The 72089-nt window shown below is 47.8% G+C and overlaps 1 protein-coding gene across 1 annotated transcript; it reads right to left on the bottom strand.

Moving 5' to 3' along the window:
* Window positions 1-19381: 19381 nt before the first annotated feature.
* Window positions 19382-49995, bottom strand: IGFBPL1 (insulin like growth factor binding protein like 1). Its single transcript, XM_037903127.2, has 5 exons — window positions 49578-49995; window positions 22890-22999; window positions 21390-21506; window positions 20873-21026; window positions 19382-19637 (listed from the first exon to the last, which is right to left on the bottom strand). Exons 1-4 carry the CDS (start codon window positions 49978-49980, stop codon window positions 20877-20879), a joined length of 780 nt encoding a protein of 259 aa, XP_037759055.1. The 5' UTR covers window positions 49981-49995; the 3' UTR covers window positions 19382-19637; window positions 20873-20876.
* Between the last annotated feature and the right edge of the window lie 22094 nt (window positions 49996-72089).

The following is a 72089-nucleotide window of genomic DNA, read 5'->3' as shown; positions in this document are numbered from 1 at the left end:
TTTTGTTTCTAATTGCTGCCTTCACTCTGCTACTGAACCAGTTTGAGGTTTTAGCCAAAGTTGGCTTCTTGATTGTGGAATCATGGCTTTTGGCCATTTAATAATGCCATCTTAAAGAACTCACAATTTTCACTCATATCTCTAAGTTTTCCCTCTTGATCAATTTCACTCAAATTTTCCTCAGATCTGGGAAATTTGTCCGGTTGAAGCTCCAAGTATACTTATTACTGGCTGGGGCTGTCCTCTGTTTGCCAATATTGAATGTAATCAGATTTGATCACCAGTCTCTAGGCAATGGTTTATTCATCTTTATCCATCACAGTGATGTCCAGAATAGAATTCTTGCGTCGGTTGGAAAACCTTCTGTGTTAGAAAATGGTCTGTAATTTTTAGAAACTAATGATGTTCTACAACTGGCTGCATATGAAGACTTAGCTGAACAAGGCTAGTGTCAGAAACCAGTGGGGGTATCCAGGTCATTGGGGAGGCTTGGAAGGTGGCACAAAGTCCTTATACGCTGATAACTGTTTAAAGAGGTCAGCCTGGATTAGTGTCTTTCAGCTTTCTTGTAGACTGCTCAATGCTCTTGAGTTGCAGATATAACTGTAAACACAGGGAGCTCGGTATCTTATATGCAAAGGGCTGAAAATTAGTTTAATGCTTTAGAGAGACTTGAGTCTCATCTGCAATCCCACCTTTTATTCCCTTCTCCCTTGACATTTAGAGGTGTTGTATTCCCATGAAAGGTCTGAGACCACAGGGAATCATTTCTATTTACATCTTTCCATAGACAAGACTGTGCCCCATAGTTTCCCAGTTTTGGAGGACATTACTCTTGCCTGTTAATTGGGTACCATATCAGAGATTTTATTTTCTGCATCAGCAGAATGTGGCCAGAATACTACGCAACCATCACTTCTCCTGCTTTGATTAATCCATCTTTGCTTCCATATAACACCCCTCCATGCAAATGTAGCATTCCAGCAAATTGAAAAGCAAGTGTACAGGAGAACAGTTTGCAGTTACCCCTGCAGACTATAGAAGGTTTTTTTTTAAAAGTGAATTAATGTTGGTATTTTTGTCTATAAAAGGCTTTGAGTTCTGCACCTTTTCACAGAGATGCTCATCATAACCTGTGCCAGTTTAAATTTGAGCATAGGATGCAGTGTGTTTGGCAGCCATTTTCATTGTCCCAGGGTGGCTGCAGGGGAGCGAGAGGTAGCTAGCTAGCTGTTTTATATGTTACCTCATGCTTTGAAATTGGTTATGTTTTATAGCTTTGGTGTGCCTGGGAAGTGGTGTTGGCATAGGATTGAATTAGAAAAAAACAGCTGTATTTTCCCATAGTTACTCAAGGTGGAGGGAACTTCTGCATGCCTTTTAATTTCATGATGTTCCTATGGGAGTGCTGTAACTGTGTATTTGCTGACATCTGGTGGCTCTTTCGAAGTCTGGTACTAAACTGCAGTGTAGACACTGGCATTTCAAGAGTTCTGAAGCATGTAACTCAGGGTTAGTCAATTATTTTTTGTCAAGGTCCAAATATCCTGGTCAAGGTCCAGACTCCTGAGAAAATAATAAAAAATAACGATAAGTAAATAAAAAGATTTTGGGGTCTGTTCAAAAGCATCTGGAGGTCTGGATTTGGCTCGTGGTCCACGTATCGACTACCCCTGATCCAGCTGGAGGTCATGTGGCTAAAGCTCTTACTATGGCAGCATCGTGGTGTACATTTTTGGTGACCAGATTATTGTGCAGTTAGTTTATGCGACCTAGAAATGTGCGTCAGTAGTTCAAATTATTCCTTGCAACATGCATTACATTGCACTTGTCAACACAATTTCATCTGCCTCTGTGTTCTTCAGAGACACAAGGTGGGTCAGAGACACAAGGTATTAATGGAGCAGATAGAGGCAAATCAAACGAGAATAGTGTCTTCTCCACCACAGTTACATAGCTTATAAAATTACCCAGTACTAACAGGCCTGACTTGCAGATCGTGAATCGTTTGTCAATATAGGGACACTACATGCTCAGATGATGCAGTGTCTCACTACAGGTTCCTGAACTCTTAGCCTTTAGACATGTAGAATGTTTTAACCTTGGTAAAACTCTATAGGGCCCATCAACAGAGTATTTAATTGCGTATCCATACCATTGGGAGTGGAGATAAACTTTTAACAAGATAGCCCCATAGGAACTGTTCTTGTGGAGATGCAAATTTCTCTCTATTACACGAATGCGTTTAAATAATTTATGGGGATACTGTGACAACAGAGAGGAGGGACTAGGTAAGAGTAAAAAAAAACAATACTGCCCTTGAACTCAGAGGACACCAAGTTTAGGGCACACTGACAGTCATCAGCGTAGGCACTGCATTGAGGTATGGTGTAAAAGCTGGAAGAGCCTGGAATGGCATTTTAATAAGTAGAATTCTTGCAAAAAAAAGCAGATACTGTTATACAGTTTGGAACAACATTTTAGTAATGAGAACAGACTAAAAACACATTGTTAAGTGGTTATGGGCCAGAATTGGTTAATGGAAGTGTTCTACTAATTGGTTTTCGTTACTAAAATTTTGTCCTCAGGGTAATGAAAATCGATTAGGAGCACAGTCATTAACTCCACCTGCCCCAAAACCATTTTTTGAACAGCAATAATGACCCAGAACATAGTTACGAGGCGGCACAGGGGACCAAAATGATACACAGCTTCCAAGGAACTAAGAATAACTCTATACCACAGAAAACCTCTTCCAAAGTACCTTCTAGGGCCTCTTCTGGGCACTCAGTTCTGAGGCAGCACAAGGAACAAAAATATTCCGGAACATCCCAGAAAGACACTGTAATAAATTAAGTTGTTGTCAAACACAGCTGATATTGGTAAAAACACTTAACAATATTTTTGGAATGAGAACGAACTAATAACATTGTTATTATCCTGTTCCAGCTCAGAACCATTTTTGACACCATAAAGAACCAGGAACACAGACTTCTGAGGTGGCACAGGGGTCAAAAATGATATACAGAATACACCTGACTGAGAATAACACAGTACTACAGAAAACCTTGTCCGAACCCACCTTCAAGTGCCTGTTTCAGGCAATAAATACCTTTATGAGTGGAACCACCAAAAAACACACAGTTCCAGGGCAGCACAGGGGACCAAAATTATACACATAATACAACTAACTGAGCACAACACTGTACGGCAAAAAACCTGTTTCAAACCCACCTCCAAGTGCCAGTTTGGGGTTCTAAACAACGTTATTAAAACCACATGGAACACTCCCAAAGCAGCACAAAAAGAGAACAAAAATATGCTGGAACAAGCTGAAGTGGCCTTGGGAATGGCATTTTAACACTAAAACTCTCAAAAAAACCAACAGGCAGAGTTAGACAAACTCGAGAACGATACTGTAGTCATGAGACTGGATTAATTGCATGCAGACAGTAACCTGTTTTGGGGGCATCCTGATGTGGATTGTCTGCACTCAGAGACGAGGGGACAAGAAGCTGTCTCTCAAAGTTTTTGTGCCTCAGTTGTTTTGAAACACACATCCCTGGCAGATTTCATGGGAGCTTTGCCCACCTCACTCCTTGTTGAACTCAACATCAGGAAAAAAAATCGGGATCCACATTCCCAAGAGAAATGGGCAACAGTAGTTTGCAGCAGAAAGACTGTCGTTTTGGCAGGCCTATTTAGACCCCAGATGCATGCATGTGGAGGTTCCCCCTGGCCCCCGCCCCATCTACTGGCGATTTTCCTTCAGTCCTTAGGAACAGCAAAACATAAGCATCATCCTAAATTTCCTCCTGGGTTTAACTGGATGGCGAAGGGTAGCGTCTCCCTGCTGGACCCCTTTGCACCTGTCTCTAGTTCCTGAGAGTGACTTAGCAAATATACCTGCACTTCTGTGCAGTGTCCTGGCCTCTGACAACCCTGGGAATCAACAGAAGACGTGTGTGATGGGTGGTAGGACCACTGGATCTGTGTAAATCAGGAACCTGTCTGCAGCCTTCTATACTGACTCCTGTCCCCCAGCAGCCCCACCCCCACCATGGATTGCATGTAAATGGCGCTGAAGGTTTTGCATGGGACTCCATGCCTGGGTGAATTTCACACATATACCAAGAGTGAAATCCACTGAAGTCCATAGGTTTCAGAGTAGCAGCCGTGTTAGTCAAATACTCCTTTTGGTTTTTTTGAAGTCAATAGGAGGTTTCAGCAGGGCCAGAACGTCACCTTCTAATGGTAAGCTGCTTATCTCAGGCCGCTGCTACAACCTAAAGAAAATATGAAAACCGGCTACTTTGTACAGTCAGTAGGTATTTAAAAAATGACTTTTGATATCAGAAAGCTTTCCCAGTCATAACACCCAAAGCAAATCCACTGGGCAGATTGTATGCAAAAGATTATTTTTCAAACTTAATGTTTTATCCTCTAAAAAAGTAGTTAACATGTCAAATATACGTGTGCTAGCATGGGGCACGGGAAGTTTTGCAACAAACCAAACTGATTTAAATATCTGACAAAACATATCCCCTCGCGATGTGATCTGATTTTAAGTCATAATGACTGAAACCCCGTTACAAGCCTCATTTCTGGAAACTGAAATATCCTTAACTGCACACAGCTATGCTGCTTCCTGTGTGCACACACATTGGTGGAACTACATGTGAACACCAAAGGATTCTCCCTTCTGCACACAAACGCAGCCACATTCAGCTCCATGTACTTACAACAGCAGTCACTGAAAATGCGTAACAATTCACAATTCAAATCTCAAACCTAACTCTGCTACAGACCTGATATGTCAAAGATGGCACCCGAATATTTTTCAGCCTGATTCTGATCTCATTTACTACCGCTTTAAACCAGTGTAATTGCCACTGATGTCAATACAACTACTGTAGGTTTACACCAGTGTGTCGGAAAGCAGAACCTGGCCTTTTCTGCTCAGTGGCTCTGCAGGCTAGAGCTAACCACCACCCCGCCCCGCCCCAGGCTCTTCTTATTCAGGCTAAACAAATACTGATTTCAGTCTTCGCGCTGCCAGTTACATTGATGCAAATCTGGAGTAACTCCATCCAAGCATTTACACGGCTGCACCTGAAAGCAGAATCTGACCCAGTGATTGAAATCATCAGGAATTTTGGCTGAGAAAAGACTGCTGGTTCATAAGAACATAAGAACAGCCATAGTGGGTCAGAGCAATGATCTATCTAGCCCAGTATCCTGTCTCCAACAGTGGCCAATACCAGAACTTCAGAGAGAGAGAGAGAGAGAGAGAGAGAGAGTACAGAACAGGGCAATTCTGGAGTGATCCGCCCATTTTCCATTCCCAGCTTCTGACAGTCAGAGGCTTAGGGTTGTCCTGACCATGGGGCTGTGTCTCTGACCATCTTGGCTAATAGCCATTGATAGACTTATCCTCTATGAACGTATCTAGTTCCTTTTTTAACCCAATTATACTTTTTGCCATCACAATGACCTATGGTAATGAGTTCCACAGGTTAATTATGCGTTGTGTGAAAAAGTACTTCCTTTTGTTTGTATTTAACCTGCTGGCTTATTAGTTTCACTGGGTGACCTCTGGCTTTTATGTTGTGGGAAAGGGGAAATAACACTTCTCTATTCACTTTTTCCACACCATTCATGATTTTATAGATCTCTATCACATCCCCCATGTATTATCTCTTTTCTAAAATGAACAGCCCTAATCTTTTTAGTCTGTCTTTGTATGGAAGCTGTTCCATACCCTTGATCATCTTTGTCGCCCTTCTCTGACCCTTTTCCAGGTCTACTAGATACTGAGATGAGGCGACCAGAACTGGACACAGTATTCAAGGTCTGGGTGCACCCTGGACTTATGTAGTGGCATTATGATATTTTCTGTCATATTTTCTATCTTTTTCCTAATAGTTCCTAACATTCTGTTAGACCTTTTGACTGCTGCTGTATACTGAGCTGAAGTTTTCAGAGAACTATCCACGGTGTTTCCAAGATTTCTTGCTTGAGTGGTGGCATCTTATTTAGAACTCATCATTATATACGTATAGTTGGGCTTATTTTTTCCAATGTGCATTAATTTGCACTTATCAACATTGAATTTCATCTGCCATTTTGTTGCCCAGTCACCCAGTTTTGTGAGATCCCTTTGCAACTCTTCATAATCAGCTTTGGACTTAACTATCTTGGATAATTTTGTATCATCTGCAAACTTTGCCCCTTCATTGTTCACTCCCTTTTCCAGATCACTTATTAATATATTGAATAGCCCTGGTCTCAGTACAGATCCTTTGGGTGACCTTGCTTTTTACCTCTCTCCATTGTGAAAACTGGCTATTTATTCCTATCGTTTGTTTACTATTTTTTATCCAGTTACTACTGATCCATGAGAGGACCTTTCCTCTTGTCCCATGGCTACTTAGTTTCCTTAAGAGCCTTTGGTGAGGGACCTTGTCAAGAGCTTTCTGAAAGTCCAAGCACACTATATCCACTGGATCCCCCTTATCCACATACTTGTTGACCCCCTCAAAGAATTCTAGTAGATTGGTGAGGCATGATTTCCCTTTACAAAAGCCATGTTGACTCTTCCCCAATAAATCATGTTCATCTCTGTGTCTGATAATTCTGTTCTTTACTACAGTTTCTACCAACTTGCTGTGGGTAAATTAGGCTTACTAGCCTGTAATTGCCAGGATCATCTCTAGGGGTCTTTTTAAAAATCAGCATTACATTAGCTACCTTCCAGTCATCTGGTACAGAGGCTAATTTCAGCAATAAGTCATATACATAGTTCTGCAATTTCATATTTGAGTTCTGTTTTATGAATTTAGATGGAATAAATGGGCCTGTCACTGGGTGCTCTCCTCTCCGCTGGGGCTCCTCCTTCTGTCCGTGTCTGGGGATTAGCTCTTACAGTTGCTCACTGCAGCACTCTCCCTGGCTTGCTCACTTGAGACTTGACTGCTCCCGCTTCGTGGCTTGGCCCTCCAGCCAGGTCACTGTAGTTCTCCCCTTCCGGGGTATCAAACTCTCTAGGGACCCACTGACCTAGGCAATCCTTCCTCTTGCTGCCCTTTACCAGCCACGCTGCCCAGTGGCTGGTAGGGGAACCCGGGCCTGCCCTCTACACTGGGCTGCAGCCCAGGGACCCTACCACAAGCAGTCAAGGTCTGCACAGTCCCAGTCCTTAATGCTGTCTGTATCCCTGGGCTACTTCTTATCTTGCCTTCTCTCACCTTGTGAGTGACAGCGGTTTCTCTCTCTGAAGCCCCTTTCTGTTGTTAACTTCCAGTCTTTATAGCAGCCTCACCCATTCCATCTTAGCTGGGCTCCATCTTCACTCAGCCTTTCCAGCCTGGCTCTCCCTCCGGTGCAGCCTTTCAGGTTAATTGGCCCCCTTCTCAACCTCATGAGCCCTTTCAATGGTGGTATGGGGAGAACAGCCCAACGCAGGGCCAGCAGTGTTAACATAACCCAGTCACTGTCTAACACTGAACAGTGTTAAACAAGGCTCAGGGCTTGGTGTACAGAGACCTCAGCCTGCTTAGCACTATGGCAAACACACCATTAACAATCTTTTTAACTTTTTTTATTAAAGATACAGAAAAAGAAAAAACATTTTTGAAAAGTTAAAACATTTGAAAGCTGAAGTATTAAATAAGGCTTTCATTTTAACAGCATCCCCTGTTCCCTTTCCTGTTAGCTGGAGAGAGTTTTAGAAATACAAACACCCTTGTCTGACAATCTCTGAGATGGTAAAAATGGTCGTTTTTAGAAAAAGAGAAGAAGTGAGTTGAGATGAGCGGTTGTTATTGCAGCTGTTGTCGAAGTCCTTTCAACTCGGGAGTGGGGGGGCCTTGGGACTCAGCTGGAGCCAGGAAAGGTGATGATGTCGCCTGGGCCCCTCTGTCTGGTGTGGTCAGGATATTTCTCAAGGTGGGGATGATGAAGGCCCAAGGTCCCAGGTTGGGGTGGCAGCCATGATGGTGACGCCCACCTCAGGTGCCTCCCTCCATTCTTTTGAATGTTCTTTCTTCATTTTCTGTTCTTTCATACTTTCCCCACAAAAGAGCCCATCACCTCGTTATTTTGTCCAGCTATTAGGCCTAATAGCCAACCTACCAATTTTGGCTCATTAACTTCTGACTCCACATCTCCTGTTTTTAATAAGCATTGTTTCAACACGGTTCTTGAAGCATATCAACTTGGCCTTTTTGTTCAGACTCATTTAGTAATTCTGGCTCCCTTTCTTGCCTTTCCCCCATCAGCACTGGTTATTATAGGTTATTGTAACATCTTCTGAACTTTTACATACTATTTAGAGTTGAGCTCACTATTTGGGTAGATTTGTAGGCTCAGTTATCACAACAGCTCCTACAGAACTCTTGGGTGAATACCATGTGGTCCTAGTGATGTGTTACTGTTTTATTTATCAATTTGTTCCAGTACCTCTTCTATTGACACATCAAGGGGTGACAGTACTTTGGATTTGTCACCCAAAAGACTAGCTCTGATGTGAGTATCTTCCCCACTTCCTCTGCAGTGAATTTATTTAGCTTCCCTGCAATGGCCTGGTCTTCCTTTATGTAAGTGAGGGAATGGTCCCGCTATTGTGGGGAACTTTCCTGGCTTCTGCACTACCCCGGTGGAATGGGCTAGCAGAAGGATCTGAGTCCTCACTCCCACTTCCTTTACCTGGAGGCCTTCCTGCCCACTCTCCTGTCTGGCAGGGTCCTTGTAACCCCAACAAGGCTGGGTCCAGGATTCCTGGGGGGCTCGACCCCCAACCTTGCTGTGGTCACCTAGGACAGGGGCTAGGGTGTCCCTACTCCGGGGTACTCTCTCTGCACTGGGCACTTCCCTGATGCACTGATCATTACATACGATTTAAGAAAAGGAGTACTTGTGGCACCTTAGAGACTAACCAATTTATTTGAGCATGAGCTTTCGTGAGCTACAGCTCACTTCATCGGATGCATACTGTGGAAGCTGCAGAAGACATTATATACACACAGAGACCATGAAACAATACCTCCTCCCACCCCACTCTCCTGCTGGTAATAGCTTATCTAAAGTGATCATCAAGTTGGGCCATTTCCAGCACAAATCCAGGTTTTCTCACCCTCCGCCCCCCCCACAAACTCACTCTCCTGCTGGTAATAGCCCATCCAAAGTGACCACTCTCTTCACAATGTGTATGATAATCAAGGTGGGCCATTTCCTGCACAAATCCAGGTTCTTTCACCCCCTCACCCCCCTCCAAAAACCACACACACAAACTCACTCTCCTGCTGGTAATAGCCTATCCAAAGTGACCACTCTCCTCACAATATGCATGAAAATCAAGGTGGGATATTTCCAGCACAAATACAGGTTTTCTCACCCCCCCCCTTTTTTTTTCCAAAAAACACACACACACAAACTCACTCTCCTGCTGGTAATAGCTTATCCAAAGTGACCACTCTCCCTACAATGTGCATGATAATCAAGGTGGGCCATTTCCAGCACAAATCCAGGTTTTCTCACCCCCCCACCCCCATACACACACAAACTCACTCTCCTGCTGGTAATAGCTCATCCAAAGTATCCACTCTCCCTATAATGTGCATGATAATCAAGGTGGGCCATTTCCAGCACAAATCCAGGTTTTCTCACCCCCACACCCAAAACACACACAGAAACCCATTTCCAGCATAAATCCAAGTTTAACCAGAACGTCTGGGGGGGGGGGGTAGGAAAAAACAAGGGGAAATAGGCTACCTTGCATAATGACTTGGCCACTCCCAGTCTCTATTTAAGCCTAAATTAATAGTATCCAATTTGCAAATGAATTCCAATTCAGCAGTTTCTCGCTGGAGTCTGGATTTGAAGTTTTTTTGTTGTAAGATAGCGACCTTCATGTCTGTGATTGCGTGACCAGAGAGATTGAAGTGTTCTCCGACTGGTTTATGAGTGTTATAATTCTTGACATCTGATTTGTGTCCATTTATTCTTTTACGAAATGCTGGAAATGGCCCAACCTGATGATCACTTTAGATAAGCTATTACCAGCAGGAGAGTGGGCTGGGAGGAGGTATTGTTTCATGGTCTCTGTGTGTATATAATGTCTTTTGCAGCTTCCACAGTATGCATCCGATGAAGTGAGCTGTAGCTCACGAAAGCTCATGCTCAAATAAATTGGTTAGTCTCTAAGGTGCCACAAGTACTCCTTTTCTTTTTGCGAATACAGACTAACACGGCTGTTACTCTGAAACCTACATACGATGTAAAGCCCTGACATTCCAGAGACACTGGTTGTGATGTTCCCTGCCACAGAGCGGGGTGATGTGTTTTCCTTTAACCTTTCCCATTTTTCCTTATTCCTTTTTAAACTAATTGTTGATTAAATAAATTATATTTGCTTTAAATCGTATGTAATGGTCAGTGGGTCAGAGAAGTGCCCAGTGCAGAGAGAGTACCCCGGCGTGGGAACACCCTAGCTCCTGTCCTAGGTGACCACAGCAGGGTTGGGGGTCGAGCCCCTTGTGGATTCCAGGACTAACTGTTCCAAAAAGCCGTCATTACTGGTGTGTAGAAATTCTCTCTCTGCATCATGCGCCGAGGTTACATTTACTCAGCCAATATGAGGATAGTTGAAATCAACCATTATTATTGTGCTTCCTGCTTTTGTAGCCTCGCTAATTCCCTGAGCATTCACAAACACCATCATCATCCTGCTCAGGTGATCAGTAGGAGATTCCTACTGCTCTTCTCTTTTTGTTCAAGCATGGTATTTCTATCCACAGAGATTCTATGGTACAGTTTGATTCATTTAAGATTTTTACTTTATTTAACTCTGCTCTCTTTCACATATAGTGCCCCTCCCCCACCAGTGGGACCTACCCTGTCCTTCCAATATATTTTGTACCTTGTGTGACCCTAACAGTATCCCAATGCAAGAAGTTCACTGGTATCTGCTAATGGGTGTCAGCTGCCTGACCCGTTCAGTGTATCCCAACTCACCAATGTACTAACCTGTATTAAAAGGTGTCATGCAAGATAGCAATAGAAAGCTAACAACACCCTGATCATTAATATGATTGTGTGGGGTATGTATGGAGGACAAATTCAAAATGACAAACATACCAGGAAAATTGGGGCTGAGGGGATCATCTTCCAGGTGTAACCAAGGCTGGTGGAGGCCAGAGCAGTGGTGTGGTGTTACCAGCAGGCTGCTTATCACCCAGACACTCCGTGCAGGTTTGTCAGCTGGCTAGGAGCATCCAGACAAGGGCCCCACAGCAGCAGAGCCTTTTAAGGCACCTTGGGTTACAGGGCAGGCAAGGGCACAACCCCTCACGGGTCTTGATTGCACCCCATGAGATGCTGGTACTACTATCCTCCATTATCATCATTCCACCAAGTGTCCATGATGCCTATGGTGTCAATATCCTCATTCAATGCCAGGCACTCATTTTAGTATTAGTATTTAGACCCCATAGTATTCAGGTCCATAATCCTCATTCAGAGCATAATATTCTGAACTATACATTAACAACTCTGAAAGAGCGGCTTGTATGAGATGCCTGGTAAGAATTCTAGGCTTTATGTGCAGGGGAGCCTGTCAAACCATGTCTGAGTTTTAAGGACATTATTGTGAAAAAAAAAAACAAGTACACACTGTGTTGCGTTCAAAGACAAATTTGGGGATGGGGTGGAGGGGTGTTTAATTCAGAGTGTGTGTACACTCAGAAGAGCAGTATTATTAGGGACTTGTTAAATAATCTGCCCACTGAAATTGGCAGAACATTTAGGATTCTGATCGATATAGTTCCCCCTGCCAATCCAGGTCGAACAATTCTGCAAAAAGCAGCTACTTTGTGCTGGAGTCACTTTACTGACATGAACTGCCTGATATTATCTTCATACCAAGAAAGGATACCTGACCCAGAGCATTAAGATTCTGCATATTGTCATGCTTCCAAAGAATGGTAAACTTTCTCATCTTTGCTTTAGTTAGTAGTCACCTAAAGCAAGCAAATTAATGTCTCCAACCACTTTAGTAATATATATATATATATGTATATACACACACACACACACACACACACACACATACATATGTAACCCTTCTGCCCGCCAGAGTTGGCAGCAACAAGGGCCGGGTTCAGTATCTAGGGGTTGCGTTCCAATAACACAATGCAAAACCGGCTTAAGCCCCCACCCAGTGACCTGGGACAAATATATACCACCCCCCGGGCGCCTCCAAGAGGCAATACTTCCCCTCTCGCAAGCACAGAGTTGGAGTGTAGCAAAAGCCTTTTAATAACAGAGAGAAACAATGTGGCATTATGTTGGGGAAACACCATCAACAGGATTCATAACACAAACCATGAGCAAAAACCCACCCCAAGCAAATTGGGCTGTGTCCTTTCCCTTTGGTTCTTGAGTCCAGCAACCCAAAAGTCACTCAAAGTCCCAAAAGTCCAGCAACCCAAAAGTCTCTGTCTCTGTCCTTGGTGACTCGAGAGTTCCAAAGGTCATCTGCAGAGTTTTAACCCCTGCAGCCTGTGTGGAAATGGGCGGGGGGGGGGGTAGTAAAGGGGCACCTTACGTGCTCTGACGACCGACTGCCCCGCCTCTCCGTGGGTTTCTGCTGCAGCCTTCACCACCGGCCACTCTTCTCCACCAGCTGCTCCTCTCCAGTAGTCATCCAGTGAGCCGCTCTGACAGCTGCTCCTCCCCAGTAGCTGTCCTGGGAGCCACTCCACCAGCTGCTCCCCACCGGTAGCCATCCTGCAAGCTGCTCACCAATATATCTTCAGGCCCCCTACTACTTAATACAGTACTCAGTGATTGCAGCTCATAGTAGGGGAGCCCTAATGCTTGTGCACTATTAGCCCAAAGTGAATTCAGCTCTGCAATCCGTAACCAGACCCCTATTGAAATCAAAATTAGCTCTGCTATTCTATTACACAGTGGAGGAGAAGGTGCAGCTAGCACTTAGGACCCTCAGAAGGGACCCAGACCACAGAGTACAAATACCCACCCTCTCTCTATTCACTGGGTTTTGGAACCCATGTCCCTTGTCTAATGAGTGCTACTTATTTGATGGTGAGTCCCTCCGTCATAAAACAGTTTCACTGTCCTTGATTCACATAATCAGGGTAACAACACTTTATTCTTCCTGCCCCAATAATAGAGAAACTGGGGATCCCACAGCAGCCAAAGTGACCATTTGGGCTGCTGTGGGCTCACGCTAGGTGGGTGGGTGTGCCTATGCAAACAAGATCAGCCCCTGAAGTTCTTTTCCACAACTCACCGCAATATGTCAGGATAGAGCTCATCCTGACTCTGCTTACACACACACACATATATATAATTTTAATGTGAAATTTTCCAATCCTAGGATCTGTGCTTGTGTGCCAGGTTTCAGCCTGCAGCAAATTTTAATAGTGAAGTCAGAAATACTGAACCACAGGGTTTATAAATGAAAACATGGACAGACCCTTAAATTATAGAAATGCTCCTGGACCCTATTACAGTACTCATTTCCTGGGGAGTTTCAAAAATAGACTGATGCTAAACTTCCTGTCAGGTTGGTTAAGCACTGGAATAAATTGCCGAGGGAGGTTGTGGAATCTCCATCATTGGGGATTTTTAAGAGCAGGTTAGACAAACCTCTGTCAGGGTTGGTATAGAGATAATACTTAGTCCTGCCTTGAGTGCAGGGGACTGGACTAGATGACCTCTCGAGGTCCCTTCCAGTCCTACGATTCTATGATTCTAGATAACATATATTTCTCATGTGGTTCCTGGTGTTTGCTTTGTGCTGGCTTTGGCTCTCATGTTCATTTCTCAGTACCTGGGAGGAACATCAACACCTTTATTACCACGCTCTTTGCCCAGCTTTCCAGGCAGGGTTTTACCTGGTGCTCAGCTTCAAGTGACCAATCTGCAATACCTGCTTGTAAATAGCTTTATTCGCTCTCTGCCCAGGCTACTGCCCAGGCCAGTTCACTACAACCTGCCTCTTAGTTCACGTTTGTTACAGATCACAGTGTTCTGGGACGGTAGGTATCTCTTGATCCCCTGGAAGGGAATAAGGCCGAGGTTCTCAAATGGTGGGTGCTCCTCCAAGGAGAGGCACTAGCATGTGCTAGGGAAGCACCATTTACCACTGTTGTTCCTGGCAGCTCAGGGTTTCGGGCTGAGCTCTAGCAGCTGTTAGATGGCACTTTGGTAGCCTCAGCTGCTAGGTCTGGACTGCAGTTCCGGGCAACCTTGACTCTGTGTTAATGAAGATTTTTTTGCCATTTAATTCAATGTTTTTTATTTTCAAAGTTACTAATTCAGGTTTTTGACCACTTTTGGTTTAATAACAGTTGATGTAAACACTAAGAAATTTATCGTGATTGATCTTATGTATTTGTTCTACAGGCAGGCCTACCCACTTGACCCATTTCAACCCGGAAACATATACTTCTTATGCAACTCAATTCCCAGCTCTCCACTGGCAGCTGTTGACAACTGTCACCCTGAGATGTCTAATAAAAACTGGTTTTTGATGGTATGCAAGGGGTTCTTTGCAGTACTTTGTTAAGCCATCAAGATTTCAATAGTTCTTTATGGCTGTTTACTCTTTCACTAGGTTCTCGGCTAGTTCTGTACAGAAGTTGTTTGAATTGAAAGTAAAAATATTTTATTAAACTAACCAGGCAGTAAATATGGGCCGATAGAAAAGTCGTGAAACTTTTTTTGCTCTGTACTTGTGTGTTAATGATACATTGTTTAAAATCAGAGCAAACAGTTGCAGTTAACAGGCAAACAGCCATTCTAAAACTTTTGCAATACAGGTCTACTTGTGAAAATAAAGCTAGTTTATCACTTTCTTGTGTTCAAAATACTATTTGGGCCTCACTATATTCCACTGTTAAGAAAAGGGAAAACAATGTTAAAAATTTTTTGATTAAAAAACAGCAATTAGATTGTTGCATAGAACCTATATAATACGGTTCCTTACACAAACAAAACAACAAAAATACATGTTCGAAATGCTTCCATCAGTAAAATATTTCATATCTACACCAAGACCTAGGGTAAAGACTTTTTAGCCCACTTTTTTAGACTATATGAAATACTGTATAAACTACTACTCTCACTACTACCAACAATAGGAATCACAACAAAAACAATAAGCTAATACTTCTATGAATTGCAAATATGTAACGTTTCATTTCACAGAAGGTGGTACAGCATTAAAAGTCGGTTTTAGCTGCATTTTACCAAGGATTACATTTTTCTAACTTGGTTCTGTATTATATAGACCTATGCATTATTTTTATTCTCCCTTCACTTCAGCTATGTACAGTTCCAGATGTTTTGAATCAATACTACATTACTTTATTGACTGGAATGGGTAAAGAAAGGTTGATTTGGTCATTTTTTTCTGCAATATTATGCCATTCTCAGTTAGTTGTATTATGTGCATCCTTTTGGTTCCCTGTGCTGCTTTGGAACTGAGTGTTTTAGGTGGTTCGAGTCATAAAGGGAATTAATTACACGAAATGGCCATTTGAAGGTGCATTCAGAAGAGGTTTTCCATGCTACAGCATTCTGGTCCCCTGTGCTATGTTGGAACAGAGTATTCCAGGTACTTCTATTCATAAAGGTATTATTTCCCATAAGGGGCACTTGAAAATATAGCATTATTCTCATTTGTATTATGTGAATCATTTTGGTCCTCTTTAGCCACTTCAGAACCGACAGTTCTGGGTCCTTACTTGTGTTAAGATGTGGATCTGGGTCAGGTTAATGACAGTGTGCTACTAATCGGTTCTCATTATTCAAATATCATCCACAGGGTATTGGTGTATAGGTACACGTTTAATCCTGAGGCACGTCAGAACCTGGTGTTCTGGATCCTTATTGGTCTCAAAAAGTGGGTGAGCTGGAACAGGCTAGTGGATCAGTTTTCATTGCTAAAACATTATCAAGGCAATATGCGATGTGTACAAATTTCATTGCGTGCGCCACTTTGGAACCGACTGTTCGGGGTTTTTTTGGTGTTAAAAAGTGGTTCTGGTTCAGAACAGGATAATGACAGAGTACTACTAACGTATCAGAGGGGCAGCCGTGCTAGTCTGTATCCACAAAAACAACGAGGACTCCGGTGGCACCTTAAAGACTAACAGATTTATTTGGGCATAAGCTTTCGTGGGTAAAATCTGCACTTCTTCAGATGCATGGAGTGAAAATTACAGATATAGGCATAAATATACTGGCACATGAAGAGAAAGGAAGGGAGTTATCCTACTAATGGGTTCTCATTGCTAAAACACTACTCCCAGGGGAATGCGCTAGAGGTGCACATCTCATCCCCTGGCCCACGCTGGAGCCCACCGGCCCGGGCACTTTTGGGTTGTGCTGATCCCTGGGTGGGAGCCACTGAATGCACTCTCACCCCCTGCAGGGACCCGTGCTGTGGGCCCCAGAGCTATCTGGGCGGTGCGAGACGGGGTCCGGCCCGGTCCCAACGCTGCGCACCCGGCTTCGGAGCCACACGGCTCAGCCCAGGGGCCGGCAGGATCGCCCCACCACGCCTGCACTGCGTGCGGCTGGCACACGGGAACAGGACCGGACCCAAGAACGCAGCACAGTGCACACGCACCTACCCACCACCACCACACTAAGGCCTAGAGCGTGTCCTTCCCCTTGCGCATGGGCACCACCAACGCCCACAGCCCCGAGGCGAGATCGTTCCCTGGGCAGGGCAGCACCCCCGCAGTTTCCATGGTGCCCGTGGCCTCCCCCACATCCCGACCCGTGTGCCCTGCTCCAGGCAGCCGCTGATAGACCGAGAGCGCCAGGGCCCCTCTGGCCCCTGCCAGTGCCGGCTATTGCCACGGCTGCACGGCCCCTTTTATCGCCTGTGCTGGTCACGTGACACGGATCCTGGTACTTCCGGTGCTGAGTCACTTCCGCTGCTGGCTCCGCCCCTCCCCATAGCGGATGTGGTGGGAGGAGCCTCTCCCCCCACGCGTGCCATGCTCACGTGTGGTAGCAGGGAGGGCAGAGCGATCTCATGGCGGGTCCTGCCCCTGGCTTTAGGAGGCGAATCAGCCCGTGGCTGAGGCGGGATGGGGGGTGCGTGGCCCTGGGGCGGGATATGGGGAGTGTGTGGCCTAGGATGGCCAATGTTCTAATTGCACAAAACCGAACACCCTGGCCCCACCCCTTCCCCAGGGCCCCGCCCCCACTCACTCCAGCCCCCCTCCCTCACAGTCGCTCGCTCTCCCCCACCCTCGCTCACTTTCACTGAAATAGGGCAGGGGGTTGGGGTTGGGGTATGGGAGGGGGGTGAGGGCTCCGGCGAGGGGTGCAGGCTCTGGAGTGGGGCAGGGGATGAGGGGTTTGGGGTGCGGGAGGGGACTCAGGGCTGGGGCCTGGGGTTGCGGTGCAGGAGGAGGTTAGGGGTGTGGGCTCCGGCTGGGGTTGTGGGCTCTGGGGTGGGGCCAGGGATGAGGGGTTTGGAGTGGTGGCTCCAGGGGGGAGTTAGGGTGTGGGAGGGGGCTCAGGGCTGGGGTTGGAGTGTGGGGTCTGGGAAGGAGTTAGGATGCGGGAGGGGATTCTGACCTGGGGCAGGGGGTTGGTGTGCAGGAGGGGGCAGGTGCCTCTACTGCAACTCCCATTGGCCGTGGTTCCCAGCCAATGGGAGCTGCGGAGCTGGCGCTGGGGGCAGCACGCAGCGCTTCCTTGATCGCCCCTGCACCTAGGGGCCGCAGGGACACGCTGGTTGCTTCTGGGAGCTGCACGGGGCCAGGGCAGGCAGGGAACCTGCCTTAGCCCTGCTGTGCTGCCGACTGGACTTTTAACGGCCCTGTCAGTGGTGCTGACTGGAGCTGCCATGGTCCCTTTTTGACCAGGTGTTCCTGCTGAAAACCGGATGCCTGGCAACCCTAGTGTGGCCCCATGGCAGAGGCATGGTGGGGGGTGCGTGGCCTCCAGGCAGGGTGCGCGGGGATGTATGGGTGGCCCGGTGGTGGAGGTTGGGGAAAGTAACCCCCTCCCCAGCTGCCACGTCCATAGTGAGGGATGCGCTCAGGTGAGGAAAGGACCCTTCCTACCACAGCTGAGCTGTCGGAGCATCTTCTGGGCCCCCCACTGGCTGGGCACAGCCCTTGCATGCGTTGATGCTAGCACTTGTCGTACTTGGTGTTTTTCTGAGAGGATTTTCTCCAGGAAACTGAGCCTCCACTGAAAATGAAATTTTCTAGCTCTTATGGTTGCAGAGAAAAGCTTTATGATGTGACATAAGTGCCCCCACAGCCTCAGAATCCAGCTGGCAAATGAGAAAGAGAATTACGATTTTTAAGTCAACCACGAGTTTCTGAACACTTGGGGTTGACAGTGCTGCTGGATGTGCTGTATGAGAGGATTTTTAAAACCCTGGCTAACGCAGACCAGAGTGACTTCTGTCCTTGTTCAGAGTCTCAGCATTCAGCCTGTGCATCCCTTATACTGGACTTTACTGATGTGCAGCACAGATTTCATGCATCACAGAAGTCTCACGTGGTGCATTACTCAAGCGCAGAACCTCTGCACAGGGTCAGTGTCACTCACTCGTGACTGGGCCACCTAGTGTTAATTCTTGAATGACTTGTGTGAGACAGAGAACACAAAAGGGTTATCTGGAAAGGGTCAGGGGAAGTGCCTATTGGTAAGGAACCTATCACTGCTCTCTTATACCACAGTATGTTGGGGTGGAGTCCATTTGCTCAGAATCTCTGCTTTGGTCAGAAGTGCAGTGAAAATACATTATTTCTGCTGCCCTTGGCAGACTAGAGAATCACAGTGGTCTTTTCTGTCTCCATGCATCTGCAGAAGTGGGTTTTTTACCCACGAAAGCTTATGCCCAAATCAATCTGTTAGTCTTTAAGGTGCCACTGGACTCCTCGTTGTTTTTGTGGATACAGACTAACACGGCTGCCACTTTGATACTTTTCTGGCCTTGGAATCTAATGAATCACTGCACCCCTCTCAGTAGACCGAGTACTGGGCTCATAAAATCAGGGCTCCCCGTATCTGTTTTAGACATCGGAAGCCCTCCATTTTGACTATAAACCTCTTCAAAACACGGTGTTCTAGTTAGAGTCATGTTCTAGTGACTGTATGTACCCAAAAGCAACAATTGCCAAAGCTTCATTAAATGTTCAGCTTTTTTCCCCTAAGAAGTGGACGAAAAGAAGAAAGGAAGTTGTTACATTGCTGTGATTTGTCTTTCGGGCCAAGACTGAGATGCAGAAATTACACTAAATGGTCTCTTCCATAATCGCTGCCCCCTAGTGTTACAGTTGAGCATGCCAACAAAAAGCAACCCCGAGACGGTATATATCTTTTAAATGGTTTAAAAAAAACGTTTTATTGCTCGTTTATTCCCGTTATAAACTACAGATTTTTAATATTAATCTAATTGATCTAAATAGGAAAATGTACAAAAAAACATGTCATTAACCACATAACAAGAATATTAATGCAGTTTCCTAATTCTATAATATGAAATAGCAAAGGAAGCCACTAATGGACTTATTTTTAGCCTGTGCTTGACAATCTTTGTTTCCCTGGAGTGACGATTGAATCACTTCTCCCTAGAAGAGAAAAAAAAAGCACGGTTTGAGAGATTATCATCCAGGGATTTGTAATAACTTGTATAGAAAACTGAACTGTGATGGAGACATGGCCATGGCTGCAACTAGGACAACATATACACCTTGCTTTGAATAATATATTTGCTAAACTGGATGTATCTTTTTTCATAAAAACACTCTTTCAGCTAATACATAGGGCATCTCTCCCAGAAATAAGCATTAATTTTCATGCAGAGAGCTGCATTTCCAGGCCAATTCTGCACAAGACACTGATCACTGTTCACCCTCTTTGCTTCGCAGCCTCGTCTTGCTAGAGTCACGTATTGGACACAATTCACCACTACTGTGTTACTCCAGTTATTCAAAGGTTCACTGAAATCCATGGAGTTGCACCAGTGTAGAATTGGAGTAATGCAGTGGAGAATCAGGCCCTTATACTAAAACTTCTGGGAACAATGAAGCTATCAGCGGAAGGAAGTTTTTGGTTGTTTTATTTAAATCTCGGCCACACGCTTGTTTATCTGCTTGGTGTCTGCTCTCCTTTCTCTGGGTGAGATTCACCCTGGGGGTGCAAAGGGAGGGTCAGCACAAGGCATATGCACCGCTTAAATCCCATTTAGAGGACTTAAGTTGGATGAAATTGTGGCACAGGTATTGTGCTGTCCCTCTGCCCTGGGGTGAATTGCATCCATTTACATGAGAAGATATTACAGAGAAGAGATGACGACTGAGATGAACTGGTCATAGATGAGGGAAGTCTGCTCTGTATCCTTGGCATGTGACATTAGCATCATCTTTAGAATATGGTACCAAATGCTGGTTTTTGGTCTGAAGATGTCAAGCATTCTGATCATGAAAGTATGTATTTACACTGCAGTCATTAAATGTTGAATTAAAAACAGCAATTATATTTATACGCTTATCTACCCAGAAATGTTCAGTGCAACAGTATCTGCTTTTGAAAAATCTAAGGTATTTAGCACATTGCAATGCCCTTCCTTTATCTTCCTACGCTTCAGCATGGGTTTAGTAAGGCAGACAGAAGAAAATGACTTATTCAAGATAATACCGAGCCAATGCTTCAACCTCTAACTGATTCCAGGCTCCTCCAGATTCACTGTTTCTAGGCCATGCTTCCTCTACTTCTGTATCTTTAGACCAACAAGAGCAAGTGAATGCAAAAAAGGGTAACAGGCTTCTTTGGTACTGAAGTGGATTTGTAATGTTAAACTTACCCTGTTATATCATGTCATCTGATTCTAGGAAGTTAGTCCTCTTACTTTTACTTTGCTCACTGACTTTAATATTCCCTTCTGCCTGTGTTTCTCCAACCATGTTGGTAGCATGACATTGGTAAACACCCTCATCTTCCTTCATCAGCGGGTTAATCTGGCAAAATGAAAGGGGAGAACATCACACTATCAACAAATTAACAGTAAGCACAAAAGGGCAGCCATAAATCAATTCTTGATAAGAATGAAAAATCTAAAGGATTTTAGATTTCCTCCTTCAAAACAAGGACTAAAATGTCTGGTTTAAATTCGGTCTGCTAGATCGTAGGAACTTTCATTCTATTTTAAACTCTGCTCAATCACTCTTCTGAGTTTCTTCTCTTCAAATGTCTCCCCTAGAAACTGTACCATCACATGCTTGCAATGTACTGTATGTTCTGTATGGAAACACTTCCAAAATCAGCCTGCCCCTCTCTTTCCCCACCTCTGCCCTCAGTACAGTTTGCTTTGTTGGACTTACCAAAACCCACCCGGTGCTCTCATGTTTAGAAGGACCACCACGAACTTGCACTGCCATGTTTACTCTGTCTCCAGGCAATTCTTCCAGGAGTTTAACTCCCTTGGGTGACTCTGTGACCTGTGAGGTGTTATGACATTGGCATACTGTTAATGTAGCTATGGAATACTTGAAAAGCATCATGCTCATCGGTGTGTTGCCTCTGCATTTGGCAGGTATGAGCTCAACATGTTGCCGTCTATACTAGCTTCTGCAATGTGCACCAGTGCTCCTCAGAGAGATGCCTATAACAGAAGAACACATACCATTATCTTTCCCCTGAGCATCTCAGAGTGATGCTCTCACTGAGGGGAAGGAATATGGAGCAGAACCTCTTGCAGCTACTGGGAGGAGCGAGAGGCAGATGCTAGTCAAGGACCAGGAGCCAACGTGAGGCAATGCCTCCCTCTTACACGGTGGTATGCAGCTGGTTGTAGCCCTCCTCGCCCCAGCTTACCGGGGGCAGATTCTGACTTTTCTCTTTGCACACATCCAGCCAGTGCCAGCCACAACATGGGGCTCCTCTTACCCCTTCCATCTGGATCCTTAAGTAACTGGTGGGTGTGCAGGATGCAGGGTAGCTTCCCCATTCTCCCAACGTAGCCCTGGGGTTAGGAATTGCTGGGTGCTCCACGACCCTTCTGTTTCGGTGCCTAGCTTTAGGCACCCTAGTTTGAAGGTTTTGGCATAAGTGCCTAGCTGCCTTCGTTCAAGGTCTGTCCCTAGCTCCCAGGAGCTTAGCATCCCACTCCTCTGGCCATCCCCAAAGCCCTAGCTCTCTGACCACCCCCTTTTAACCCCAGAGCTGGCTCCTTGGAGAGAGATTTCCTCCCCACAGCCAGAGTCCCCAGGCTGAGGCTCTTCCTTTCTGCCCCTGGTGCTGCTCTGAGGACTACTTATATAGATGTCATCAGTCACGTTGTCAGATCAGCCTTCAGCCCAGAATCACCCCCAGCCAAGCCAGTCCAATATTCAACCTGAGCACTGAGTGGGGTTTGGGTTATTAATTCCCTTCCTCCCCCTCAGGGATGTACTGAGGCCAGGCCCTGGGCTGCTGTAAGTCAGAGATGCTCTCCTGACCTAGTGGTTCTATGCTGACTTACAGCAGCCGAGGAGCTGGTCAAAACTGGTGAGACCAACACTTCAATTCTCAAAGCCCCTCAGGCAGGCAGATGTTCAGAGACCCTGTCTGCGGATGGTGCATGCCAATGCGCTGAGGGAATTACTGCCCTCTAGTCTCATTTTTAAGTAATGCCATTTTATTTGTGAATATAATAATCTGAAATCAGGTATGGCAAGAGAGCAAAAGAAATGGGCCAAATTCTCTCCTGGTGAAAACTGGTTCCAAAGGCATAGAGACAGTTTACATTAACAGCGGATTTGGCCCCATGTCAGTTTCTCTGTCCTACACGCATCAGATTCTGTGTAACCTCTTGGCTAAAATGTAATCAGATTTTGGCATACCTTTCTCCATGTGATGATGGGAGTGGGAACTGCCTTCACTTCACAGGACAGGTACACTTGGGCACCAGTTATATTATGAATCTTTTTTGGTGGTACAACAATCACAGGAGCTGGAAATAACAAGAACATTTCAGTTTTAGTACGTTTACATGGGACCACTAATAGTTCTCAATTTTGTGTGCCAATTTGAAATGGAAAAAACATACAGATTCCTCCATTCAGCCAGAGATGATTCAGTCGCAAAGGTTTGGATCTGTCTCTAAACCAGAGGCAACAGAAACGGTTCTGAGCTTTTATTTTAAAAAGCTTTTAGCCCTTCTCCCTGGGAAGCCTGGCTTCATTATATAAATCAATGCACTGTTGTCTTACTCCATCTGCCACCAGATAAACTGAAACAGAGATGGAATTTAGCCCACTCCTTTTAGCTACATAGAATCATAGATAAGGCTACATTTTAGTCACGGGTATTTTTCGTAAAAGTCCCGGATAGGTCACGGGCAATCAACAAAAATTCACGGCCCGTGACGTGTTCATGACTTTTACTATATACCCCTGACTAAAACTTGTGGGGGTGGGGCTCAGGCGACAGACCAGGGGGCGCTGTGGGTGCACAGCCCTGGAGGGGGGGGGCGCAGCCTCAGGGTGCCGACGCGGGTGCTGGGGGGGCATGGCCCGGGGGGGCGCAGCCTGAGGGCGGTGACGCGGGTGCTGGAGGGAGGTGCAGCCCGGGGAGGGGGGCGCAGCCTGGGGGTGGCGATGTGGGTGCTGGTGGGGGGCCACCATGGGTGCTCGGGAGGGGCAGGGGGGCACCGCAGGTGCTGAGGGGGGAGGGTTGCTGGGGCTGGGGCAGGCCCCCTCACCGGCTCCAGAGCACCACGTGCTGCCTCCACTCCGCCCCAAGCCCCGGTTCTGCAGCTCCCATTGGCTGGGAACTGCGGCCAATGGGAGCTGCGGGGGTGGTGCCTGCCGGCAGCGCTGGCACATGAAGCTAGGAGCTGAGGGAGGGGAGCCCCCCTCCAGGTAAGCGCCACCACGCACCCAAATCCCCAGCCCTGAGCCCCGCCCCCCAAACTTCTGCTGCTAGGGGGTGGGGGAGTCCTGAGACTGCCCCAGCAGCAGCTGGTGCACCTGGGCTGGGAGCTGCCTGAGCGGCTCAGGCGGCCCCAGGGCCAGACACACCAGCCGCTGCAGAAGCCAGGGAGGTCACAGCAAGTCACAGAATCCGTGACCTCCATGACAAACATGGAACCTGAATCACAGGACTCGAGAGGTCGTCTAGTCCAGTCCCCGGCACTCATGGCAGGACTAAGTATTATCTAGGCCACCCCTGACAGGTGCTTGTCCAGCCTGCTCTTAAAAATCTCCAACGATGGAGATTCCACAACCTCCCTGGGCAATTTGTTCCAGTGCTTAACCACCCTGACATGAAGTTTTTCCTAATGTCCAACTGAAACCTCCTTTGCTGCAATTTAAGCCCATTGCTTCTTGTCCTATCTTCAGAGGTTAAGAAGAACAATTTTTCTCCCTCCTCCTTGTAACAACCTTTTATGTACTTGAAAACTGCTATCATGTCCCCTCTCAATCTTCTCTTTTCCAGACTAAACAAACCCAGTTTTTTCAATCTTCCCTCATAGGTCATGTTTATAGACTTTTAATCATTTTTGTCGCTCCTCTCTGGATTCTCTCCAATTTGTCCACATCCTTCCTGAAATGTGGTGCCCAGAACTGGACACAATAATCCAGTTGAGGCCTAATCAGTCTTGCTTACAACGCTCCTGCTAATATATCCCAGAATGATGTTTGCTTTTTTTGCAACAGTGTCACACTGTTGACTCATATTTAGCTTATGGTCCACTATGACCCCCAGATCCCTTTCCACAGTACTCCTTCCTAGGCAGTCATTTCCCATTTTGTATGTGTGCAACTGATTGTTCCTTCCTAAGTGGAGTACTTTGCATTTGTCCTTATTGAATTTCATCCTATTTACTTCAGACCATTTCTCCAGTTTGTCCAGATCATTTTGAATTTTAATCCTATCCTCCAAAGCACTTGCAACCCCTGCCATCTTGGTATTATCCACAAACTTTATAGGTGTACTCTGTATGCCATTATCTAAATCACTGATGAAGATATTGAACAGAACCGGACCCAGAACTGATCCTTGTGGGACCCCACTCGTTAAGCCCTTCCAGCATGACTGAACCATTGACAACTACTCTCTGGGAACGGTTTTCCAACCAGTTTTGCATCCACCTTGTAGTAGCTCCATCTAGGCTGCATTTCCCTAGTTTGTTTATGTTCCAGTCCTGCAGTGAGGTGTATGTGAGCGGCAGTCAATGGGACATACACCTCATTGCAGGATCAGGGCCTTAAATGCCTAGTTGTGACCACTGAACAGCTGCTGTATTCCTGTGAAGGAAGTACATTGTGAGATAAACTATACCAAGCCCTGAATCTCAGTTACACATAATAAAAGAGGGAACCATTTGGAAATGGAAAGAATGCATTTCTGATGTTAGGTTATCCTGGAGATGGCACAGTGAAGGCTGCATCCAGATCTCTGTTATTAGTCCATTTTCTACCCCTTTAATTGGAGCAACCGACTTGTTTGCAGATTGCATGCAGTGCAGTTGTAGCCATGGCAGCCCCAGGATATTAGAGAGACAAGGTAGGTGAGGTAATATCTTTTACTGGACTAATTTCTGTTGGTGAGCGAGAGAATTACCTCATCCACCTTGGTTGCAGAATGAATGCTTAAAACAGGCTAGAAGCATATAAGAGATTTTGGTAAATTTAGGATTACAGAGTTCTATATGCGACATAATCCAAATTTACTTCGGTTTTCAAAACATTCCTGTTCAAAGTAATGGCCATCTCGCAGGAGAATTTGGCCCACGTTTTCTGAGCACAGCAGTGATCATGCAGTGCCACATTTCAGATAGTGCTCTAGGCCTATAAACACTCTCGCACAGGACTATGCTCCCACAGGGGGCAGTTGGAAAAAAAAAAAAGCTATTTAATGAGTTTTTGTTGTTGTGGACTGTATCCTGAAAGAGGTCACTGTCAGTGAAAGTGGCATTCAGAGCTCTCAGTTACCTAACACTCTGCTTTGATCCTGCAAAGTCACAAGCTTAATTTTGAAACCAATGGGCTTACACATGCGTAAAATTAAATATGCATGCAAATCTTTGCAGGATTATGACCTAAGGGCTGTACAGCCATTAGCATTGCAAACTTATTTATTTGGCTTTTTAAAACACAGTCATGACAAATCTCTTATCACGGGCAGCAGCATCTTAAACAAAAGCCATTGACAAAATGTCGCAATGCCAACAAATGTGCAATATAAACAAGAGTATTTCAGGACTACATTTCTAATTAAAACTATCTAACAATTCTTTTGAAACAAAGGACAAAGATTTACATCTTTTGAGAGAAGAGAGGCAGGGACTTACAACACAAGGCCTTAGAGAGGTTCAGGTGTTTTAGTTTCACCATATTTCCCATTTTTCTTTCAGCTTTGTCATCAGTATCTATAGCAACGTTTATGAATAATAGCAGTCTTCCTCAGAGGGTGCACCCTTGCCAAATTAAGCCAATTTTCCACGAGCATTTACTGCCTCTACAAAGCAAGGTAATTTAGAAACAGTCATCCTGGATTCCCCACCAGGAACACTCCTCCTCCTCAGAAGACAATTAGCCCAGGAGGAAATCCTTGAGCTCTGTCAATATCCAGGAACTCATTGTCACTCCAGTTATGATTTCTAATAATGCCTGCCAAATTAAAGCTCAGATCTCCAGAGTTCACATCATGGGATCCCATTGTGCGGACCCATCATGCTTGGCACCTGATACTACTTTTGATCTCTATTCAGTATGTGGACGCATGCAGAATATTGAATACTGTGTGAACTCAGCTGGTGTGAACACAGACTATCTTTTCCCTTTGGCAGCTGGCATAGGACACATCACTCTTTGGAAAACAAAAGAAAAGGAAAAAAGACCATCTGTTCCAAGGTATTCCATCTTTAAAATTACCACTGACAAATGAATATTTGCAGTAATGCTACTTAATTGAGTCTGTAAGAAGATAAAGCATCCTATACAGAATGTAAAGTAATTCCCTTTGGATTGAAAGATTAATACCTGCTGAGTCCCTTCTGCTTCCAAGAGTTCTGATGCTCTAATAACTTAATGGCACACATCTGCTTTAAGATACTGTTATCCTTGGATGTAAATTGCAGCTTTTGGGGAGAAAAGTTGCACATTATGACAGATTGTAGAACTGAATCGGGAGAATTATGATAAGTGATTTCTGATACACTGTGGCTTTCAGGATTAATTGCCAGCAGTCCATTGCGTAGCTGATGTACTGCACCTAATGCCTGCTTTTAGTTCACCAACGTTTATAAAAGATTTTCAATATGCAAGTGTCAAGGCAGGAAAGGTTACGGTTTTAAACTCCTTCTCAGTGCAACACTTTAGTTGTTTCCTCATCAATGAGTTCTTATTTATGCCTCGTGTAGGCAAGAAAAAAATAACCCAAAAGTAGCCACTAAATCATGTGCAAATTATGATCCAATATTCTAAAAACAGGCCTGTGATGGGTTGGACCCCCCCGGCCCAGGATGCTACCTGATGTGCTTGGGGGTCTCACTGGTTCCACCAGCCTGGGTTTCCTCACCCTGTCTTAGCGGTGCCAGGCCCTCAAGCCTTCTCCGGCACGGACACAGGTAGGGACACACCCAGCTGCAAATGGACACAGAGACACTGAGATCAGCTCTTTGTGGAAAGAATCGGCTCGGGGATTCACCCTGCACACGCGTGCACACCTCCTTCAGGGTATAAACCCAAAATAATATTGTCCTGTGCTGCAGAGAAATCTATAGAAGGTAAGCTCATAAATTCATCCCTTCCTCAATGTGGAAGAAGATATGCACAACTTCTTCTCCCCTCCTCCCCCCAGTTATAAATTGCACAAGTTGGGTTTTATAATAAACAAAAACACGTTTATTAACTACAAAGGGCAGATTTTAAGTGATTCTAAGGGATAGCAAACAGAACAAAGAAGATTACTAAGCAAATAAAACAAAACGCATACTAAGCTTAAGATCTTAAAGAGACTGGTTTCAAGAAGTAATTTCTCACCCTAAATGTTGCTTTTAGGCAGGATGCAGAAATTCTTGAAAGTTAGCTACCCTGCTTGCAGCTTAAATCTTCAGACACCATATTCACAGACCAGATCCCTTTTCTATCCTGGGCTCAACTCTTTCTTCCTAATGACCCATCCAGGCTGATGGCCTGCTGTCTGGTGGATGTTTCCCAAGTACACACAGAGTTGCAATTGTTACATAGCCAGTAATCCTAACTTTAGATACAGAAATGATACATGCATACAAATTGGATAATCGCATTCAGTAAATCATAACCTTTCCAATGATACCTCGCATGGCCCATATTGTATAAAACATATCTTAGTTATGCCATATTCATATCATAAGCATATTTCTATGAAGAATTCAGGGTGTAAAGTCACAGCAAGAAAAAAATAACCCCAAAGTAGCCACTAAATCATGTGCAAATTATGATCCAATATTCTAAAAACATGCCAGTGACCATATATTTAGGATGTGCTGTTGTATCCTGTGCCTTTATTTAAACAAAAGAAGACAGGCACAGACTCACTGAATCATAGAAATATAGGGCTGGAAGGGACTTCAAGAGGTCATCTGGGGCACACTGCCACACTGGGCAGGATTTAATTATGCATTCTGGTGTAAGACCAGTGATGTGTTCTGCTCCTCACAGGACCCTGGCTATGTACTCGAGTGGCTCCCCATGCTGCTACGACTTCACAGCCATTGTTATTTGCGCTAGCCGGATCCAAGGTAGCTGGGGTATGTCTATAGGGGCGGCAGTCACACCTCTGACTGCAGCGTAAAGATACTCTGTATCTTTCTGCCTCCAGCCCGAGCTGTAAAAAGGAAGGAAGAATTCCCCTCTGTTATGGGGTATTCACAAAGTACCCCAGGTTCTCCGGTATAGAAATGAGCACCATGGAAAGTCCTATACCACATTAAACACCAATGGCAGTTCAGCACATGCATCCGAGGGTAGAATAAGGCCATCAGATGATAGCAGAGACAAGCTTTTCATGGGACTGGGAGGAGAATACCGAATACAGCTTGTTCACTCAAACACTCAATTCTTTGAAAGACGGAATGAAAAATATTCAAAAATTGTGCTGTCTTTGAGCATATCCAAGAGCTGTTTGTTGGGCAAAGCTTTTCACGGATGTTTTAATAGGGAAATGGCAAACCCAATAGCAAGGGTTTTTAATGAATCTAGAAACTCAGGGGTCGTATCCTATGCCTGGAGAACTGAAAATATAGTACAGTACCTATATTTAAGAAAGGGGGAAAAAGTGATCTGGGAAAATACAGGCCCATTAATTTGACCTCAGTTGTATGCAAGGTCAGAACAAATTTTGAAAGAGAGACTAATTAAAGACATAGAGGTAAACAGTAATTGGGATACAATACAACATGGTTGTACAAAAGGTAAGATCGTTCCAGACTAACTTGAGAGAAGATAACTAGTTTTCTAGACATAGAAAAAACAGATGATCTAATCTCCCTGGATTTCAGGAAGGCATTTGATACAATTCCACATGGGAAATTATTAGTTGAATTGGAGAAGATGGGGATTAATATGAGAATCAAAAGGTGAATAAGGAACTGGTTAAAGGGGAGATGACAGTGGGTCATGCTGAAAGGTGACTGTCTGGCTGGAGGGGGAGGTTACCAGTAGAGTTCCTCTGGGATCGGTCTTGGGACCAGTCTTATTTAATGTTTTCATTCATGACCTTGACACAAAAAGAGGGAATGTGCTAATAAAATCTGTGAATGACCCACTGCTGGGAGGTATTGTCAATATGGAGGTGGACTGGAATATTATACAAGAAGATTTGGAAAATCTTGAAAAATGAAGTGATAGAAATGGGATGAAATTTAACAGAGCAAAGTGCAAGGTCATGCACTCAAGGACTAACAAGAATTTTTGCTATAAGCGGGGGACATATCAGTTGGAAGTGACAGAAGAGGAGACAGACATGGGTGTATTAGTCGATCACAGGATGACTATGAGCTGCAATGAGATGTGGCCGTGAAAAAAGGCTAATGCAGTCCTAGGATGCATCAGGCGAGGTATTTCCAGTGGAGAGGGAGAAGTGTTAGTACCATTATACACTCATCTGGCAAACTGTGTGCAGTTCTGGTCTCCCATGTTTTTAAGAAAGATGATTTCAAACTGAACTGAAACAGGTTGCTGAGAAGGGCTACAAGGATGATCAGGGGAACGGAGAACCTGCCTTAAAAGTAGGTTTCGGAGTAGCAGCCGTGTTAGTCTGTATTCACAAAAAGAAAAGGAGGACTTGTGGTACCTTAGAGACTAACAAATTTATTTGAGCATAAGCTTTCGTGAGCTACAGCTCACTTCATCGGATGCATTCAGTGGAAAATACAGTGGGGAGATTTATATACACAGAGAACATGAAACAAAGGGTGTTACCATACACACTGTCACGAGAGTGATCACTTAAGGTGAACTATTACCAGCAGGAGAGCGGGGGGTGGGGGTGGGGGAATAAATTTATCACAGGGATAAATATCAGCCAGGTAGAGGAGTTATTTAAGTTAAAGGCCAATGTTGACACTAAATCAAATGGATGTAAACTGGCTGTTAATAAGTTCAGGCTTGAAATTAGGTGAAAATTTCTAACCAGCAGAGGAGTGAAATTCTGGAACAGCCTTCCCAAGGGAGCTGTGGAGACAAAAAAGTTACAAGACTGAACTTGATAAGTGTATGGATGGGATGGTATGATGAGGTTGCCTACAATGGCATATGGCCCATCCATGAATGCTTTTAGCAAATATCTCCAAAGGCTGGAGATGGGGCACTAAACTGGGAGGACTCCAAGTTACTACAGAGAATTCTTTGCCAAGTGTCTGAATGGTATGTCTTGCCCACATGCTCAGGGTCCAACTTATCGCCATATTGGGGGTCGGGAAGAAATTTCCCCCTAGGTCAGACTGGCAGAGACCCTTGGCGGGGGGGCGGTTCACCTTCCTCTGCAGCATGGGGCAGGGGTCACTTGCTGGTTTGAACTGAAGTAAATGGTGGATTTTCTGTCACTTGAGGTCTTTAAATCAAGATTTGAGGACTTCAGTAACTCAGCCAGAGGTCTGTTACAGGCGTGAGTGGGTGAGGTTCTGTGGCCTGCGATATGCAGGTCAGACTAGATAATCACGATGGTCCCTTCTGGCCTTTAAGTCTATGAGGGGATTTTTATGTTAATAGCAGCAGCTGCTATAATCTCCTGATATGGTGATGACGGTTTTATCATGAAACATAAAAAAAAAAAAAAAAAGCATGGAAAACCTAAGAGTTTTGTCCAGTTCAAGATATGGTTAAGCTGTAATATATACAATCTGGAAAAATAAACCGATTTGTACATAGTCAGACACATGAATAAAAAGGCAAATGCTAATGATCTATGCTAATCAGTATTGAAATTACAGTTCTAATGCCAAACAAGAAGCAACTTAATTCAGCTAACTGCAGAGCTGCATTGGAAACTGAATAGCATTTGGATTGCTCTCATGCGTGAAGGGTTTCTCTTTGTCTCTTTTACCCCCTTGTTACTTAAACTTCTGCAGTAACAAAACCTGAGCTGAAAGGCTTCGTGGCTGACCAGGTGTCTTGGGACAGCCTTCAGTTTGGAATCCCAAACACTTGGTAATTTTGTTTGGCCCAGTACCATCACTGAGTTTGCCCAACACGACTCTCTTAGACATTTACTACAGTCTATTGGAGGTCCCTTCCAACCCTGATATTCTATGATTCTGTTTTAATCTCACTTGTCCTTCCCTTCGGATTACTTCAGAGAGTCGCTGCGGAGACAAGCCGGCTGGAAGAATGTAACCATACAGGACGTTAACCGGTCAGGAGCGCACACCTTATTGTCACAATGCCCCCAAGAAGCAGGTCCCAGAGGACGAGCATCTGGCCTAACTCAGCCTGCACACAACTGCAGACGTGCTGGTCGGAAAGAGGGAAATACTTTCAAGAAGTAGCCAGGATGCTGTTCTCCTCTCCCACTGAACACGGACAGACCACAGTCACCAACGTAGCGTGAGGGCTTGGGGTCCTATCTAACTCGTCATGGAGTCCATGTGATCAGAGAGCATCTGTGACTAAAAATGCCTTCTTCCATCTCCAGCTCGCTAGGAAATGTCACCTCTTCCTGCCAGACAAGGACCCGCCCACAGTGATTCATCGCTGGCCAGCTGGATGCCTGTAATTTGCTGTACCCGACACTGAAGATGAAAGCAATGCGAAGGCTCCAGCAGATTAAAACAATGCAGCTGTCCACCTCCTGCATGGGCTAGGCCATTATGAGCCCTAAAGTACCTCCGTGGCCCCACGTTGTTTCCACTGCCAGCATGTCCTGAAAATCGGAGTCATTAGTGGATCAGTTTCATTATAGAGGCTGCATTTCTATCTATGGAATGCCAAGACAGCGCCGCTCCTCTGTGAAAATGTGGATCAGAGAACCCAGGATGAAGCACATGAGAAACAGAGATAAGGGTTCACAGCTGAGAGGATCTAGCTGTGACAGCAGCTTCAAAAGAGATTCGCTCAATGCAGAGTCTGGCCATCTTCAGGAAAAGCTGCCAGGCCTTCCCCTTTGATAAAGCCTTCACACCATAACCAGAATGATTCACAACTCAACACAGCCTCAAACAACGCCCACATAAACAAAGGCAGACGGGAGGAAACTCCAGGAATTAAAGAGTGAGGGATGCAGATACTGTGCTGACAGGTGCTAATGCAAACGGTCTAAGAAAGAGACGGACTGAGATCTGTTCTGGAATGAGCAGCTTAATGCCGAAATACTCCCATACTACAAGCTACACTAAAACCCAAAGGTTATTTGGGCCTTGAGGATGAACCTCTAAATATTTTCAATCAAAATAAAGCAATGTGGCATGACCATGATCCCTTGCAACACAGAATCTCAGCAGTTCAGAACAGAAAAGGAGAAAAAGACACACAAACCCAAAAGATATTTCCTGTTCACATTCAAACAGCTTCTTTAAAGGCAACATTAAAATTCTTGGATAACAATATTTCCTATCAGATCCTTGCCTGAAACAGATTGTTTCAAATAATTCTGACTCTCCCTGACACCTCTGCACATCTGAGAAATGAACATCTGGAAACTGCTTAGCACCATCAGTACTATCCCATCTTCGTAGCAACGACTTAATTACGGATGAGCTGGCACTTCCATTTCTAACCCCTATTTTCGTCCCAGAAGGAGCTATTGTTTCGAGCAGACAATGGAGATGAAATTTGCAATACAGGCTTCCTTTCCCCAAAGGAGGCTGCTCAACTTGTGTTACACACCTTGAGAGCTTTTGTTGCTTCCTCAGCTGCTACCAGACGTCCTGATAGCTACAGTGCTTTTATCCTTTTGTGCTTGGCTAGCAGGCTGGGGCCATTCCTGGTGGATGGGAACCTTGCTATGCTTATCTAAACCTTTCTCATGTCCAGACTGAATGACTTCAATGCAGTATATTTGGAGCTACACCTGAACCACTCAGAAACTTCAGTGAGTACAGAATGGAGTCTTTCGGCAGCTTAGTGAGCAGTGCCTCTCTCAAGGAGCATATTTAATGGTGTGTCACAGCCAGCCCTGAATGCAGTGCTGCAAACAATTCTAGGTGATGGTATTGCCCTACTGTGACATTCCCCAGGGTACAATCTGGACTGTTGAACAGCAGTGTCCCCTTCAGCCACCAGCCTGGGATGTCTTTTATAAAGTTTTGCTGGTGAATGGCAAACCCCTCCAGATTCTGCTCACATGCAGCCCCTAGCTGAATACATGAGTGCTATGCCCAGCCACCCATGAACTATATACAGGGCGACACCCGCATATCCCTCAGTCCCAGCCTGGCTTCCCAGAAATGTGCATCTTGTACTGTTCAGCAGCCCACTGGACTGTACAAACTCATAGTTAGTCAGTCATTCCAACACTGGGTAATGAATATGCCCGGTTTTCTGACCTGCTCTATGGCCTTCCTGACACAAAGCAAAAACCATCCATTTCTCCAGGTGTCTGATGCAAAAAACCTGTCTTTTTGTCTACTGACGTTGAGCTGACGGTGACATTTATTTTGAGGGCTTGAGAAAAGTCATGTGTTGTCAGTTTGAACTCTCTGTGTGATATTTATTGTGTTCTTTAGATATGGTTGGTGTCTTGGTTAGGTACACTGGTTATAATTAAATAAATAAATCTTGCCATGGACTGTGATCCTCTTACTTCTCAAACTATGGGGACTGGGCAGCACCTACGCAAAAGGCCTCCAAGCAAAAGGGGCTGACGTAACACACGTTTTGTATTTCAGACTGCAGTGGTGACTGTCTCCTGCCACAGGCCCTGAACTTCAGAGTCACCAGTGGCCAGCAGGAGACTTTCCTTGGCATATGGGAGGATGGGAGGTAGCCCTCGGCCATCAATTTGTGCAGCACCCTGATTTCTCAGCATAGCCAGTCTCCATCTGTGAGATCTTTGCAAAGGAGATGAATGGAAGACTCTGATGTACACAAGCAGTACAAAACTGGGTGCATCTGTGCAGCACAGCAGGGGTTAATCAAGGTCAGCCAAATCAGGCAAGTGTGGAAAGAGGAGAGGCAGGGTCTGAGGTGTCCCCATCTTTCCATGCTCCTAAGCACCAGGGTCTCTGCTTGAGACTCCAGGCAGTTTCCAGGCAGAGTGCGAGCTGCTAATTCTGTCATCTTGTTGCACGACCCTTGTTACCAGCACGGATATTTGAAACCAGCACAGCTGTGTCTCGGTGCCAGTTCTTGTGCCATGCCACTAGTATTTTACAGGACTGCGCCACAAGCTGCTAACCCACCTGGGCCCCATCGCACATGAGAGATGAACAGAACTGGGCAAAAAAATTTCAGTAAACAGTACATTTGCTAAATAATGCATTTTTCAGGGCCATCAGAACTATTTGTGAATTCAGGAATATTTTCAGCCACAATAACTTGGAGAACCCCTATCTTCTGAAATGTCAGTCCATTCTGACATTGCATTTTGAATCAACATTTCGTTTTAAAATGACGTTCAAAACATTTCATTTGACTTGAATAACTTTTTTGGTTTGGGTTTTTTGTTTCAGCAAGAAAAATTCAGTTTTGCTTTGAAACAAACCACACTGGGGGCCGGGAGGGGGGGACATTTTTCAGTCTGGCTACTGAACCAAACTATCAAGTTATTTGCTCAGCTCTAGTGAAGACCCAGCGACTTCAGCTATCTCTTCCATTGTGCAGCTGCCCCAGTCTCCAGTGACCTAGATTTCCTCTCTGTTCCTGTATGGAAGAGTTCCATGATTTTCTCTCCAGTTGAGAGTTCTCTCCTTTTCCATTTCCAGAGAGGCTTTAATTAAACTTGCTAAAGGCTCCTGGTTCCTTTTCACTTCCTCAATGCCAGTCGTCAGTCTCCACATGTTCCAGTCATGGGCGGCAGATGACTAGCCCCTTCAGGGAGGCTAGCCCCCTGGCCCTGCCCCTTCCACCTGAGGCCCTGCTCCCCTGCCTGCTGGAGCCCCGAACCTGCTCCCCTGGCTGGTCCGTCCCGGGATGCCACTGCCCCAACCCAGCCCTGGCCGCCAGCCTGAGCCCCGAGCTCCAGGCTGCTGGCTGGAGCTGAGCCCCTGCTGGCTTCAGGGGAGAGGAGGAGCAAGGGCGGGGCCATGGCCTGGGTTAGGGGAGACTTAGCCTCCCCCGGCCTTTAATGCCCCTGCCCATGGTTCCAGTTTCTTGATCATTTGCTCTAGCATTATCCAGATTCCCTCTAATATTTCTCCTGTCTAGCACGGGGGAATTTAGGTTTGGTTGTATCCTTCGCATCCATCAGCCCAGATCCTCAGACAGTGTAAACAGGCATAGTTCTGTTAACTTAACTAGGTCATGACATTAGAATGATAGCACCTCCCTAGACCACAGAGCCCCAAATCACGGAATGTGTTTAATGTTTTACACTAGTTCTTTTACTTATTACCCTTACTTTAAAAATATATGTATTTAACCTCTGGGGTCAAGTCCTTCCATTCCACACTTGTGTTCTTCCAATAAAGCATTTATACTCTTCATTCTGCACATGGTTTTAGTCCTCGCTTGTGTTTTTTTTCTAACCCAGATTCCTCTTTATTCATGCATGCAATGATCCTTTCACCCTCTGTGTAATTTTTTGCTGGAGGGTGTGCATAATATTCATTTATTTCCTGTTTGGCTGTCAGGGCCTTTGCATTAAAAAGCACATGTGGTTTCCTCAGACACTCCGACACACCCTGCACGTCTCACATATTTCCGAGGTGCACCATCGTTGTTTAGTCCATTACAGGTCTAACTAGACAGACACCAAATAACCGAGAGCCAACAACTTCAGGGTGCATTGTCACCTTTGCAGCGTGAAGGTGTAGTTCCATGACTCACATCGTTACTGGTGCAATGTAATGCACTGACACAATCACACATCAGGACCTTACTCTGTGATTATTCTGTGGCTTTCTGTGACTGCATTTGATAAACTGGCCCTTCAGGATTGAAGCTGGATTGGAATTTCAACCACCCCAAAACCAGATTTATGGCTGCTTTGCATTGCTAGAGTGGTGCAAACTGCCAGGAGGTTATGGTGAATCAGGATGCTTTCCACCCCATCACTGTGACTCAGGGCTGGTCTACACTATGAGGGAGAGGGGGTCGATCTAAGTTACGCAACTTCAGCTACACGAATAACGTAGCTGAAGTTGACGTTCTTAGATCTACTCACCGCGGTGTGTCGACAGGAGACGCTCTCCTGTTGACTGCTTATGCTTTTCATTGAGGTGGAGTACTGGAGTCGATGCTAGAGGGATCGGCAGTCAATTTATCGCATCTACACTAGACACGATAAATTGACCCCCACTGGATCGATCGCTGCCCATCGATCCATCCAGTAGTGTAGACAAGCCCCTAGGCTCTTTAAAATGACAAGTCTTCAGATTTCTGAGGTATTGCAATCATGAAACATTTGTGAAGTCTTCACAGACAGGTGGGAATACCTTGACTTTGTTTAAGCAAGTTAAACAGGCAGAATGTGAACCCCGATGCTCACTATCAGAATAAAGAGGGATACGAAAGAAACAAAATCCCGTATTTCTAAAAACTTTTCAACACCAATGCCAGTTTGCCTGTATCTTACAATAGCATTCCCTCTATTACACCACTAGAGTTCTGTCTTTAATGCAGTCTTTTGCATTAGGTCACAGAGTGTAGTTGCAACTAATCTTACTTAACTACTCAACAGAATGAAAACAGATAGCTGTCCATCAAGATTGTCAGTTACTATAATGGCCAGCAAGGTTTGGGTTTAGGTTGTCTTTTCAAATGTCCACTTATAGGAAGCTACCTTTGCAAAAATATTGACATTTCTCTGTCTTCAATTTAAGTTTACCTGACACTGCTTCCCTGTGACACCCTGTACCCCATGTTCACCACTTCTATATGGTTATGATATTCTTTGTACAAAGTATGCCTTGTGAGGTATCATTTGAAAACTCATAATCGACTGAATGTTATTGTCCAGTTGAAATGTGTGTAACATCATTGCATGTAAAATTATGTGATTTTGCTATCTGATTATTACTGAAAGATGTTGTTGTTCTAGGTAACACCCACAAACCATTTTCTCAGAGACAAAGGCACACTAGCACGCCAGCAAAGTCCTAAAGAGCCATTACCTATTGAATTGGCCAACCACCAGGAGGGGGGATGGTATAAACAAAGAATTTACATTTCATCCCAGAAATGCTTCAAACCTCACACATATGGGAGGGAGACTGTTTGTCTGCACTCCAGTGTAGGGTAATCCTCAAAGAGGGGAGTGGGATATAGAATGGGAGACAGTGACTTCCACCTCACCTTTCCCCCTCCATCTCTACTCACGGCAGCGAGATCCCTTGAAAGACAAAAGCAGCATCACTGAACTGGGGGACTGGTCCTATCTTGCAGGTTTTCCAGACAGTACAGACTCCTGTAAGCTTGTAATGAGAAAAACTCCTTTTTTGCTTTTAAACCTATTAGCCTTGGTAAAGTTTAGGAATTAGCTTGTGTTTTATCCTTTTACTTCTTTTGTAACCAATCCTGACTTATATGCACATATACTTGTAATCACTTAAAACCTATCTTTCTCTAGTTAATACACTTGTTTTATTGTTTTATGTAAACCAGGGTGTTTTGGTTGAAGTGTTTGGGAATCTCTGCTTAGGGCAACAGGTCTGATGCACAATCATTACCCAGTGTTGGAAAGATGAACCATCTATGAGCTTGTACTGTCCAGTGGGCTACTGAACAGTACAAGACACACATTTCTGGGGGGAGGCAAGGCTGGGACTGAGGGATATGCGGGTGTCACCCTGTATCTAGTCATAGATGGCTGGGCATAGCATTCATGTACTCAGCTGGGAGTGGCTTTACATGCTAGTGGCGGTGAGTGAGAAGAGCCTGGAGGGGTTGCTGTTCACCAGTAAAGCGGAGTAAAAGGCATCTCAGGCTGGAGAGCTAAGGGGACACAGCAGTTCAATGTCACATTCCCAATTTAATGCAAACGGAAATATCAGATTTTACACACAGTTAGCTACAACTACTCTGCATAAAAATAGAACCATGAGCCGTTCCTGGGGTATTTATGAACAGTGCTCTGCTTTAACGCCAGAGCGAAAAGAAGCTCTGTTACACACGTCTTCTGTGGGACCTGTTAGCCGTGAAAAGCCCAAACCAATCAAAATTCACACCAACCAACTCAAAATCAGGTTAAAACTCCATCCTTAACTCACCCTGTGTGCCTCGCAGGACAGGTGGAAATTAAGGTCACCTCTCTTCTCAGACCACAGCCATATCTGTGCGCAATGGAGAAATGAAGGATTGCGGGCCAGTGAGTTAAATCAATTCTTTTGAGCTTTGTAGAGTGGATGTCGTTCCCAAACATGAGCTAGCATGCCAGAGTTTAGCCTGGAGTCATTTCACAGGAACTGACACACTCTAAAAGTAGGATGTTATAATGGAAACACCGCACAACCTCAGCTGAAGATGTTCTATGTGATGTATAGTCACAAGTGAGCTGTGAATATCAGTACTGGATTCCACAGTACACTTTTCGCCCGTTCCTTTGAGTCCCCTTAATAAAAGGGCTAGGTTATAAAGAATTATACCCAAAGAAATACAAGTCCTATAACAATGCACTACATTACTGAGTGGCAAAGGCCCTCTTGATTTCTGCCATCTCCCAGCAGATCAAACCTGTGTCAGGAACAAATCTGCCCCAAAGGCTATTTTTACATCTAGCTACTGACAAAAGTTTACTCCCAATTGTGACCATGGCATTGGTTCCAGCTAGCAGTGTGTGCCAGGGCAGGCGGAAAATGCTGACTATTTTGGGTAGCAGTGTCTCTTTAAGGATATACATGCAATGCCAAAAGTGGCTATGAATAATGTTATTAAAGCATTGTTGAGCTCCCCGTACTAAGCAGGGATTATTCTAACCGCTTCTGGGTGAACGTGAGCCCATGCTCACATCCACAACAATCCCTTGCTTAATTTCCATGCTATAAATGCTGAGATTTTGGGGGGTGGTGTGGGGGAGGGCATTTCTCAAGCTCCCCGGGCGCACTGTTCTCTCCGCTTTACGTGACACATTCAAGAAGCTTTACATGCAGATGCAGAGGTATGAAAGAATTTCTGAAGATTTTCATAGGCTGAATTGCCACGGAGCGCTTAGCATAACAAAGCGCTCTTGTCTAGTAAACCCAGCAGCCAACACACTGATCTAATAAAGACTTTAGAATAAGAGTTTAAAGAAACACGCACAAATAGCTGAGAAATCATAAATCCTGAACGACCTTAATGCGGCAGCAGAGTAATGCGGTGTGACAGCCGTAACGTTTCAAACACTAGCGTCTAATCCACTTCCAACCTTTAAAAAAACATGAGACAGTCAGGAAGTCCTGATCTGCAAAAGCACAGTGCACCTGTGGCTCCTACTGACTTCCCTGGGGCTGGCCTGTTCACTCTTCATTTAGGGCCAGGTTTACTAACCCAAAGACCAATATTCCACACCTCGAAGTCAGGCTCTAAGGGCCAAACCCTCAACAGTATTTGGGCACCTAATTCCCATTGAAATCAATGGGCATCTCAATACCTTGGAAGATCTGGGCATACGTTTCCATATTTAAGATCCTGAATACATGGCCTGATTTCATAGTTTAAAGCCAGAGGGGACCATTATGACCATCTAGCCTGACCTCCTGCTTAGCCCAGGCCAGAGAACCTCACCTAGTGATTCCTGGTTCAAGGCCATAGCTGGTGCCGGAGCCAGAGTCTCTTTTAGAAAGTCGCCCACACTCGATTTATTGTCAGAGGCAATGAGCCACCACAGCTCCCAATGATGCCAAAAGGATCCAATCACCCCCTTCCAGAGGGAAATTCCTGCTGGAAACACTGAGGTTCACTCCAGGGGTTATCCCCATTCTCCACCCTGGAGGAGGAGTTTCAGACCTCGCCCGTGGGGAGGAGCATGTGGGCTGGGGCTCGGAGTCCTCACCAGGGCGAGGCTCCGTGGGAAACCATTCTGTGCTGCCATGTACCCTGGAACCGTGGTGTGGGGAGCAGTATGTGCTAACAGGGCTTTTCCCTCCAGCTGTCATTGGCTCCCCATTGCCTGCTTGGGCCCTGCCCTTCCCCTCCCATTGCCCAGCGGGGTACAGGGCATGGAGGGGTACTGACACTGCCTTTAAGAGTATTAACTCCAGCATGAATTTCCTAATGGAAATCTCCCAGGTGAGGGGGAAGGGCCATGCCACGAACCACTAGCAAATTCTTAGAGCATTTCAGAGCCCAGGGCCCTGGATTAACCTCCGCTGAACCAGATCAGCCTCTCCACATCTAGGTGACACACATCAGCGGTGGCAGAGGGATCAGGAATAGCAGCCAAGCAACAAAAATTATCTTTGGATAGCACTGCCTGTGGCTGCTTCCTTTCCACGTGCTCACTCGGTCCTAGCACTGAGCCAAGTACTTTAAAGCAGCCTCCAGTTGCTTTGATTTGCAGAGTCCTCTTGTTCGGAGCTAGGCATGGCTTGCTGGGAGACCACACCCATGCTCACCTGGATTCTGCAAACACACCCGCTTGGCCAAGGCTCATGCCCCCTTTGTGCACAGCAGCTCAGTCAGGGTGACGTGTGAGCAGGAGCACCCCAGGATTTCACTGTCACTTGCTACCATTTGGGGTGAATGTCATGGACGCTGCCTGGTTTTGTACAGCTGCATTCCATGCTCTGCTTCCTAATGGCATGAGGGTCCCCGGGGCATCCCTGGTCCAAGCTCATGCCACTAGATAAAGCCAAAATGCTCCCTGTTCCCTTTCAATCTGAACTCTCCAATTCCAAGTGCGGAGGGCTGGGCTATACAACTTCAATATCTGCATTCACGTCAGATTTTGGCATGGAATTACCTACTCTGATAATTTTATTTTTAAGGGAAAAGTACAAATGGAGTTTGATAATTCCCAGCTACTAAGTATCTGGCTTGGCCCCTCTCGTACCCAAGACTTAGAGACTATAACTTGCCAAGTCACACACTTTCAAAGCCCGCTTTGTGAAGCCCCGCAAGGAGCCCTGCTCCCCAGCTTACCCACACAGGACACACAGAGCTTTCCATCCGAAGGGCTTGAGTGAAAAACCGAATGGAGCTCTTTCTCTCTCGTGGAGATGCATGGCTGATCCCACCCTACCTGGATGTGATCCTTAGAGCCAAGGAGACTAAACGCCAAAGGTGATGCTTAGATCTCTAAACCACCCCTGCCTGGCCATTCCTAACCTAAACTGTATGCTGCTCTGGTTACCTGCTCTTTCCCCAGGAGATGCCTCTACCCACCCGCCCCTACCTCCCATAGTATGTTAGTTGATGTACCCTGTGTGTCTCCCATGCCCCCTCCAAGCTCTGTGTGAGGCTGCAGACCTAGGCTAGAGAGCGGAGTGTTTGGTCTCCTGTATGCAGTGATGCTGAGACAGGAGTGGTCTGGGTCTGGGTCCAGAGGGACTTCGTCCTTCCATGCTCCTCCTTGATGCCCAGAGATTTCCCCCCCTCCCCGAGAGATGATTGATTCTTGGAGGAGGGGTGCCTTGGTGGGCTGGGGGGGAAGAAGAGCACTGGAGCATCATGACAAGGAAAATGGATTCACTTGGGGTGTGGGGTGGGTAATAGTGAGGGCAGAAGGAATTTTTCCTGTGCAACCTTTCACAAATGACCCATCTCCAGAGCTCAGAGTGGGGGTGTCCCTCTGGGACTGCTAACTAATCTTTGCTTGTTCATCCTTTGTGATATCCAGCCAGGGGTGAAAGTAATTTACATTTCTTACTGGTACGGTCCAATCGCCAGCAACCCACCTCTCCTACGCACTTCATGGAGCCCTCCCATTGCATGACTTAGATATAGAAAGTAAAGTTACGACTAGTACTCCTACCAGTACTGTCTGTAATAACACTTTAATATTGGAATAAGCCTGGAAAAGTGAAAATTCATGGTTCACATTTTTCTCTGTGTTCTCCCTCCTCCTCCAATCCGGCTGCGGATGCAGCTAGGCTCCACGCTCCCTCCACCCCACCCCACCCCACCCCGCACTCAGCAGGGGCTGCAGTGATTCCCCACTAGCTTGCAGCAGGAGGAGGAGAGGGAGAGAAACAACAAACAAATGTGACAGTGAGTTTTCCCTTTCCAAGCTTTTATTAGCTCTGAGTTTAAGCTGTTTGTTGTGCAGCCAAACGAGGTGAAAGTAAGCCGGCACTGAATGCTCCACTTTCTTGCCGGTACGCTGCTGCACCGGTTTTTACCGGTACGCTGTCCCGGCCCGTACCGGCTTACTTTCACCTCTGTATCCAGCTGAATTGCCATGTCACAAAAACCGAGACACCAACTTTCCACGCTCTGCCTCTGTGACCCACCTTGTAACTGGGGGCAAATAACTGTACAGTAACTCCACACTTAAAGTCGTCCCGGTTAACCCTTGTTTCATTGCTGATCAAGTAGGGAACATGCTCGTTTAAAATTGCGCAATGCTCCCTTACAACGTTGTTTGGCAGCCACCTGCTTTGTTCACTGCTTGCAGGAAGAGCAGTCCATTGCAGCGAGCTGGTGGGGGGCTTGGAACCAGGGTGGGCCAGCAGCCCCCCATCAGCTGACCGCATTCCCCTAAGTTCCCTGTGCGGCAGCTGCCCAGCAGGCTACCAAGTGCCGGCAGTTCAGCTGTCCCTCCCGGCACGGCCATGTGCCGCTCCTGCCCTCTGCCTTGGAGCTGCTCCCAGGAGCCTCCTGCTTGCTGTGCGGGGGCGAGGTGCTAATGGGTGTCCCCCTCCCCCCGCTCCTGTCCCCTGCTTACCCCATCTCCATAGAGCGGGGGGGACGGACGACAGGACAGGGCTCAGGACGGAGGGAACTTGCTGGCCGCAGCTGCTCTCTCAACTTCCTGATATATTTAACAAGGCAGTGTACTCAGAGTGGGGTCAGCGCACTAAAGGGGCAATGCGAATCTCTCTCTCTCACACAGGGTATATGTCTCTGTCTGCCATGCTGTCTCCCCTCCCGCCATTCGTGCTGCCTTGTAGAACATCAGGCTCCATTAACAACGAGTTAACCCTTGAGGGCTCAGCCGAGTGCTAGGCCATCATTTAGCAGTAAGGCATTCCCTGGGAAATATCCCACCCTCTGACTCCACCACCTCAACCAAGCTTCACAATCATCATTGCTGTGTACAGTATTAAATTGTTTGTTTAAAACTTATATTGTGTGTGTGTGTGTATATATATATATATATAATACAGTTTTTTGTCTGGTGAAAAAATTTTCCCTGGAAACTAACACCCCCATTTACATTAATTCTTATGGGGAAATTGGATTTGCTTAACATGGTTTCGCTTAAAGTCACATTTTTCAGGAACATAACTACAAAGTGAAGCAAGGAGTTACTGTATCTGAGGGAAGGAGGCCGAAATAAGGACTGTACAATGCTGTTGAAGTCCAAGGGATTAAAGTCAGTCAGTAGTTGAGGTAAGACTAGAACTCAGGACCTAATGATTGGTTTTGTTTACAGCTTGCTAGTTCTTTGCTTTCTTCCCTTTTGTAGTCTTAAATGGCTGAAGTGGATGCTTGTACTTGTTTCTTTAGATTCCTCAGTATTTAGTGGCATTTCAGATTTTACAGATTTTCTTCTAATACGTGTCATCCTTAAAATGCTCATCTGTGCTAACAAGGACAAGCCCGGGGCCTCATTAACACCCTTAGCCGTAAGGCCAGCTCAAATTCTCACACAAAATTGACATGCAAATAACTCATGCTGTAGTCGCAACTGACAGCACCTTCCCATATAACAAACAAGAAAGCTGAAACGCTCTGATCAAGTTCTAATGCTCCATAAGGTTAGAAGCACAAGCTGTACTGACTCTGACCCGCAAACCCTGGTGGAGGAATACAGCCTGCTGAAAGCATTTCAGCTTTCGTGAGGAAAACACGGGCAGGGTCCATTTCTGTGTTTCCACTGAACAAATGTGCAATCCCCTCCCCACTTTATATTACTCAAAAATAGCCAGAGGGATTTTTCTCAAATACTTCTAAAAGGCACAAGTAAAATACTCACTTTCGGGCACAGACCTACCATGAAAAACATCTGCCCCAAAGTTGACTATTTTGTAAAAGTTTAAGTAACAAAGTTTTAATGGAATCTGATTTGCAACCTTAGCTACGGCGAGTGTGACCTGTACTTGTTATTGCACATTACAGTACTAAAACAGATCACGAGGAAAGAATATTGTAGAGACAAAGCCAAGCTCACTGGGATCTACTGGTACAACACTAATTTATGAATATCAAATTGTGCTCACATTGGCACTGGATTTAGCAGAGCTTTTGCCTAATCTCTCACTGGCTGAGTCAGCGAGAGGATTAAAGGGAGTATGAAAAGCGCTGCAAGAGATGAAAGGAGATCAGGCATTTATTCTTGAAATATTCAGAGCACTGTAAAGAACACTCTGGGTGACAGTGGCTCAAAGGCTTCTTTTAGGACTGTTCCATCTGCCGGGCGATTCCTCACTGTAAGAGTGCAGCTTCCTCCGAAGGATTGTACAAGAACCTGGGCTTGTCTCTGGAAAAGGGTCTAAAGCCTTTGAATCAATGTGATTGTTCCCAACCAAAGTGCTGATGACAAGGCAGGGAGCGGAGCTAAGGAAGCACCGTTTGTGTACGCCCAGGGGTCCAAACCTTCAATGACCCAGTGTTCCCTGCTACAATTCAGGATGTTTAAAAGCCAGAGCGGGAAGTGTATTTTAAACAGATCTCCATGGGCACCATTCTGTCTCAGAAATGTTCCAGCTACACAATGAGAATCAAAACCACATTTAATTTAGGAGCCCTTTCCCTCTATGGGCTTCAGGGATGCTCATTAAAAATAAACAAACTCAAAGGGATGGTTTGATTACAAATAGGAAAGGAAGCAGCTGGTACCCAGGCTTACCCAGTCTGCATACAACCCATCCCCCAGGGGGAACTGTTAAAAATTATCCCTCTGATTACAGCTGAATAAATTAGTGCCCTAGGGTCATACTATAACGAGATACTCACTTATAGAGAAATGCCCCCTCCTAGTTGCATTTTCATCATTATGGAAACAAAAGGAGGAAGATGCAAGAAAATGTTGCTCGACGCTGACAGCCACCGTTCAGTAATGAGGTGGTTGTGACACAAATCTGCCAGTGGAAGGAAGTGCAAAGGCTGACAGTCCTTCGGTCACACTCTTGTGGACAGGGAGACTGGCATAGCATAAGAGATGCTCAGAATTGCTCGGCTTTTGTCCTGCACATAGGGGCTGAAACTCAGGGTGCTGCTGTGGTTTCCATCATAGGTAGGTTTTACAGTTTGGCACAATGGCTCTCAGCAGCCGTACTACACCCGTCGTTTCTGCAATCAGATCCGCAGACAGACTCTGGCGCCCATGCGGTGGCCTTGCTTAAGATTTGCTCCTACACTACAAGAACATTAAGGCCCCGATCCTGCAGTTGGCTCCTTGCAGGCAGGCCGGCCCCTTCAACTCCCCACGGGCCACATACAACCTTACAGGGCCTTAATGTTATTATATGGATAGGAGCAAATCCCGCATCTCGCCCCATCCTAGAATCATAGATTATAGAATCATAGATTATCAGGGTTGGAAGGGACCTCCGGAGGTCATCTAGTCCAACCCCCTGCTCAAAGCAGGACCAATCCCCCAGTTTTTGCCCCAGATCCCTAAATGGCCCCCTCAAGGATTGAACTCACAACCCTGGGTTCAGCAGGCCAATGCTCAAACCACTGAGCTATCCCTCCCCCCCACAGAGCTATCCTCTGTCCGTCTGCAGGGCAGAAGGCTCAATATGCAGGAGGATGACATGTAGGGAGCCTGCAAAGGGAGTTCTGCAGCTCCTGGGTGCAGAATCCAAAGGGCTCCATCCCCAGCAATGGGCAGGAGTGTTTTGGGGGGCAGAATGGGGCACGCCCAGTGAATCTGCAACTACACAATATAGGGGAATTGCACGTGTCTCTGAGGTTAGTGCACCACTGAGACTGCAGGAGCAGGTGGGGAGCAGTTTTGTTGGGGTTGTGAGGGGGACAGCAGAGTGCTTTTCTGGCAGAGGTCCCCTGTGCTTTTGGCTTTGTGCAGGGTTTAGGATTTGACTCACTGGGGTGTATTTAGTTTTCTGGGAGAGGAAGGGAGAATTATCCTAGGTATTACTTTCATGGAAGGTTTTACATTTTGAGTATATACAGATTTAACTGTACATTAAGAATCTGCTAAGAAAAGATTCCCCTGTGTCAAGTTTTAAGGACTGAAATCTCCTGGCCAATCTAAACTCCTTTTCGAAATACCGAATGTGATTAAAGCGTCATAAGATTAGTAACTCACCTCAGTTCATTTACATCAAAATTTCCAGTTACTCAAGTGCAAAAAAAAAAAGTCTCTAAACCTGGTAAACTTCTATTGTTTTTTCTTAAAACACTAAAGGAACTCTGAAGTGGCCAAAATGGTTCTGTTTTCTTTTAAATCCATGGCAATTATTTTGTTCTTAGCATGCCAATTCCAGTTCCAAGTCAACTTTTATTACCAAGTTTTCAACTCTGAAAATGCAGGTTAATTACTGAAACATTAACAGAGTTAACTGTCCAAACAAGCTGATTATATGAAGGCAGAGAGCCATTTAAAAAAAAATATTAAAAGCGAGCATGTCTAATCTGGAATTCCATTCTCTAATGCGCTAGGTAATGTCTCTCCAGTTCTCATCACTTAAAGGCTCAAAAACCAACCTTTGCCTTTCAGAGGCATTAGCTGTATTATGAGTTTATTTGAAGAATAAGTTACAGTCAAGGAACAGAATAATCCTGCATGTGCATTTGGAGAAAAGGATTTTGAGAGATGTGCTTATTATACCCCTTCAGTGAACCATTTCAAAAAGAAACCCAGAAAATTACTTTTTAGGAATGCTGCTTGCAAGACAGACCAGAGAATTAGCGCTTGAGGTACAGAACTTCAAAATTCTGGATTATGACATTGTCACAGAATGAACCAGCACCTAATCTTAACTCATTCATTGCCAGACCATATAACTGATATTTCAAGATTATATACTCTCAGCTGGCCTTTTCAGTATTATTTTCTCACTCTGGCCCCGATTCAGAAAAGCACTTAAGCACATGCTTAGCTTTGAGTACACGAGTCCCATTTTATGTGCTTAAAGTTAAGCCCGTGGTGAAGTGCTTTGCTGGATCAGGCCGTGAGTGCTCAGCACCCTGCAGAATCTAACCCAGAACACTGAATTGACAAGTAGCATTATTACTTTTTGGTAAATGTCTCTGGCCAGTTCAGAAGTGCAGTGCTGCCTTTCTCTTCGTTAATGGCTGTGGGAGGGCAGGGGGGTTGAAAACACAGAGTGAATGGGCTCCGTTCACCAGTGCAGAATTCCTGCTCTAGGCTCCCCATGTTGGAAACGCCTTCCAGAGCAGAGGCTGCCCCAGGGTATGCCATCTCTAACTCTCACTCCACTGCAGGGGACCCAGAGCGGGCTGACTAGCAGGGGCTCTGGCCTGGGAGGGGCAGCAGGATCCCAATGCTTCACAGAGCCAGCAGTTGGAGCTTTATGCTGGGATTTAAAGCTGCCCCCCCTCTGGCAGGGCCTCAGAGGCCCTTGGACGCAGATGAAAACACAATGCACCCCCTGCAGCCACAGAGTGAATCAAGCCCCCCCATCAGTTCATAAGGCTGTATCCATAACCACTTCTCCCACCATTATCCCGGTGGAGTATTGTCATAGCACTCCCTGGCCCATCCAGCCTCAACCCACCCACCTCAGTCTCCCCTCAGACCTCCTCTAGCTATTACTCCCTGGGGAGGAAGGCTTCTTCTGCTCCCCCGTGGGTATCTTGAGGAGAGGAGTGTAGCCCCCCTGATGACCCACCAAACCCATCCACAGCCTGCCGCACTTGTCCTGCTCCCCCCAGCATGCTGCAGGGCCAATCCCTGCCACCCCCCCTGAGCTAAACTACAATTAAAACAACTCCTACAAGAGACACTGGAACCTGCAACCTCCACAGCCTCAAACAAATCCACAGCAGTCTGGCCCTCACCCACAGCTCACGCTGGGGGCCAGAAGTGCATGTAACGGGGACAAGGAGTGAGCAGGCCAGCTACTATAATCCTGGCACCATGCGGTGTTGCTGTAGGGCATCACAATGGTAACAGTCAATTCTTGAGAACACATTAGTACATGTGAGGCATCCTGCCCAGCTCACCTTGCCAAGAGACGGCACAAACATGGCCAGATTCTCCCCCCAGACTCCACCTGGCCTCCTGTGCAAGGCTGGGCTCGCACACGCGCCTGCGCTCACCACAACACTTCGACCCCTCGCACAGGGGCTGAGAAGTGCATCTGCAAAACTCACTTGTCCGAACGGGTTTTTGCGGGTGCAAATTTGCACACGCATCTTAGCCTTGTTCAAATGCACGTGCGCAGCTGTTTGTACCTCCAGTGCACACACACAAGTGGCGGCTGGGGACTGAAATGGCACCTCAAAGGCCAGCCCGGTTTAAACCTACACTAAATAACACGGAAACAATTCAAACATTAAACCAGCAGCCACGGGAAGCGACCCTCCCTTTGCCAAGTGCCTTGAGATCGGTGCTGAAAGGGTTACTGCTCTCATTACAAACACAAAGGGAGCCGGGTCCTGCACAAGGACTGAAAGACACCCCCGAGCCCGAGGGTTTCCAGGCAGTGTCCAGGAGGGGAGCAGGGCACAACCGCCCGGACAGCCGGCGCACTGGATCCCAACCCCGGGGCAAGGGCTTAGGCCGCCCGCTGCACCTGAGCGCAGGAGCCCCGCGGGTCCGTCCGCCCCGCCCAGCGGATCCAGCCCCCCCGGGATCCCCGGGCTGGGGAGAGCGGGCGCCCCGCAGGACCCAGCCGAGCCCCGGCCGCCCGCCCGCGCCCGGCCCCGTCTCACCCAGCCGGCACTCGCCGTCGTGCGCCTTGCGGAGGCGCCGGGGCAGGGCGCAGGCGCTGGGGTAGGAGCGCCCGTCCGAGCCGCACACCGCCCCGTCCTCCTTGCACACGCAGCGGCCGGTGCCCTCGGGCGCCCCCGCGCCCCGCGCCTGGCTCACGCACACCAGCCCCGGGCCGCAGCGGGGCCCCCGCGGGCCCCCGGCGCCCCGCCCGCCGCAGCGCTCGCCCTCGGCGCCCAGGCAGCGCGGGCAGCAGCCGCACTCGTCCCGCGCCGCCAGCTCGGGCGCCGGGCAGCGCGCCGGGGGGCAGCGCTCGGGCCGGCAGGGCCCGCACCCGCCGCCCGCGCCCCGCCGCGCCGCCAGCGCCAGCAGCAGCAGCAGCCGCAGCCAGCCGGGCCGGGCCATGGTGCGGGGCAGGGAGCGCTCGGCAGCCGCTGGACAGCGCAGCCAGGCAGTGCCGGGGGCGGCCCCTTCCCGGCTCAGAGCCCCTGTTCCCCCCGCCCGGGCTGGGACAGCCCCCGCCCCCTGCTCCCCCCACCCCGGCTGGGACAGCCCCCGCCCCCTGCCACCCCCCAACCCAGCCCCCTGCTCCCCCCGCCCCCTGCCCAGCCCCCTGCTCCCCCCACCCCGGCTGGGACAGCCCCCGCCCCCTGCCACCCCCCAACCCAGCCCCCTGCTCCCCCCGCCCCGGCTGGGAGAGCCCCCGCCCCCTGTCACCCCCCAACCCAGCCCCCTGCTCCCCCCGCCCCGGCTGGGACAGCCCCCGCCCCCTGTCACCCCCCAACCCAGCCCCCTGCTCCCCCCGCCCCGGCTGGGACAGCCCCCGCCCCCTGCCACCCCCCAACCCAGCCCCCTGCTCCCCCCGCCCCGGCTGGGAGAGCCCCCGCCCCCTGTCACCCCCCAACCCAGCCCCCTGTTCCCCCCGCCCGGGCTGGAACAGCCCCCGCCCCCTGCTCCCCCCCCCAGCCCAGCCCCCTGCTCCCCCTGCCTGGGCTGGGACAGCCCCTGCCCCCTGCTATCCTACAGTCCAGCCCCCTGCTCCCCCCACCCCTACTGGGACAGCCTCCACCCCCTGCCACCCTACAGCCCAGCCCCCTGCTCCCCCTGCCCCGGCTGGGACAGCCCCCGCCTCCTGCCACCCCCCAACCCAGCCCCCTGCTCCCCCCACCCCGGCTGGGACAGCCCCCGCCCCCTGCCACCCCCCAGCCCAGCCCCCTGCTCCCCCCGCCCAGGCTGGGACAGCCCCCATCCCCTGCCATCCTACAGCCCAGCCCCCTGCTCCCCCCGCCCCGGCTGGGACAGCCCCCGCCCCCTGCCACCCCCAACCCAGCCCCCTGCTTCCCCCGCCCGGGCTGGGACAGCCCTCGCCCCCTGCTCCCTCCCCAGCCCAGCCCCCTGTTCCCCCCGCCCGGGCTGGGACAGCCCCCGCCCCCTGCTCCCCCCACAGCCCAGCCCCCGGCTCCCCCTGCCCTTGCTGGGACAGCCCCTGCCACCCCACAGCCCAGCCCCCTGCTTCCCCTTCCCCCCTACAGCCCAGCCCCCTGCTCCCCCCACCCCCTGAGACAGCCCCCGCCCCCTCCCACCCTACAATCCAGCCTCCTGCTTCGCCCACCCGGGCTGGAACAGCCCCCGCCCCTCATCTGGGACAGCTCAGCCTCCCGCTCCCCCCTCCCCGGCTGGGACATCCCAGCCCCCTGCCCACCATACAGCCCAGCCCCCTGTTCTCCCCACCCCGGTTGTGACATCCCAGCCCCCCGAGACTGCCCCCTGCCCTTCTCTGCTACAGCCCAGCCCCCCCGCCCAAGCTTCCCGCTTCCCCCAACCCAGGCAGGGACAGCCCAGCCCCTTGTTCCTCACCCCCCCAACCTGGGTAGAGACAGACCCCCCCCCCCCCCCCCCCGACCCGAGCCCACTCTCCCAACGCTGGGCTGGGACAGCCCAGCCCCCCTCCCCACACACACATCCTGGTCCCCTGGTCCCCTGGCCCCCTTCCTCAGCCCAGCCCCTGTCCCCCCGATCCCAGCAGGGACAGCCTGCCCCCTGTGTTTCTGTGTGTTCCCTGTCTTCCTGTTCTCGTTGGCCCTTCTGGAGCACGTTACAGGCCTGGCTGTGGTTGAACAGCTGGGGACCGACGTACAGGGTACGTAGAATCATAGGACTGGAAGGGACCTCGAGAGGTCACCTTGTCCAGTCCCCGGCACTCAAGTATTATCTAGGCCACCCCTGACAGGTGTTTGTCCAACCTGCTCTTAAAAATCCCCAATGATGGAGATTCCACCACCTCCCTCAGCAATTTATTCCACCACCCTGACAGGAAGTTTTTCCTAATGTCCAACCTAAACCGCCCTTGCTGCAATTTAAGCCCCTTGCTTCTTGTCCTGTCCTCAGAGGTTAAGAACATGAGTTTGCTTGTTCCACGTACCACTCGCGACTTGGGCCACGGAGTCCATACGCGGGCCACGGGCCGCAGCACAGTGGCACCTGCAGCTACAGGCACGTTACACACGGTGTGAGCGATAGGCAGGGCGGGCGCCAAGTCGTCAGCACTGGGCCCTGCTCACAGCAGTGCTGGCTGCCCCACTGCCCACGCAGCTGCAGCCTGGCAGCCCCCTCTGCCAGGACGGGGGCAGGCAGCACAGGGCCTACATGCAGTGAGTGGCATTGCGGCCTGGTGCACAGCAGGAGGGGTCAGTCCCTCTCAGCTTTGGCCCAGCAGCCCTGCTGTCCTGATGGGGTAGCCGCAGGATCCAACCTGACCGGGCGAGGGGGTGGGCAATCAGGCTGCTGCCGTGGGGCTGGCTCCTGCACCAGGGCTCCTCCCCAGCAGGCCTGCCTGGCCTCACCCACTTCCAGCAGCCTGTCTCCCTTCTGCTCTGCCACACCGGGACTCGCTCAGCAACAGCTAGAAGTACAGGGAGCTGCAGCAAGCTGGCAGGGAGCCCTGGGGTGTACCGTGAGAATGACTTCTGGGGGAGCCCCTGCTGCAGGACACGGCAGCATGTGGAGCTGGAGCCTGGTGTTCATGACAAACTAGCTGCTTCTGCTGTGTTCACTCCTCCTCCCTCAACCTGCTGTCTGCTCCAGGAACGGCGCCTCATGCTGGGGTGGCTCCTTGGCTCTCTGACACCTCCTCCTTGGCCAAAACGTCCTGCATCATTTCAGTGCTGATTCTCTCCCTTCCGCCACGCTGGGTGACAGTCCACTCCCCCGCCGGCTCCTGTATCTGCCCAGCAGAGGGGGATGGGCCTGCTGTGGTCCTTGTCGGACCAGAAGGAAGAAGGATTCCTCCCCTTTTCCAGGGGTTGTCTCTCTTCAAGGTCACAGGATGATACTTGTTATGATTTGGTTTTATTTTATTCCGACTTTATTCACTGGCCTCTTCAGAAGCCCCGGCAAGCCAACACGCATTATTTTAATTTGGGTATGTCAGTTTTATCATACTTCCTCAATCTCATTTCCCCAGGGCCGGCTCTAGGCTTTTTGCCGCCCCAAGGTCTGAGAGCGCAACTCCCAAGCCAAAAAAAATACAATATAAGGGGGTGGCCGGAATGCCACCCCTGGGATTGTGCCGCCCCAAGCACGTGCTTGCTTTGCTGGTGTCTAGAGTAGGTCCTGCATTTCCCCCCCAGGGGCCGTTCCTATGAGGGGCCCTGTTACTAACTTTGACTTTACAGTCCTTTCATAGAAGCCTAGAATATCAGGGTTGGAAGGGACCTCAGGAGGTCATCTAATCCAACCCCCTGCTCAAAGCAGGACCAATCCCCAACTAAATCATCCCAGCCAGGGCTTTGTCAAGCCTGACCTTAAAAACCTCAAAGGAAGGAGATTCCACCACCTCCTTAGGCATTCCAGTGTTTCATCATCCTCCTAGTGAAAAAGTTTTTCCTAATATCCGACCTAAACCTCCCCCACTGCAACTTGAGACCATTACTCCTTGTTCTGTCATCTGCTACCACTGAGAACAGTCTAGATCCATCCTCTTTGGAACCCCCTTTCAGGTAGTTGAAAGCAGCTATGAACTCCCCCCTCATTCTTCTCTTCTGCAGACTAAACAATCCCAGTTCCCTCAGCCTCTCCTCATAACTCATGTGTTCCAGTCCCCTAATAATTTTTGTTGCCCTTCGCTGGACGTTTTCCAATTTTTCCACATCCTTCTTGTAGTGTGGGGCCCAAAACTGGACACAGTACTCCAGATGAGGCCTCACCAATGTCGAATAGAGGGGAACGATCACGTCCCTCAATCTGCTGGCAATGCCCCTACTTATACACCCCAAAATGCCATTGGCCTTCTTGGCTACAAGGGCACACTGTTGACTCATATCCAGCTTCTCGTCCACTGTAACCCCTAGGTCCTTTTCTGCAGAACTGCTGCTGAGCCATTCGGTCCCTAGTCTGTAGCTGTGCATGGGATTCTTCCGTCCTAAGTGCAGGACTCTGCACTTGTCCTTGTTGAACCTCATCAGATTTCTTTTGGTCCAATCCTCTAATTTGTCTAGGTCCCTCTGTATCCTATCCCTACCCTCCAGCATATCTACCTCTCCTCCCAGTTTAGTGTCTTTCAGGCAGGACAAGCTCTGGAAGCATTGTTATCCGCGGGGCCCCCTGAGTGGGAATGGGAACTTCTGTTCCAGGCTAGCGGAGGCGAGCCATCCACCTGTGCTCAGGAGATTTTTCAGTGTCTGGTGACTGACCAGCACATCTCTGTATGCAGGGGGTCGTGCTAGAGAGGCAGACATAACCAGTATGCCCTGCCCTGGAATTTAACTGACCCTCTAGAGTTCCTATCCTAGGAGAAGTTCACGTGCATCACCAGCCAGAAATTCGAGACAAAAGTCAATAAGATGCAGATGCAGGATGGAGACACATTCTTTACTACCACCCTGCATTTCTGCACAGCCCGGTCTGGCAGCCTTGGACTGAACACATCCACTGCTACCATTTGAACTGATACTTCAGCTGAGCCAGGAAAACAGTCTGGCGTGGCCGGCTGTACTTGCAGAAAAAAGACTGTTATAAGACAAATACCCCATGTAACACTACGCCCCATGTTCTTCAGAGAGATATGGTTACGATATAATTATGGCATAAGTAAAATGTGTTTTATGCAAGATGGGTCATGTGAGATGTCATTGGAAAGGTCTTGATTTACTGAATATGTTTATCTGATTTGTATGCATATATCATTTTTGTATCTGAAGTTAGGAATATTGTCTATGCATCCCTTACAAATGTGTTTACACCTGGTGAACACCCACTAGACAGAATGCAATCAGTCTGGATGGCCGTTTGGAAAGGGCCATTAGAGAAAAACAATAGGTCTTTGAAGATGCTAATTTTTCACCTTCCTGAGAAGCCTTCCTGGAGACGCTGCAAACAGCCTCTGAGTTGTGGCTGCAGGGACATGTGACCAGGTCACCTGGTTCTGGACTCCATGACAATACTAGTATTTTTTCCACTGACCGGGGGTGGGGATCAAACTGGTAGACAAAGGATTCCCGCTATATGCAAAAACTATTTAAGGCAGGAGAGTGACATCATTGTGGTTCATTCTTCACTCCCTGCCCCAGAAAGAGACTGCTTTAACACCTGGGAACAAAGAGACAGCGCTAAGGAAGAAGGACTGAGCCCAGGCTGGAGGGTGTCTGGCCTGTGAAAGGAATAACTGGAGTTTTAAGCTGCAAGCAAGTGCAGCTTGCCTTCAAAAAGCTCTGCAATGTGCCTAAATCAACATGTAGGGTGAGAATCTGCTATTTATAACCAGTTTCTTTAGAATATTATGCTTAGATTGCGTGTTTGTTTTATTTGCTGGGTAATCTGCTTTGATCTGTGTGCTATCTCTTATAATCACTTAAAATCTATCTTTTGTAGTTAATAAACTTGTTTGTGTTTTGTCTAAATCCAGTGTGTGTGGAAATCATAACTCGGGACAAGAAAGCTGTGCGTATTCCTCTCCACATTGAGGGAGGAGGAAAATGTTATGGGCTTACACTGTACAGATATCTATGCAGTGCAAGACGGTAAAATTTTGGGGTTTATCCTTTGTGGGGGGTGCACATGAGTCCTGGGCAATTCCTTAGCTGAGCCTTCCTATGCAGAGCTGATTTCAGTGTCTATGGGTTTCTGCAGGTGCTCTGGGGGCTCTGGGCTCCCAGCAGGGGCTCTGGGCTCCAGCCCTGCTTGGGGGGACCCACGGAGCTGCGGGTTGGGACTTTAGCCCCCGACCGCCAGTGCCTCCCTTTCCACCCAGAAGTATGCGATTAACGCGTTAAAAAAATTAACGTGTTAATTTTTTTTCTCTTAATCACAGGTGTTAGCTGCAATTAATTGACAGCCCTATTCCATACCATTCTTGATTTTATAGACCTCTATCATATCCCTTATCTCTTATCCTATGACTTCTTACTTTGCTTAAGAGCCTTTGAAGGACTTTGTCAAAGGCTTTCTGAATGTCTAAGTATACTGTATCACCCTTGTCCACATTTGTTGACCCCTTGAAAGAATTCTAATGGAAATCATGCCTCACTGATCTATTTACAAAAGCTGTGTTGACTGTTCCTAACAAATTGTTTTCATCCATGTGTCTGATAATTCTGTTCTTTACTATCATTTCCACCAGTTTGCCCAGTACTGAAGTCAGGCTTACCGGCCTGTAATTGCCACGATCTCCTCTGGAGTCTTTTAAAAAAATTTTCATCACATTAGCTATCCTCCAGTCATCTGGTACAGCGGCTGATTTAAATGATAGGTTACCTACCACAGTTAGTAGTTCTGCAATTTCACATCTGAGCTCCTTCAGAACTCTTGGGTGAGTGCCATCTGATCCTGGTGACTTATTACTGTTTAATTTATCTATTTGTTCCAAAACCTCCTCTATTGACACCTCAATCTGGGACAGTTCCTCCGATTTGTCACATAAAAAGAACGGCTCACGGACCATTGTGATCATCTAGTCTGACCTCCTGTATAACGGATCCTATGGAACTACCCCCAAAAATTTCTACAGTGTATCATTTAGAAAGCCATCCAATCTTGATTAAAAAATTGTCAGTGATGGAGAATCCACCATGACCCTGGGCAAGTTGTTCTAGTGGTTTATTACTCTCATCATTAAAGATTTACATCTCATTTCTGGCATCAATTTGTCTAGCTTCACCTTCTAGCCATTGGATCACATTACACCTTTCTCTGCTAAACTGAAGAGCCCTGTAACTGCACATCCTCACCTACCGTGCCCTATGAGGCCTGGACATATTGCAGGGGGGTTCCCTTCTCACACCCCCTGTGGTGGCCACTTTCTCAGCCACAGTGACCACCCCCAACTGGTCTCTTCCCCAGACTCACTCACTAGGTGTTCTGTGGTTCAGCCCTCTGGCCCCCTCACACAGTGGTTTGGTCTCTTTCCGAGGATACCAAAGGTCCAACTCAAAGTCCAAATAAAATATCCATACTAATAATCCTTCTGACCCTCATAGGCTTCCCTAAAGTCCCCTGTTTCTTGGCCCCTTTTCCAGGCCTCTGCAGAGCTTCTCCCAGCTTGTGTATTCTTCAGCAGGATTCTCCTACCGCCTCCCTTCCCCGGGGATTCCAACAGCTTTCCCGAGGAGTCTCCCTGCTACAGAGCTCCTCTTATAACCAAGCCCCTTCGTTTTCAGTTTAAACTGACTTTTACCGAAAAATTCCCCAGGTTTTACAAAAAGTATTATTCTGTTTTTTCTGATTTTCCCTCTACTTTTGTATCATTCAACTATATAAGAATAACTTGTTTTATTAGGAAAATACAACGCTTGGCATGAGATATATGTTTTACGATAATACATTAGTCTGTGTGGATATGCAAAGCTGCCTGTTGAAGTAAGGCTATGTGTTAGTCTAGAAGATAAACCCAATAAACAAACAGGCCCGCAAGCTCTGATGTGTGCGCGCATCTGAACGTGCTGATGAATCTCACGCTCACCACGTACAGGTTTCAAGCTGTTAGCAGACAACAGTTTAAAGATTTGACGCACTAAAATGGGAAGAAAACTAAAATCTGTTTCAGAACACAAGGAAGTATTCAACATTTAAAAAAAAAAAGCCAGGAGAAAAGGACGAAGTTGAGTGCATGTGCTGCAAATGGGGTGATCCAATTATTACATGTAAATATGTATAGGCTAATAGGTCTAAGCCTACAACAGTAAACTGTTTATTAAGATGAAAGGTTGTATTTGGGGATTAGAGACGTAATGTTTTCTTAAGCTCAGCGGTGGCATTGGGTTTTGAGTTCTGTTCTAGTTCTGCAGCAAACCACATTGATGGACGGAATTCAAAGCATTAATCTACTGCATGCTTTCCCTCCCGTCTTTCTGTCCACCAAAATAAGCCCCCATATTTACCCAGAAAAATGATTAAAATGGCTTTTGGCACGGATTTTCTTGTTTTTTGTTGTTGTAGTAAGAAACGCTGATACATTCCTTGGAAAAATTAAATAAAAACTGAAAACGAAGGGCCCTACTTATAACTAATAGCTCGTCTGCCCTATTCCAGCCTATTCCCTTAATCAGGAGCCTGCTCTGCTCTCTGGGGGTGCCTCAGCCTGCCTTCCTCAGGCTCTTCCCAGAGGAAACCTCCCCTTGTTCCTCTCTCCAGACCTATCGGGTTTTCCTTGAGCAGGTCCTGCAGGAGGGTGCTCCCTGCCCACCCCTCACCTCTAGCCCTCTGGACCTTTTCAGCGGGCCTCTGCCCCATGAGCCACCCCCTCTCCTCTGTCACCCAAGCCGGCTACGTGACCTGCAGGCAGTTCACTTCTGAACCATGCCTAGAAAATGCTCGTGCTCTACACATTTCATTTCCTCACCCTCGTGTCCTACCCCAAAACTAAGTGTCAGGAACTTTTACTACCTGTGGAGGGTGAGGAACCCCGGTGGGCCAGCCTGTATTCCACCTTAGTCCCATGGCCCGCCGGGGATATCAGTTGGTGGCTCCTCCATGGAGCTGTGAGCACGGGTGTGTGCCTGGCGCTGTTCACCCCCGTCCCCGACGCCTGTCCCTTTTGCGGTGTGAGGGAGACCCTGGCACATGCCTATTTGGAATGCACCAGGTTTCAGCCCCTTTTCCGGCTCCTCACGAATATTTTATTATGCTTTTGGCTCCACTTTTCCCCTCACCTTTTTATTTACACACTCCCCATCCGTGGCCCCACAAAATCGCGAGATCTCCTGGTTAACCTCCTCCTAGCCCTAGCTAAAACAGCCATTTATAAAACCAGAGAGGGGAGGTTGGCTAATGAAGCATCCTGCGATTGTAGGGCCGTTTTCCGATCCTCAGTACATTCCCGTATCCGGGCGGAGTTCCTCTGGGCGGCGTCCACTGACTCCCTTGACGCCTTCGAGGAGCGGTGGGCGCTGTCCGAGGTTCTCTGCTCGGTGACCCCGACCAGTTCCCTCCTTCTGACCCTTTGATTGAGGGGAAGAGCGAGAGACCCCAGCCCCAGCCGTTGCCGCTGTGGATACCATCATCACTGTCACCTAGGAGGGGTCCTATCACACGTGGGTGTACGTCCCGCCCACCCTGCAGCCGTGCCCATCTTGTCGGGCACTCTCAGGAGAGGAATAATTGGTGACACTGGGCGTGGCACTAGGTAACTCGAGGGGGTGGAAGACCACGAGTGTCGAGGAAGCCCCCCCGCTCTAGGCCACCAGGTAACTCAGGAGGGTGGAAGACCACGAGCGTCGAGGAAGCCCCCCCGCTCTAGGCCACCAGGTAACTCAGGAGGGTGGAAGACCACGAGTGTCGAGGAAGCCCCCCCGCTCTGGGCCCAGGCTAGCCTGAACACTTCTCCCTCCTGAAGGCTGCTGTGTCATACCTTCTGTTTGCTTTTGTTTTGTTGCATAGTTTTGCTTTATTCTCTTTGGTGATTCTTTGTAAGTGTTACACAAATAAAATTCTTTTCTGCTTCAAAAAAAAAAAAAAAAAAAAAAAAGTCAGGGGCCAGGTTAGGCCCCGCTGCCTCAAAGGGCTGGCCAGCCTGGGACAAGCCCATTATTAGGCTGTGTGGAGGGAGCTAATTAGGAGGCAGTTCACCTGTGAGGGAACACATTGGGCTTCTATAAATAAGGCCGGTAAAAAGGCAGCAGGGAGGAAGCATGCAGTCTCTCCCCCGGAGGTAAGGGAGAAGTAGTATAGTAGGAGGGAATGGTGGGTGAAAGCAGTCAGGTGGTGTAGATGCTGACTGTTTGCTACAGGCCTCTGAACTGGAGCCAGAGTAGAGGGCATGCCTGGGTTCCCCTGCCCTCCAGCACAGAGTGGTATTATTGAGGGCAGTGGATAGGAAGACTACAGGAGTGACAATATCAGGGCATCGGGCATGAGGGCTGCCTGTGGAGAGGGACCTTGAAAGGCCACCCCGGAAGGGGAAACTGCTGGGCGATCTGGCCAGCCAAGTCGCAGAAGGGAAGCGAGAGCTCTTGGAGCAAGAGGGGCTGCAGGGGGAGAAACACTCCATCACTCTGGATCTAACCACAGGCAGGGGTGTCAGCCTGGCAGAGGTAATCCCCAGAACCACCAGGAGGCAGTACTGTCCAGCGGTGAGTAGAGCCCCCTGTGTATGTGTGGCCTACGTTCTTCGCTCCCAAGGCAGTCTTTGAGATGATTGACTTGCTCCTGCTGGTCCAGTGGCTCACCAGTGGTGCCAGACTCTCTGAGCTGCTTGTGTGCACAAGCTTGTTTCTCATGACCTTATTGAGGGCCTAGGTCTTGCTCTCATCACACCACAGACCGACCAGACTCTTGCTCTGTTCCTCTGGCCAGCTAGCAGCTCTTATTAGTGAGAGGTGTTGCAAACACACAAGAGGGTTAACTCTGTTTACAGCTGAGCAGGTCATGTGGCAAGGAAGGGTTAAATGCCAAGCAGCTGTACTTGAACCAGGAGATTGCTCCCAGTTCTTGGGAGTTGCATGGAAAATTGGGGGCTAGAAGGGCTTGCACATGCAGGCCTAGCGGATCGTGGGATAGTATTAGTGGACTCTGAACATGAGCCCGGTGACCTGGGCTTCTGCTACATCTACACTGCAAAGTGAGTGGGTTTGGACCTGCACCACAGCATGACACAGACCCATACACTCGGGTGAGTCTGCAGGCCCACATCCCCTGAGAGGCTTTGTGTCTGGACAGTAGTGGGGTTTGGGTCTAAGCCTGACTCAGAGCCCAGGTTTTCAATGCCCTTAGGCATATGCCATTTCCCTGCATTACAAGGGATGTGAAAATCCACCTTATAATGGGAGTGTGGTACTTTACCTCCCCTTCACCATACAGCAGTACCCAGCTGCAGAAGTAGGGGCTGGAACTCTAGGCTCCTCACTCCAGAAATATGTCTCTGCTCTTTAAGCTAAAGAGAACTGTGCTAACAGCAGAGGTGAAAGTGAGCCAGTACACAGCTGACCGTACCGGCAGGGGGCAGCTTCCCCAGGCAGGCGATTCAGAGGGCCCAGGGCTCCTTGCAGTGGCCAGAGCCCCGGGCCCTTTAAATTGCTGCCCGGGCTCCTGGCTACTGCTACCATGGGGCTCTGGCAGTGATTTAAAGGGCCCAGGGCTCCCAGCTGCTGCCACCGCAGCCTGGGCCTCTTAAATCTTGATTTAAAGGGCCTGGGGATTTAAAGCCCCGCCCCCTTTTGGTTTAGGCCCTGCCCCCCTGTTCAGGACTCCATTGTACTGGTAAGTGCTTTAAATTACTTTCACCCCTGGCTAACAGGGAGCTGTAGGCTACTCCTAAGCTGCCACTAGGCAATGTATTCTCCCCCACACATTACCTATTCTGGCTGTAAGGGAAATCGGTCGCAAAAACCGAGCGCAAGATCCTGAAGTTCTCCCTGAAATCAATGGCATGGAACTGGGCATTACAAAGAGAAACCATTAATAACTCTGCTTAATTACAGGCTATTTTCTTCAAAAATGGGTGAAGTATGGGGTTTCAAGAACGTTTAACTCTGTGGAAAGCTTGAAGGGGTAGGACCAAGCCTCTTCTAAGCTAAAGGGAGACAAGAAATATTAGACAAAAATAATTATGTCAGGATTAGACGTGCCAAACCTGTGGGGGGGGGAGAACACAGAAATTGAGCTTGTTTTGGGCTTAATTGGCATGTGAGTTGCTTGTTGGCGAGTTTTTGTCTTGTAGTTTGTTGGGATTGTAGCTTGTTGCTGCTTTTTTTTTTTTGCTCCTGGCAAGCAGGGGCAAGGGGGGAGAGAGTCAGGGGCGCACAGCAGGCCCATCGCAGTCCCAGACTGCACGCCGGGGGGATCTAGTTACATAGGGTTTGGGGTTCTTAGGGATTGGCTTGTTTTGGCCTTGTTTTGAAACGGGATTAGCTTGATTTTTGCATATTGTGAAAGTCGGGGTGCTTATTTACCGTGTGAAAGTTGGCAACTGTGGTCAGGATCCTTTCTGAACATCCTGTAACTCAAAAATGCTTTGATCAGTTTTCTTTGAACTTTGCAGAAACATTCCCCTCTGTATTCAGAGTAAATATAATAATCCTCTGGACAATTCAATGCTCTGATGCAAAGTTATAGTGGGATGAAGGTAGAGCTTTGTACAGGAAACTGGTGGCCTATTTAAATAGGGAGAGGTCTCCTTCTCTATTCACATATGTTGTATAATTCAGTTGCATTGTGGTTCCACTCCTTGTCCACATCTATTCAAAACTATATCTCAGTCCTACTGATAGAAACAGCCTCCAAAATACCCTTTCTTACTTCTGAATTTCTCTCTTTGCTTCATTCAAGTCCTTGCAGATACTGCCTGCTTGGCACATTAGCTAATGAAATACATGATTCACTTGGACAAATTAGATATCTTCAAGTCACCAGGGCCTGATGAAATGCATCCTAGAATATTCAAGGAGCTGACTGAGGAGAGATCTGAGCCATTAGCAATTATCTTTGAAAAGTCATGGAAGATGGGAGAGATTCCAGAATGGAAAAGGGCAAATATAGTGCCCAACTATAAAAAGGGAAATAAGGACAATCTGGGGAATTACAGACAAATCACCTTAACTTCTGTACCCAGAAAGATAATGGAGCAAATAATTAAGCAATCAATTTGCAAACATCTAGAAGATAATACGGTGATAAGTAACAGTCAGCATGGATTTGTCAATGAGTCATGTCAAACCAACCTGATAGCTTTCTTTGACAAGATAACAAACCTGGGGGGGGGGGGAGAGAAGTTGTAGACGTGGTATCTTGACTTCAGTAAAGCTTTTGGTACTGTCTCGCATGACCTTCTCATAAATAAACTAGAGAAATCCAACCTAGATGGAGCTACTATAACGTGGATGCAAAACTGGCTGGAAAACCATTCCCAGAGATCAGTGGTTCACACTCCTGCTGGAAGGGCATAACGAGTGGGGTCCCGCAGGGATCAGTTCTTGGTCCGATTCTGTTCAATATCTTCATCAATGATTTAGATAATGGCATAGAGAGTACCCTTATAAAGCTTGCAGACAATACCAAGCTGGGAGGGGTTGCAAGTGCTTTGGAGGATAGGATTATAATTCAAAATGATCTGGAGAAATGGTCTGAAGTAAACAGGGTGAAATTCAATGAGGACAAATGCAAAGTACTTCACTTAGGAAGGAACAGTCAGTAGCATACATACAAATGGGAAATGACTGTCTAGGAAGGAGTACTGCAGAAAGGGATCTGGGGGACATAGTGGATCACAAGCTAGATATGAGTTGACAGTGTAACGCTGTTGCAAAAAAAGCAAACATCATTCTGGGATGTATTACGAGGAGTATTGTAAGCAAGACATGAGAAGTAATTCTTTTGCTCTACTCTGTGCTGATTAGGCCTTAACTGGACTACAGTGTCCAGTTTTGGGCACCACATTTCAGGAAGGATGTGGACAAATTGGAGAGAGTCCAGAGAAGCATGACAAAAATGATTAAAAATCTAGAAAACATGACCTTTGAGGGAAGACTGAAAAAACTGGGTTTGTTTAGTCTGGAAAAGAGCAGACTGAGAGGGGACATAACAGTTTTCAAGTATTTGAGAGGTTGTTACAAGGAGAAGGAAGAAAAATTGTTGTTGTTAACCTTTGAGGGTAGGACAAGAAGCAATGGACTTAAATCACAGCAAAGGAGGTTTAGGTTGGACATTAGGAAAAACTTCCTAACTGTCAGGGTGGTTAAGCACTGGAATAAATTGCCTAGGGAGGCTATGGAATCTCCACCATTGGAGATTTTTAAGAGCAGGTGTCACGGAGTCCCTGGGAGATGCTCTGGAACTGCTCCCCATGAAGCCAGTCAGGACTCTGGGGAAGTCTCCTTTCTGTGAGCAGCCTGTCTTCAGGACACAGCTCACACAACTTCCACCTTCCTGGGTCTGACCTCGGAGCATTCAGCATCCTCTCTGCTCCTCTGTGCACTTCCCACAGCCAGTCTGCCCAGGCGGGGTCCTGGGGAAGCCAGAGGGTCCTGCACCCCAACTTTGCAGTCAGATGTGACTCTCAGCCAGCCAGTAAGACAGAAGGTTTATTAGACAACAGGAACAAGGTCTAAAACAGAGCTTGAAGGTGCAGAGAACAGGACCCCTCAGCCAAATCCATTTTGGGGGGCAGTGAGCCAGACAACCACGTTTGCACTTCACTCCATGTCCCCAGCCAGCCCCCAAACTGAAACTCTCTCCAGCCCCTCCTCCTCTGGGCTTTCCCTTTCCCAGGCCAGGAGGTCACTGGATTCCTTTGTTCTCCAACCCTTTAGCTCTCACCTTGCAGGGGGGAAGGGCCAGGGCCAGGCCATCAGTTGCCAGGAAACAGGGTGTTGGCCATTCCCTGTTTCCAGACCTCTGCACGCACCTGCCCTCTAGGGCTCTGCAACAATCATACACCCTTATCCCACAACCTAGATACTTAAGAACTGCATAGGGGAAACTGAGGCACCCCCACAATATTCAGAGGAAACATTAAGAACAGTCCCGCTTCGTCACATCAGGTTAGACAAACACCTGTCAGGGATGGTCTAGATAATACTTAGTCCTGCCATGAGTGCAGGGGACTGGACTAGACGACCTCTCATGCTCCCTTCCAGTCCTATGATTCTATGGCCTCTTGGATTCAGCAGCTTCCATTGTACTGTATTAGCCAGCAGATTCCCACCACTAGCAGCCGGGCTGGGATTAATATTTAGACCTTGTACTTCTAATGTGATGGACAGGATACCCTGGGGCAAACAAAGGTATCCGGCCACGGATTTGCAGAGCCTGAGCTATTCATCTGTGCTTATTCTTAATGTCCTGGCTCTGGTGTTGGCATGTCTGCTATTAATTGTCATTTCAGTGAGCAATGTGTGTCATAAGAGCTCCTCTTCGCCTGCCTTAGCGCACACAATACTGAATTCCTTATTCATCTAAAACTCCCAATCGGGAATGCAGCATCAGGACCTCTGGTGCAGCTGGAACGGTGACACAATGTATTCATTACAACTACGCTGTGCTGCAGACCGACTGTCAATCTGGAAATCAGTGGAAGGCTTGCCTGAGTAAGGACTGGAGGGGCAGAGTCACTACTAACTTTGAGCAGCATCAAGCCCTCACGAAGGACCCCAGGGTTGGGCCCTGAGGTGGCACCTGTGGAATGCAGTGATCTGCCTTAGCCTGGTTAGAATTAGCCAGGTGTGAACGGGCACCAGGGAGTCGAAGCATCTTCTCCCAAGTGGAAGAGGTTCTCCACAGTGCACCAAGGCTGACTCCTGACCCCTCAAGTTTCAAACCCTGAGGTAATAACTAAGGGTGGAGTAGGTTTTCCTCTGAAACCAGGGCAGCAATTGCGCAAATGCTTTCCAGTTAAGGAGACTTAAAGATGACTTCTTTGAATATTTTATAGTATCTGTTTCTCAGTGTCCCTGAGTACAGAAAAGTGACACAAATTCTATGTCACTGTTCACTCGGGGTCAAGTCACGCTCTGCAGACAGCTGGGAAAGTCAGTGCCTCACATAAGCCACACTTAAACCCTCAAAACAGGACTTGTATGGTGCTTAGGCCTTGCGCAGCCCCTGCAAAGGTGTTTGGTTCACCTGGGGAAATAACTTCATTACAAAGTTCTGCACAGGCTGGGTTTTTTTGGGGGTGGGGGAAGCTATTTTGGGCTCTAGTCTACAGTACACCCCAGCTCCTGGCAGGAGCTATTACTTACACAAACAGTCTCTCTGAAATCAATGGGATTACTCCGGTATGTAAGTGCTCACCAGCAAGGGTGAGGAATGCACAGTCTCCTGCTAAACGCTTCTGTATATTGAAAGCGAGGGTTGAGCCTTAGCCAACGAGGGCCACCGAAAGCAAAACAGACCCATGGACGCAATTTGTGGAGACAGTGATTCACACACTCTCATTACTTAGATATACCCCTCACTATCCCCTTTAAAACAAAACAAAAAAAACCTGTTAAAAGAACACTATGGTGAAAAGCCAAGCACTCAAATATTAAATACCAAGAACTAAGATTTCCTACGTCCCCCCATGTGCATCTGCATTATAAGTCTTAATTCCTTGATCCTATACTGTACTGCTTTTCCCACAAGAGCCCTGTGTCAGGGCTGGGTGGTGGGTGGCCTATGGGCACGGGGTGTGCTGCTCAGTATCTGGGCCAAAGAGTCAAAGATCACTCTGGGGCCAGGTCTACACCTCAGAGTCTAAGTCTCTTTCCAAATTAAGAGTGTGAGGTGAGAATCGATGTCAGGCCAGGGTCTTGCCCCGGGGTTAGCAATGGTCCTAAGTCAAAGACGTTAAATCAGGAATAGCATCAGGAGCTGGGCCATGGTGGAGAGCCTGGGATCCAGGTGCATCACAGAAAGCACGGTCTGAGGCAGAAGCATACCAGAAGTCTTCATTGCTCAGACAACTACCAGAAATGGCTTCCTGGTTTATATGGACAGTGCCAGCCACTCAGGGAATCACAGAGCGGTCACTCATGCCCCTTAGGGTGGGACTTCCAGCAGAGTTTAACCTCTCAGTATTTCTCAGCAGCAGCCCTAGATGGCTGAGGGATGAGGAAGCAGCGCCTGCCTCAGTCCCTGGTTCTAGGTCCCTGGGTTCTTACACCCTGCCTCATTCAGTGCAGAGGCCGGGCTTGCTCAGGGGCTGAACCATGGCTTTGCAGTGAAGGAGACTGTTTGTAGGACCCTGCATCATCGCTAACTGTGTGTGTCTCTTCTCCTGGGTGCCCAGCTTGAAACCCTGGGGCCTGATTTGCAGACGTAACAAGGGCTCCCTGCTGCCAAGCCAATGGGAGCTGTGTGCTGAACATGGAAAGTGCTGCACGACATGAAGTACTCTGAAAAAGCCAGTCCTCGGCGTTTCAAGCTGGGTTCCCAGAATTAGTGGTACTTTTGACCTTAATCTCTTTGTGCCTTACTTCCCCATCTGTAAAATGGGGATAATATGACCCTCTCACCTCACAGGTGTGTTACAAAAATACATTAATATTTGTGAAGCACTCGGACACTGTCATGTTCAGCACGATAGAAAAGCCCCTGAGGAACTTAGATTCTGTGTTCAGAGCAGTGTTTGAATAGTGTGCAGTAAATAAGGCTGGAAGCCAAGCACTGAACAATGTGAGCAGCTGTTCAATATTTTGTCTCCTCAGAGTCAGCAATGACCATCCTGTGCACTGAATGAGGCAGGGCTCTGGTGGGAAAAACTGCATGTCTGCTGTTAATGTGTGGTTTTTTTTTTTTTTTTAAAACAGGCACTGCTAAGTTGAGTACAAGCTAAGTTGTCCATTCTAGAAGGATACTATTTGAGCCAGCAGTGTGGACCCGGTGTGGATATGAGTCAGCAGTGTGCCCTTGTTGCCAAGAAGACCAATGGCATATTGGGCTGCATTAGTAGGAGCATTGCCAGCAGATCGAGGGAAGTGATTGTTCACCTCTATTCGGCACTGATGAGGCCACATCTGGAGTACTGCATCCAGTTTTGATCCCCCCACTACAGAAGAGATGTGGCAAATTGGAGAGAGTCCAGCAGAGGGCAACGAAAATGATTAGGGGGTTGTGGCACATGACTTACGAGGAGAGCCTGAGGGAACTGGGCTTGTTTAGTCTGCAGAAGAGAAGAGTGAGTGGGGATTTGATACCTGAAGGGGGGGGTTCCAAAGAGGATGGAGCTCGGCTGTTCTCAGTGGTGGCAGATGACTGAACAAGGAGCAATGGTCTCAAGTTGCAGTGGGGGGTGGTGTCTAGGTTGAATATTAGGAAACACTATCCCACTAGGAGGGTGGTGAAGCGCTGGAATGGGTTACCTAGGCAGGTGGTGGAATCTCCATCCTTAGAGGTTTTTTAAGGCCCGGCTTGAGAAATTGATTTAGTTGGGGTTGGCCCTGCTTTGAGAAGGGGATTGGACTAGGCGACCTCCTGAGGTCTCTTCCAACCCTAATCTTCTATGATTGTACAACTTTAAATAATGAATGACACAGCACAATATGGTAATAAAAGTAACAATGATAATTACTCCAGCCAGGACACGTTAGGCATTTAGAACTCAAAGAATTAAATTTAAGAACAAGAAAAATAAAACTAATAAAATAATAAAAAAAAGAATAAAAAAAAGAGAACTAAAATAACAGCACTGGAATCCTTAATGAATTTCAAAAGAAGAGAATATATGTGCATTGCGCATTTTGACTGAGAAATACCAAGAAGTAACAACAATAACAATGTCTGTGTGAGAGAGTGTTGGGGAGTGTGTGTGTGGGAGATTGTGAGGGCAGTGATGCTGGAACAGTTTTTATAGTGGGGATGCTGAAGGGTGAAATTATTCATTTGGGCTGTTATTACTTCAGGTAGTTCTAGCACGTAGGTGTGAGGGAGACTGCGTCTTTGGGTGGGGGTGGTGGGCTGTCAGCGCGCCGTCTCTTTAAGCTGAGCACTCAGGAGTCTGAGTTACAAACGCACGCAAGCGACACTTGCTGTTTATCGAGTGTGTAGAGTGTTGCTAATTTAGTCACCTCTTGCCTCCTGCATGCTGACCGCCGGGGCGTGGGTGGCGGTCGGTACTCACGCTGAGAGGCTGGGTAGCCAGGACGAGGGCCCGGCACTGCGACGAGGCTTGGCAGCAGACTCGCTGCGTGACCTCGCCCAAATGACTGACTCTACCCTGTGCCTCCGTTTCCCTGTGTGAAAAATGGGGGTAACGCCTTAACCAGGAGGGATGTGAGGGGCTCAGACTGAGGTGCTGGGGGGGAGGCAGCGAAGATGAGCCTAGTGGGGCAGGAGTCTCCCCTGTCAGGACGGAAATAGCTTTGGATTAACTTTCCCCAGCTGGTAACTGTAGTTTAAAAACGGCAGCTGTCCTTTTCCTCTTCATTTCCTAGGGCTCAGCCCTTCCTCCCCCCTCCCCGATCTCTGCACTGGCGCTGGCCGGGGCTCTGGGATCAGAATGCCCCTGTTGGACATGGTGGGGGCAGACAATCCAGGTCAGAAAGGGCTGTGGATGCTGGGAATTGAATGCAGGGCCTCAAACGTGCAAAGCACACGCACGACTACTAAACACCCCCCTCTCTATAGGCAGCTCCTGCCCTGTGGAAGGAGAACGCTGTATCTGACAGACCTTCCCCACAGCCCCTGGGTCTCTGCTCCTGCACTTGCTGCAGCCCTGGTGGTGGAGAACCAGCTGGAGATGGGGCTGAAACTCTGTGCTCCGGAGGCCGCTCACAGCAGAGCCCCATAGCACGTGCAGGTGAGTAGGAGCAGTGGGTCTGCAGTGTGCTCCAGCATCAGGAGGGGCTTGTGGGTAAGGCCTGGAGTGCAGCATCACCAGCAGGGAGGGGCTGGTTGGGGGTGTGGAGGGCTGTGGCTTGGCACTGTGGCATATCGCCAGCAGTGTGTGGGGCTGGGTTATGGAAGATTACCTGGAGCAGGAGGATGCTGGCAGCCAGGTATATTTCACCTTGATTGGGAGCCTTAATCTTTAGCTATTAAAAGGACACTCCAGGGGACCAGTACTAAAACTAACCAAGAGTTTACAGTGAAAGGTTTGATTATTAATCCAGTGGTGCTTGGAGGCCCAGCCATGACTGGGCCCATTGGGCTAGGCCCTGTACCAACATACCTTAGAATCATAGGCGATTAGGGTTGAAAGAGACCTCAGGAGGCCATCTAGTCCAGTCTCCTGCTCAAAACAGGACCAGAAATACCTCCTGGATTTCCCCCAGAGACTGCTTTTCCAAGCTGAATATTGCTGCCACTAGCAAGTCAGTATAGTACAGATTAGACATCTCCGTTGGTGTCCTCCCAGCTACACAGGATACGGCGCATCGTCTAGATTTTTTTCCAGACTATTTTCTAGCAATGGCAATGCTGGGTGACCTAAGAAGAGAATAGAAACGATCACGAAGGTGGCATTAGCAGGCCTAAAAATAGACTTATGTTCACAGTCCAATGTCCTCACTGCATTTTTGTAGTGTGTGGGCAACGTTCGATTTTAAAAAGCAATCCCACTAGATGGCACTCGTGTCCCAGGTTTGTAACCCTCCTCTCACCACACCAAAACTCCTTGGAATGACTCCGTTCGCTGTTCCCTAGTAGGCCAGAACATCTGTAGATCCACTGCTTATGGTGAGACTCGGGCAGTTACTTGTTCCTGGTGAGCTCAGAGAAGGGGTCTGTCACCAGACTCGGAGGCTGGTCGCCAGAGCTGGTTGAAATTCTTCACCTGAAGTAGGTTTTGTGCGGGGGGGAAAAAAAAAAAAATGGAGTTTACTTGTAACTGAAATATTTCACATGGAAACGTGACTTTGATTCTGCTTGTGGCGGGGACATTTCAAAATGGTGGTATTGTTTCATTTCCAGTAGAAAAATGAAGGGAGACTTTCTAAAACCAAACGCTGTTTGTGGTGTTGGATTTTTGCTTTTACTGCTCTGTTCCCCCCCCCGCCCCCCCCCCGCTTTCATTGGAATGCCACTGAGCCCAACAGAGCGGGGTCTAGGTTCATTCTTTCTCTTCCCTCACTCTTTCCTTTTCTTTCCTCCCCTCCCCCCCCCCCCCCCCCGTTGCTTTTCATATCTCCGACTTTGGAAAAATGACCGAGTGGAAAAAGGAAAATTAATGGGCTGGGCCCCCCTGACTCCCACCCTCCTGCATGTTGTGCGTTTTATTGCACTGAGTGGCGAAAAGGAGGAAGAACGGGGAGATGAAATTTTAAAATTTGTAGAAAAATATCTCCCCCTTGCCCCCCCCAAAACCCCCCAAACTCAGGGGAGGAAATACATTCAAAATGTTCAATAGTTTCATGACATTTGTAACTTTCTTTTCCACAAATCAGCTGCAATCAACAAGCAGTGTGATTGCTCTGCTGCAGAGCTGGGCAGGTTTGCAGGACACATGGCTGGTGTCTTTCGTTCTTTCTCCGAGCCAAGTCTGGCTTTCGTCCCCTTTGTCTGCATGAAGCTAACCTCCATCTCCGTCCCCCACATACGCTCTTCGTCATGTGAAAGATTCTCAATCTTCTGCCTCCTTCAGGGCTTGCCACACAACGCTATATAGCCTTTAGCAGCTGTGACAGAATGTACACGTCATGGGCTGGCCCTTTAATAGGGCTCAGCGACCAGCCTTCCTGTGAGGGAGAATGAGCCAACTCAGACCCACCTGGAAGTAATTACATTTGCAGGTGGCTGGTTGGCAGCTAACTAGTTAATGAGCCTGATAAAGGGTTCTCTGGGCTCAGCTGAAGGAGATCCTAGGGGCAGGAAATTCCTGAGGGGAAATGCTCCCCAGGCCAAGGACAGTAGACGGTGTGCACCTGGGGGGAAGGAGCCCCCCCCGACAGCGACAGCAGCAGTTGCAGGCTGCCGGTGAGTGCTACAGGGGATAAAGGAAGAGGTTGCACCTAACCCAGGGGGTGGTGGATGGCTGAGGACTCTGCACTCAAGTAGAGTGAGCAGCTTGAGTGACAGCAAGAGGCTGGGGAAGAGAGCAGGGATAGACTTGTTGTTTTTTAGTTTATTTGGGCTCAAATAGGGCAGACCCCAGGCGGGAACTTTTGTCTCATGCCTGTTTGGCCTGTGCAGCATCACCTAGGAGGGCCTGCAGGGCCGCTGTGGGGGGGTGGTGGTGGTGAGGGTGCTGCCCTGGGACAGTATCATTTTTCCATTTTACATGAAAAGCTGAAAGGGGCGAGATCCACTGCGGTTGGCTGGCTGCTTGGGAGGCAGCCATGCTTGTTTCCTGGGTTTTTTCCTCTGTTGAAGAGCAATGAAAGATCTAATGCTCCTACCCTTAGACAAGTGCACAGCGTGTGCAGCCAGAGCAGCTTGGAGAGAGTCAGCGAAACGTGGTTCTTACCACTGACACGTGCTGCCAAGGTCTCTAATGGCCTTGGCTTGGCCATAGGTAGGCCAGCAGAGAACGTGGCCCAGGCTAATTAATTGGCGCTGCTCTGTAGACCAGCGTGACCCATTTTCAGGCTGAGTCTGTGCAGGGGAGGAGAGATCAGAGCATTCTGCGTAGTAACTGTGGCTGTGGAGGGCACGCCGACTCCGTTAGTGTC

The sequence above is a fragment of the Chelonia mydas genome, chromosome 5, assembly GCF_015237465.2.
Source record: "Chelonia mydas isolate rCheMyd1 chromosome 5, rCheMyd1.pri.v2, whole genome shotgun sequence".
Lineage (NCBI taxonomy): Eukaryota > Metazoa > Chordata > Testudines > Cheloniidae > Chelonia > Chelonia mydas.
Note: the sequence above shows the minus strand (reverse complement) of the source record. Positions and strands in the feature narration are given on the sequence as shown.

Excerpts from the sequence above, each read along its gene's own strand:
- IGFBPL1 (XM_037903127.2), bottom strand. The coding sequence starts at position 49,980 with ATGGCCCGGCCCGGCTGGCTGCGGCTGCTGCTGCTGCTGGCGCTGGCG. Across the intron at positions 23,000-49,577 it reads CGACGGCGAGTGCCGGCTGG|CTCCTGTGATTGTTGTACCA; the intron begins GTGAGACGGGGC and ends TGTTATTTCCAG. Across the intron at positions 21,507-22,889 it reads CCATCATCACATGGAGAAAG|GTCACAGAGTCACCCAAGGG; the intron begins GTATGCCAAAAT and ends AACACCTCACAG.